Source organism: Brienomyrus brachyistius, chromosome 1 (genome assembly GCF_023856365.1).
Source record: "Brienomyrus brachyistius isolate T26 chromosome 1, BBRACH_0.4, whole genome shotgun sequence".
In the NCBI taxonomy this organism is placed as follows: domain Eukaryota; kingdom Metazoa; phylum Chordata; class Actinopteri; order Osteoglossiformes; family Mormyridae; genus Brienomyrus; species Brienomyrus brachyistius.
In genome coordinates this window covers 20972210-21033157 of record NC_064533.1, presented here as the reverse complement: position 1 = coordinate 21033157, position 60948 = coordinate 20972210, and the positions used below count along the sequence as shown (strand labels likewise).

Below are 60948 nucleotides of genomic sequence, written 5' to 3'. Positions count from 1 at the left end.
CACTCTCACACGCACACCTACGGGGAATTTAGCAACTCCAATTAGCCTCAGCATGTTTTTGGACTGTGGGGGGAAACCGGAGTACCTGGAGGAAACCCCACGACGACATGGGGAGAACATGCAAACTCCGCACACATGTGACCCAGGTGGAGACTCGAACCCGGGTCCCAGAGGTGTGAGGCAACAGTGCTAACCACTGCACCACCATGCCACACCCCTCCAGCAACAATAAAATAAAAATGCAAAAGATTTGAATTTCTGTTTTATTCATCAGATGAGAGTCACATAATGGAAATTATAATGATTGAACAGACAGGATAAGAAATATATCAGCAAATAAAGGTCTGGGGTGCAGGGAATAACTTCCAAAGAAAAGTACATTTGAAACATTCTCAGAACTGTTCCTCTGCCCTCACACCGTAAATGTGTAGTGGACCAGGTGTGTAGTGGACTGAGTGTCTTCAATTCTGAAGCAGGCAAGGAGTCACCTCTTAAAATCATAAGAATCCAGCATGCATGGACCCCACCCATACATGGACAACAGAGAGTCAAGAACATACAGTTGAGCTGTAAAGAGGTATGAGAACATGGCAGGAACTTGACATGTGACGCTTAATCTCATCTCTTGAGGGGCTGTATGGATGGAGGCTGGAAACAGGTGAGCTGTAGGTGCATGCTGCTCTTAAACTTGTTCAGCAGCTCCTCCACCAGCCTTAGGAGAGAACACATACATACATGTATGTATAAAAGGGGTTTTGAGACTAAGGGGACACACTTAAAGTGTTGCTGCTTAGACTGTGAAGGAGGGATTAGATAATTTAGAAGACAAGGGGGCGGGGGGTTTAGGCCAATAGGGGTGTATGACTAAGCATATTACTCAAAATGTATCAAAATATGTCAAAATAACACAGTCACGCTCATCCGAAGACTTTGAACATACAAAGGTGCTACACAGTTTCTCAGTTCTAACCATTTGTTCCCTAGGACAACCAGCAGATTCTCTATGGAATGCAATGCATGGCTGCCTGTCTGTAAACGTGACATTTATGCAGGAAGTACCAGTACGGGGCAGATTAAATTTAAGTCGGACCTTCAGAGCCCAAAACTGTCAGAGCGCTCTGAGCTGCAGGACAGGATGCGGTTGTGATGGTTTTTGTTTGTTTGTTATTGTTTGGTTTCCATGAGGACGATGCTGGACACTCACTTTTTGTCAGCCCCATTATGCAGCTGGGGAAGGGCCTCCAGTGCTTGCTTGAAGCTGGCGCTGGAAGGACAGAGAGAAGCGTTAGAGATCGAGTAACTGTTCGCACCAGGAGCACATGATCGATCGAAGTGGGTCACACGTCAAACGTGGGCAAAGCCACACGACGGTCAAAGACAAAATCACCACAAGCAGCCTCAGCCTGGCTTTAGTCCCAGTACCTGGGTATTTCATAATCATCTACAACAGGGTTATAAGTTGCAGCCACATTATTTCACCAATCCAAGTTCTGGCACCCATCTACATGTTAATATATTTATGCACGTGGCCGAATGACATCACCCGAATAAAGTGGGAGGATAAGTTAATACCCGGCGTTGGTTTTAAGATAGTGAGCCACAGTAAACCGCATTCGTTGGGTTTTGCATGTGAGCGTACAGGCAAAGTAAACAAACAGGCAGCTATACTGAGAACAAATAAGATGAAAGTTTTTCTTGGTAGGCTTGGTTAGGCTACGTGAGGTACATAATGTTTCACGCTATGCTAACTACTGACATCTTATGGAAATGAGAAGGTCATTCTGCGGGAAAACTCAATAGTTACAGAAATAGTCGAGTAGAAGCACTGCATATATAAAGATGATAAGATTATATATACACATAGTCACAGAGGACCTCATCCAAGCATCCAAATTATAGACAGGCAAGTGAAAGGCCTGCCCTGAGGACCACCCAAGTATTAGTGTCAATTTAAGAACCCAGGCCTGATACAGAAGTGACAGTAGCTGAGGAATGATCATTTTCACTTCTGGGGTGTTGAAATGGGCTTTGCATTAGTGCAATGTAATCAGAGTCAGAACCAGGCCAAACTGTAGCATCACTACGGCCTGGACGGGCCCTTCCTCTTTGCAATATTCTCTCGTTCTCACAGTCCAAAGGCAGTTAGCGGCCTTTCCATGTTTTTAAGGACGCTATTTTGAGAGCCACAGGTAGGGAGTTGCGTAATGAGTCACACAGGCTGTTGTGCACAGACGGGCTGTCTGGCGCCTTTGGGGCAGGCTGGGGTCTCAGACAGGGCGTTCACTGCCAGCAGCTTCTGCTCTACTGCCAATGGCCACTTTCTCTTCCTCCTCTCCAGCCACCCAGATAGCATGTGAGCACACTGGTAGTGGGCGGGGGACCACCGCAGCCCAAACCCCACCCCCAACTTTTCAAAGGCTTAACGCTCTGGGACACACCCTGACAAGCGGCCCCTTACCCAGAAGTCTCTGCAAGGTGCGAGCTGACTTCCCTGGGCTGTTTTTAAACTTGGGAAGTGATCCTAGGTACAGCACAACGCAAACCACAAGCTGTTCTGTAGTGTCACAGACCCATTTAATACCTTAAAACACAAAACAAGAAAAAAATACCCTAATAGTACAGGGGACTCACTCGCTCTCCTCTGTCAGGTAGAACTGGACGGCATCCCTCAAGGCACAAATCTCCAAGCGGGCCTTGACATGGGGGGGAGAAGAACCATGAGAGGATGGACTGTACTTGTTCAAACAGTCCCAACACATCAGCACACAAGGCCAGCGTTTGTCTCCCATTTCCTCTTTTGTGTTGGACGCCTTCCCATCTCTACTGGCAGCCATCGTTATCGGCCGCGCTTGGCCCCGCCCCCGAGCAGCGTCAGTTCTGACATACCCCATATGGGCCACACAGGCTATGCTTGGCGTATAAACGACCTGACAGCTCTGACGCTGGGGAGGAGTGGGGGAGGAGATTTGGGCTGACCCTGTTTCATGAGCGTGCTTTAGGTAACCAGAGGTGAGTGTATCTACTACACCCAGGCCGAGAAAACAGCAAGCCTCGTGCATTTGCTGAATGTAGCAAGATGAGAAAATTCCCCCAAGCGGTCCAAACGACACTTATTCTTCATCTCTCCCCAACCCCAAAATCTTGATTCCACACTTCTGTTGAGTGAAAGAGAAACCAGAAAAAAAAAGCACAGATGCAAGCTGGCTGCTAGCAGGAGCACCTGAGGTCACGATGAGCCGCGACGGGGTGTCGTTCAGGACCGTGGTTCCCCTGGCTGATGAGACGCTGCCCCGCATGCTAACGTGCTAACATGCTAACTCACCTGCAGGGCCCCGTTCCTGCTGAAGGATGACACACACTGCATGAGGCGGCTCATCTCCTCAGCCACGGCCTCCACCATGCGAGAGACAACCCGTGGGACTAGCTCCTTTGATACTGTGAACACCTGGGTGGGTGGGAGGTTATTCAGTTGGGGCAGTGAAGAGGAAAGTGCAGTCACCAGAGCTTTAGTGGGACCATCAGATGCTACAGTATGGCGTCTTGAGTGCAGCGTGACGTGTTGCAAAATGATTATTGTTATGCGAAGGACAGATGACGCCAGCTTACTGGTGCATCAGACCTGTGTGCTCCATAATGGTGTTCAGTAAATATATTTTATCTTGCTGACTATGCTATGTGCTCAGTAACAGTATTCAGTCAGTGTGGTTTAACCCACAGACTCCTCTGCATGCTCAGTCAGTATGCTTGATCCTGCTGACCCCTCCCTGTGCTCAGTAACAGTGTTCAGTCAGTTTGTTTTAACCCATACACCCATCAGCTTGTTCAATTATGGTGTTCAGTCAGTGTGTTCTTGTCCTGCTGATCACGCTGCGTGTTCAGTCAGTGGTTTCTATCCAGCTGAACTCCCTCAGTTGAATGTTCAGTCAATGTGTTCTTGTCCTGCTGACCCCACTACATGCTCAGTAACAGCGTTCAGTCATTGGAGAGTTACACTGGAGGCAGTGTTGTTTTAATGGTTAGGAAAGTGCACTTGTAACTGAAAGATTGCTGAAGGTTTGAATCTCCGACCGGCAAGGTACCACTGGGGTTTAAATGCAGAGGACACATTTCATTGTTCTGCACTGTGTGCTGTGATGTACCAACAATGACCACTGATCACCAAATTCTAAATTCTATTTCTAAGATTACTTACCTCTGCATGCACTGTTATGATGTTCACCAGGGCTTCTTTCAGATAGTTCCTAACACCTGCACAGTGATGACATTTCAGTAGCAACATTAATACACTGGACAGCTTAACATGCTCCATACTCCTTGTTCTCTGAAAATAAGCATGTATCATACGTAAATATTTATTGTTTCCATGGTAACACACATCTTCATTGAATGACAGTTGGGATACAGTTTGAAAGTTACAAGAAGATGGTTATTTATGTGGACTTAATTTTAATTGACCAAGGTATTTGTAGATGATATTTTTTTTGCTTAGTTCAAATTCTGGGATCCCCTGTCTAAAACGATGATAGCAGATATTGATCAAACATGACAGACCAATCAAATCCTCCAAATTTTCATCCTTCATAGACCAAACCCTGACGGATTAGCATCTGCAGTACTTGGCCAGTAAGAATCTATACGCACATTTCTATCAAACACCCACAGAGGACCAATGCACCTTCCGCATCACAAACAGACTCAATGGCAAACATCATTTGACATGGAGGATCACCTACAGACTCCGGCCAGGCAGCAGTTAACAGTAAGGCTGGAAACTCTGCCTGGAAAGGGCACCTTTAAATAGCAGTTAAAGTCTAAACAGAAGTCCTCCAATCGTCCAGAGAGACCCCCAACTTCCCCAGAAACGCCACCACAGACGTTTCGTGTCCGTCCCATGGTCTCATGTGGCACCACCTGGGCAGACCGGACACCCTACCAGGTTGGCACCGGAAAGTGAATGACATGATAAAACTGATGTTTAGCAAAAGAGTGGACACATCAGGCAAGCTCTGAAACGTGTCTCGAATCTCCGTAATATAGGACCTGATCAGATTAGACAGAAACCAAATAAAATTATGATTTCTTAAAATGAAATTTCATGACTGGAGAGCACTTACTACCAAGACGTCTTTTGTAAACACTGACAGCCAGACTTAGCATCAGGAGTCTTACTGTAGTTTAGCTCAAACCTTTCTGTGGTTACGCAGTAGAGGGTGGTGAAGGCAGACCTGCTGGGGGCGCAGTTATCTGTTTGAGGGGAGGAGTCTCATACAGTCACTTCAACACACACCTCTACTGTACACACAGCTGTAAAAACCATTTGGTGACAAGTACAGTTAACGTAATACACCCAGACACGAAAATTCTGTTCTCCCCATATAGTGATGACAGGTTCGTTTTACTGGAGTATGTCATCAGTAGTGACCAGGCGTCACTGAGCTTTCTCATCTGAGACACATCATCATCCACGACCGATCTGACTACGTCGATCCAGAGAAGTATTCCCTCTTTGTGGTGTACTCCGAAATTTTTTTTAAAAATCGCAGAATGGAAACGCCACAGAAGAACGTCGACGCCCTTTCAGTTTTCAAAATACACTTAAATGTAAAGTTTAAGTCACAGACGCTTTTATTTATTGCCAGGACCTGGACGTAGATGCACACGTCAAGTGATGCAAGCGTGTGATAAAAGCTGGGATGGTCCAACTGTGAGTGCGACAGAGCGCCCAGCAGCGTCTCGCGTCCCGCCAGCCATCTGACTCAGAAAGCAAACAGAAGAAAGGATGGCGTGCATGCAAGCCGCCGGCATTTTCCCGTGGTTGGTATGATGCAGGATTGGCACGGCTTTTCACTCAGGCTGACTGCGCTCCTGGTCTAGTAAGCCGCCCCCTCACATCCTTCTCAGCGATTCTCAGTTTGACACCCGATAATCTCCGACAATCTGAGTAATAGCACTGACAGGCAATAATAATGCAAAGCGCATCAGCAACTAAACTGGGGGTTTTAGTGGGGTCCTTCTGGGTCCTAAACCTTCACTGCTAATGATCACTGCTTCCTTTACACATCTGGGATGTAAACTGATGTCAAAGCTCAGAGGAAAAATTAGTTCTAGAAAGTTGCTGTTGGGTTGTTCTGGTAGAAGATGCCAGTAGGGAGGGTCAAACGATGGAGGGAGGCCCCATCTGCTAGGCGGATACGGTCCCGTTCCGGTCTGACAGCCTCAAGTTTTAAGCTTTTCTTCTGAGAGGAAAAAAGAAAAAACCCTTTGCCTGGCTGTTGGTGATGCAGCGAATATGAATGCCTGAAACACATTAACCACATCCTCCCCGAGGTTCGAGCAAAGTAAATAAACAGCGGAAAGGTTTGGGGACGCTGCCGACATGGCATGGCGTTCTGGTGGCTGACCTTTGAGGCGTCGGACGTGGCGGCACGCTTGTACGTTCCCCGCCCACCAGACCGATAAATCGTGCTGCTGAGAGAGCGCCGGCCAGCAGCGGAAACCCCCTGCAAGGCCGGGACATCAGAGGCCCACGACAGGCTCCCTGCGACATTACTGACACGCTGGGCTCGCCTCGTTAGCGGCGGCAGCCAAACGGAGATGCGAGATGCCGCGGTTTCGTTTAGGTGTATCTGGGAGAGCAAGATGACCAGGCAGCGGCTATGGCGGCAGATAGCCACAGGGTGGCGTGCAAACAAGGTGGTTAAATACCCCATCTGCACGTTGCTGTTTGATTCCTCGACAGCCTGCTACCATGCTGCTGATGAAGTATTACTGACACAGAGCCTTATTACAGACTGGTGCGGCATTCCTAATGAAAAATACTGATGAAGTATGAAGCTAAAGTGAGTTTACTCATACTGTGCTACTGATGAAGTATTACTGACACAGTGTGGCTGATGTGGCAATACTGACTCAACACTGCTAATCTAAAGTAACTTATAGAGTGCAATTGGTGTTTCCTCCTGGATCAGCTTAACAGAGAACAGACTCCAAAAGGCACTCATCTGTCAGTAGATGGGAGGCAAATGGCCGCCCAGACAGCCTGGTTCGCCCAGTTAACTGCAGTCGTGTTCATCTACCCTCAGAGCCCATAACAGCAGCACTGAGCTGCCCACGAAATCAAACACCCAGCTGCTCGCTCCCTTTCGTACCACAAAGCACCATCAATTTTTTCCATTTTCTTTATTTTCAAACTTTCTGAAAGGAAAAGTGAGAAAAAGTTTGAAAGTAGAGTGAGTAAACAGCAAGTCACTTCCAGTAAGTCTATTTTCACATCTTGATCATGGCGCTTGGCAGTGTTGGGCCGGTTCTTCCCCACGCTTGCCGCACGTACGCCCCCACCCCCGCCACCACATGCTACATGCCCCTGCTCTCATTCACAAAGTCTGAACCGCGAAGCCTCACGTGTGGAGAGAAGAACCTCTCGGCATTTCCCGGGTAAATCGCTGCCACCAATCACCCCCTTATGGCGCTGGCGAGCGTGCCCCCTGCCCTGACCACACTGTCACTGACTGTCAGTGACTCTCGATAATCCTGCAGCCCCTGGTACTGTCAGTGACCGCCAGTTACTGAGACCAAGGAACCCCGAGAAGGATTCCCCACCCCACGTGCAACTGACCGTTAATTATTACTATTGTGTGTACTATTATTACTGTTATTGTGCACTATTCACAATCTTAAAACGAGCAACATAAAAGGCATGAACAGCACGGCAGATTGTTAAAAGGTTACAAACCACTCGTGAGTCACTTCCAAATAGTGAAAACTTCAGTCAGCTCTGCTAAGCACCAACCCGCTGACCCCAACTATTCCGTTTATGCTGAAAAGGCAGAAACGTTAACTGTAAATCCGCCCCCCCACCCATACCACCCCATACCGCAGAAGGAGCGCTGAACTTTGTGGCGGGGGGGTGGGGGGCGGCAGAGACAGAGGCGCAAGAAAAGGAGGGTTACCTGTAGGGGGCGAGCAGTCCCTCCAGTCAAAGTAGCCGGCATAGATGCCCGGCTCCAGCGAGCCCACGATGGGGTCAGCTTTCCTCTCCACGTAGGACTCGAAAAGCCTGGCGTCAAGGGCGCGCACGGACTCCACGCTGACCTGCACGGCATGCTGGGATTACTCTGTGCTCAGCCCCCTTCCACCCCTCAGGCGCTCACTCTCAGCATTAGTGCGATATCACTTATATCGAAGAGCTTTTGAGATCATTTGTGTCGGAAACAACCAGCTGCTAAAACAGAGCCAGCCAGAGAAAACAGGGGCAGCTCTGACAACCCCAGGCTCACACAACCCACATCAGACAGGTGGCACTGCTAGATTACAGTACTGCAGGAACTGTTGTATAACTTTGTGGAAAGGAATCATTTGCATAAAATTCTCTTTAAATGGTCAGGCTTATTGAGAGTCTGGGAAACTGTGCCTAACTGCATATCTTGACTAAGTCATCCAGACACAACCCTGCTGACGAGCTCAGCGGCAGCCGTGACATCAGTGCCAGTCTGCGTTCCGTGACGCAGACTGCCGACGTGCCATGGGCTTATATCCATTTGTTTTGGAATAAAAAGAGCGGCTTCTCTAGGGAGTGGGGCGCCCCTAGTGCACATTGGGGTACACTGCGAGGCCCCGAGGGCAGCCGTCGAGCTGTGCTGCTGGGAAGTGACTTCCATTAGGGGTTTCTGGTCCAGTCTGTGACCCACAGCTGTGCTGTCATTTGCCTTTACTGGAAAGAGCAGATAAAGTCCCTAAGGGTGGTGGGACAGTGGCCTGACATATTTGTCATGCATGAATGTATGAACTGAGGCAGGGTGGGTTACTCTGTCACCCAAAAGGCCGTTGGTACTTATTGGTGTGTGAGAAAGTCATTCGATTACTCTGGAGTGACTCTCGCTTTGTATCATTCCTTTGATCAATTATCTTGCATTAAACTGCAGCGACGGGTGCCGCCGTCGGAAGCCCCCCTCACCCGTGTGATCTTCTCTGTGCCTAGGAAGCCGTGCCGTTCAAAGTGCTCGGCCAGGTTCAGGAAGGTGTGCTTCTCCAGGTAATGGCAGTTGCTGAGGATGAGGAGCAGCCGCTGTTCCTGTGACAGACAGGGTAAGAAATGGGGGAGGGGGGGGGGGGGGGTCAGCAAAGTCGGACACACGATGCGATTTGTCCAGGACAAATGACAGCCCCTGATCGAACTTCAACTGAACTAACGATCGCTCGTTAAATTGCGAGGCTTTGCTAAGGGACCCGTGCCAGTGATGTTTACAATGATACGACGAGGTCACTTTGGACCGAAGCGCAGAAGGGGGTGGAGGGTGTCGTCCCAGCTGAAAGAGCACAGAGGAACCCAGTTGATTATTTGTTTGGGGGGGGAGGGAAATCCCCTCTGTCATGGTGTTACCGGAACTGCTTTGCTCTCTCCCACCTCTTCCTCCCAGGTCGCCCTTGGCCCTGATTCATGAACACGCACTACAATTTCAGTGAAAAGGGCTTGAAGGAAGCGTGGCATTTGTTTATTTTAGATATGTCAGGAACTGGTCTTGAGACTAGTTGCGGTCGTTGTGGTTCAATGTGGGTGTGAGAGACTAAAACCCACAACTGGAGGCGTTCTCTCTCTGTCTCGCTCTCTCTCGATAAGTGGACATGCTCAGAGATCCCAAGGACTCCCGTGTTGCTCGATCTGTCATTTAGCTATGAAGGCATCACTCAGATAATTCTCGTTAAAATCGGTGCAGACGCAGTTTTGCAGACGTCCAGGTCTCAACTTGGAGCTAACAAACAGTGGCTTACAACACTGACTCATCCTCCCACCATACAGCTGAGCATCATGGTACGACAACAGGGTCCTCCGGCGGGACTGGAACCAACAACTTCCCGGTCACAAGTCGGTCAAGTAAAATACTAGCATTTACAGAGCATTTACATAGAATGTAGCTCTTTTACACTGAAAACAAGCATGACCAATCCAACAGTATAATCACAAAGTAAAAACGGGTCTATGCGAGTCTAAAATTTTAAATAAATTCAACAGTAACTGACAGGTCACAACTTACTGGGGAAGGTCTGTAGTCGTTGTGGACACTTCTGAAAAGGTCAGGGGATACAACATCCACACACATGCTGAAAAAATATAGAGCCAGTTAAAAGTCAGATAAAGAAAAAGGACGCGTGTCCAGTTCACCCATCCATCTTTGAAAAAGGTGCGTATGGAGTATCTTCTATGCAACATTTAACTTGAAGCTGAGTTTGACACAATGTCATTCTGTCACACGGAATTAATATTATTATTATTATTAGAAAAATATCCATCAAAATGTCCGAAAATGAAACATGCCTTCATCATAGAGGACAATGAAAAGTTAAAACAAATCCAAGGTCTTACTGGGAAGCTTCCATGTTGCCATCAGCTTTGGTGCTTAGTTCTTCCAAGCAGTTGATGAACACCTGAAAAATGAGAACGAGAAAAATATCAATAACTTTAGAGTGAAGATTCGTTATTGCACTAGCATGAAAAATAGGGGGGAAAAAAGCACAGCGCATTAGAAAAACTGCTGTGCGACACTCAGCGCAAACGCAGCACATTACAAAGAAAAAAAAGAAAAGAAAAACGCTTTATTACAAAGACCAAAAATGCTAAATGAGAGTATCCAGAGGACTCTTTTCTAGAGCCTTCCACTATGAATCAGAGCACTTTAGGGAAAAAGAGACGCTAAGTAGGCAGCCCATGTGCAATGGACTTTTCGTTGCAGGGATGTAGAAACGGTCAGGGAGGCGGATTTGGGTACCTTCATAATCGACACACAGAGCTCAGAGGCTTTATCCTGAGTCCGCTCCAGTTGAAAAATCTGCAGAACAGTGGGATGGGTGGCGCCACCGTGAATGGACAATGACTGTGTCTAGGCAACAATATGTACGCTTGGATTTGGTGACTGACTGGAGAGGGGGTACTCCCAGAGCCAATCAGGTTAGGCCAGAGACCCTGTGGTCCCACCCCGTATGTACCCCTGCTCATTAACTTAATGCAAGAGAAAGAAGTGCTCATGCACAGGGAAGGGAGTCTGTGCAGAGCAGCGACACGCAGACGTACGTTAACTTCCCCGGGCTTGCAGTCCATGGGACCCTTCAGGGACTGAAGCATCTGGACCATGTGCTGCTCGAACCGGGCCGGCTGTGGGGAAAGTGGGCGAGGTTGGTTCAGACAGTTTGACTGTTTCACAGTCATGTGATACTCTACATGGCCAATCAGAGATCATACTATTCCATACCAAGGAAGTGACTCCCTCGTTATCGACCACCCAGTCCTCCTTCTCTGGCAGCTGTTTGACATCTGGAAAACACCACACATGCACACACACAAGCCTATCAGGACCATGACTTTGATACGCTGTGTGTAACATGGTTGAATGTCACGCTGAACTGGGCGGTGTCCGTTGCGGTTTTGTGAACAGTTTGAAACACCCCCCCCCCCCCCTTAGTAAAAGAAGCATAATGACCGCTCTGATGGGTGTACCCGTTACCTATCGCAGAATCAATCATCACGCCCTCCCACAGAGCAAAACAAAAAGCTCACAGAATCAGTACTCACAAATCACATGTCACCGCAACTAGCCGTCCCCCCCCCCCACCATGCATGAACAACAGAACATGAAACACACTCACAACTTTCCAGAGTACAGTCATTGACACATTGGCTGACCACAACAATTTCAGACCACATCTTTCCCCACCGTACACTGACCAATACCATCCAGAGAGACACGCTAAGCCAGCCGCAGGGTTACAGGGTAGCTGGGAAACAGGAAAAGAAGTGTGCTCCACATTTCGACACTCATACGGGAATTACTTCCATGGGGCTGCAAGCTGTCACAGCCCATTGTCTGGATCCACTTATTTGCCAAGTATTACACTGTTCTGAGTAAAACCACCACCACCACTGAAGATGGATTCATTTTTTAAAACGAATTCAGTCATACTTTGGGATGTGTTCGCACACTGTAGAAGCCATGGCCCCCTGTTTTGGATACCTTCTCCTCCCAATACGGATCCGTCTCCCATCTCACAGAGGCCACGTCCCAGGTTGAGACATACACACCAATACTCTGGGCACCTCCCACATCCCACAGAGACCATGCTCCGTACTCTGATTGCTCCCCAACTAACAGTGGAGGCCTCCAGCACCCCACAGAGGCCACACCCCCTGCTTGAGAGACACCACCTGCCCCGCCCCCCAACTGGACACCTTCAGCACCCCACAGACGCCATACCAGCTGCTTTGTAAACCTGCCACTCCTCAGAGGCCACGCCCCTGCCCAGGACATTCCCACTCCCCACAGAGGCCACGCCCCTGCCCAGGACATTCCCACTCCCCACAGAGGCCACGCCCCTGCCCAGGACATTCCCACTCCCCACAGAGGCCACGCCCCTGCCCAGGACATTCCCACTCCCCACAGAGGCCACGCCCCTACCCAGGACATTCCCACTCCCCACAGAGGCCACGCCCCTGCCCAGGACATTCCCACTCCCCACAGAGGCCACGCCCCTGCCCAGGACATTCCCACTCCCCACAGAGGCCACGCCCCTACCCAGGACATTCCCACTCCCCACAGAGGCCACGCCCCCTGCCCAGGACATTCCCACTCCCCACAGAGGCCACGCCCCCTGCCCAGGACATTCCCACTCCCCACAGAGGCCACGCCCCTGCCCAGGACATTCCCACTCCCCACAGAGGCCACGCCCCTGCCCAGGACATTCCCACTCCCCACAGAGGCCACGCCCCTGCCCAGGACATTCCCACTCCCCACAGAGGCCACGCCCCTGCCCAGGACATTCCCACTCTCCTCAGATGCCATGTCCTGGACACACCCACACCCACACCCACACTGAAGACATCCCACACCAAGACACCACACTCCCTGCCCTGGACACCTCCCACTCCCCAAAAGAGGCTGTCCCTGCCAGTTCCCTCACCCTCGGCCACCTGCTTGAGCGTCACGATGAGGCAATGCACGCGCAGCTCTGACAGCAGCTCCTGGATCACCTGCAGGAGGTCGTTGGGGATTTCAAGTGCCGCCAGCGCCTCATGACTTCCCCTTCAGCACAGAGCAGAGAGACAGCAAGACAACATAAAAAACATTAACACACAAGCACACTCATCCATCATGTTGCTCATCAGCTATTCGCGAGATGAACGCATTTGAGGCCACCGTACCCTCTCAGTATGAGACAAGGTTTCCTGGCTGGGCCTGATGAAGCCCACCAAATAACAGCGCCGTCTAATCACTTTTGGGTGAGTGCTGATAAACAGTGAGCAGCAGAAAACTAGATTAATTGCGTTCTTAAAAAAGGCTCAGTGCAGGGGTGTAAATACCTGACGGTGTGGATGATCTAAGTGAGACTCAGTGTGGGGATGCAAATACCTGACAGTGAGGATGACCTATGTGAGACTCAGTGCGGGGGTGTAAATACCTGAAGGTGCGGATGACCTGCGTGAGGCTCAGTGCGGGGGTGTAAATACCTGACAGTGAAGATGACCTGTGTGAGGCTAAGTGTGGGGGTGTAAATACATGACGGTGCGGATGACCTGCGTGAGGCTCAATGTGGGGGGTATAAATACCTGACAGTGAAGATGACCTGTGTGAGGCTAAGTGTGGGGGTGTAAATACCTGACGGTGCGGATGACCTGCGTGAGGCTCAGTGTGGGGGTGTAAATACCTGACAGTGAAGATGACCTGTGAGAGGCTCAGTGTGGGGGTGTAAATACCTGACGGTGCGGATGAGCTGCGTGAGGCTCAGTGCGGGGGTGTAAATACCTGACGGTGCAGATGAGCTGCGTGAGGCTCAGTGTGGGGGTGTAAATACCTGACGGTGTGGATGACCTGTGTGAGGCTCAGTGCGGGGGTGCAAATACCTGACGGTGTGGATGACCTGCGTGAGGCTCAGTGCGGGGGTGCAAATACCTGACGGTGTGGATGACCTGTGTGAGGCTGGGTCCGCTCAACTCGCTCTGGGTCCCCCAGCCCCCGTACAGCTGTAGTTCTGTTGGTGTCAGGCTGGAGGGTAACAGGGCCCCGCGAACCAGCTTCACCAGTCGGTGCGTCACCTCCTCGATCATCTTCTGCAAAGTGTGATAAGACAGACAAGCACTCAGCTATGGGGTATGCGGGGGGGGGGGGCGGGGGGTTGTCAACCGATCAAAGCATGGAGGACCTCGTAGTCCTTAGGGCATTAACATTAAACTATCGGGTCCTGTATAAATTGTCATACAAGTATATTCAGTTCGAAGGACATGTTACTACTTTCAGATAGTACCAGAATTGTTGATGGACATTCCTCCCGAGGTCAAGAGACACGTCTAAATGTCTAAACACTGAGAGAACGAGGGTGCCTGCGGTATTATATGCTATAGCTGCAAAAACGACTAACACGCATGCCTGTGTATATATGCTGGATGCTGTATAAACACACAGCAGGGACAAATCACCGTTCGGGAACTTCACCACCTCAGAGACAAAAAATGTATAATGTAGGACCAGCGAAGAGGAAGAAAACTTACCTTGAAGTCACTCTGCCTCTGACGGGCATTTTTCTTCAACTTCTCCACCTGGCCTGATTTTTCTCCTGTCTTCAAAGACGAACACACACACACAGCCACACACAAACACGGGAGTAACATCAAAGGAACACCACGGTACATGTGGAAGTACCATTCCTCGAAAACCAGTAGCGCTAACAGGTTTAGAGTTACTCGAAATATCCGCTTGCACGAGTCTGAACACTCGTATGTAGGATAGAGCCTTTCTGTGACAGAGTCACGCCAGACAAAAGTGGAACATGAGGTTTCACATGTGTCAGGGTTCATAGTGTCCCCAAAATAAGTACAGCGTGTCCAAATGGTAACAAGGTCACAAAATCCGGACTGGTTATTGCAGGCTAATTTAGCATTGTGACAGTTGCAAATCACTTATAACAGATAGCAGAAAATTTGTTCTTTTTAAGATCATGTCTCAGCACTTTAATCGCATTTAGCATGCAAGTAGAATCACAGACCTGAGGTATGGAAAAGAAAAGAAACAAAAAACACAAAAATCAATACAGATATTGAGCTAACGATATTGTTTTATGTTGTATTTTATTGCCCCCTGCTGGGCGCCATATGCACTACGCCAGTTTTCTTCAACGAGTTGTCATTTTATTATAAGGATGCAAATCTAGCAATCTCAGATTGAAGTCAGCAGTTACAGATGCGAGTGAAGGCGGAGAGGATGTTTGACTCAAAGATTGCAAAAAGCAGTCAAGTGACCGGGGGCTGAACAGTACCTCGCTGAACAGGCTGCCGTTCACATAGGAGATCCACAGCTTCCAGAAATTGGGAAGCTGCCCGGTGACAACATCTGCCAGCTTCTCCACAAACGACACCTGCTGAGGACTCCGGGGGGTCCAGGCTGTGCAGGACACAGATCACACACACACGTGCAGACATGCATGCAGGCCTTTATATGACACCTTCACTCACAAACATAGATGTCCATACTGAATGGTCTGCATCAATTTGGACGACGCAGCAAAAGGAAAGTTCTAGAAGCAGTAAACCATCGCTGTGGAATGTAGTTTAACAAGCACTAATGCAGGTACAACCATAATAAACAAAGGAGGAAGGTACCGATTTAGCGTAGCCTCCCTGCAGGGGCTGAGACTGGGGAGCCCTGTGTACATTTGAGGGTCTGTGATACTCACATTCAGTGCTGCCTGACTTAAAAGAGGCAGAATGGCCCAGCCGGCCAAGGCCAGAGGGCCGCAACTCCCCGTCGGAGTCCAGCGTCATGCCGTCACTGCCCCCTGGAGGACACAGGGAGTACTATTAAAACATAGATCTGTAGCTTTGTGCATTTTACTGTGGAGTGACTGGACTTGACGGTGGGGTGCTTCACACGTAGGTTCAGAATCCAAACTGCATTGCTGGAATGGTCAATCTGCCTGCTCATTGATCTATGACCTTCAGCTAACACCCAATTATCTGCAACCTATGATCCAGGTGTTGATGATCCAGGTGTTCGGTGATTTTTTTTTCTCCGTGGTGCTTGCAAATGTGTCTGTCTCTGTTGGCGTGTGTGTCTTTGTAGAACATTAGAACATTCATGCCTGTTTCTGGCGGCACATGTATTTGTAGATTTGCATATGTACATGTTTCAAATGCATGCTCGCACACACTTGCTTGCTGTGAGTAAGTGCTGGGAGAAAAGGATGCCGGTTTGAGCCCCAAGTCAGCAGGAGAACCAATACGTTTGATCAGGGGCAGCAGTGGGGCGGCGGGGGGGGGGGGGGGGTTTCCTGCTCACAGCGGGGCCCGGGACCTGACCACCCAAAGGCTGCTTACAGACCAAACAGTTCAGCACTGCTCTGTTGATCCTCCTCCTTACAAAAAAAAGCAAATGGTCGGTTTCGGGGGGGGGGGAGGACGTTATCGGTAGGAAGCACACACACAACAGCGACCCACTGTGGAGGTGGGGGGGCCACCTAGCTGGGCATCCCTCCTAAGCACACACGTGCACTGCAACTCCAGTGTGGGTGACGATGATTCTAGATGCTGACAGTGCAAAATAAAACTGAACTTTGGTACGGGTGTTTTCGCACCAGACTCCTCTCAGCGCATTTCCCACGCAAAACAAGCCACATGGAAATGCTCCAGACGAACCTGGATCCCCCCCAAAAGGGAACCGATAGCAGACCACATCAAGAGGTGGTCTGAGCACAGGTTGTTTCGAGTCCGCTTAGCAGGTACGTCTGCTGATGATGCGTGAGCAGGAACTGCGTCCGGCTTGCTTATTTTTCCTCTAGGCTTTTTGGATACAGTGCTGATGTCAAAACAACTGTCGCAAAATTATATGAGTTCTTAAGATAGATTACACTCATTTATAGAGTTGGGAAATTTATTGCCTTAATGCGGCAGTATTTTGTTACCCAAATGGGAAATAGACTTTTTTTTCCTAAAAGACCTAAGATATTCCTTCCTGGTCATAATCAATGTGAGAGTTTAGGTCGAGAGGCTGCACAGAATCTCAGAATTCAGAGCTAAAACCAAAACATTAAATGAGCGGCATCTCACAAGAAAGCTGATGCTGCTTCGTTTACTTAATTTATAAAAATTACTGAAGGCTTACACCTTAAATTCTTAAGATCTTTTACGTTTCAAAGTGGACTTTCTGTGGTTGTCATGCTTCTATTTTTAGAGGCATTTGACCAATAGGATTAAGATTTTAGATCGATCATGCAGTTGGGATTAAATAGTGTTTCGATTCGCCTGTTGAGTATGTGCAGTTATATGTACATTTGGCAAATACCATTAATTCGCAAGGCGTGTTATTAAAAAAATGAACATCCCTTAACAGCCCTACTTGCAAGTAGAATTTTTGTGAGAAATGAATAATCGGTACATCACAAGTTAAATACTAAAATATACGTCACTCACAAACTTCACGTTTTGTTGAGGAAGAAATGACTCTCAGACTGAGACCATATAAAGGATGAAGGGCACCAGAAAGTCAACTGAGTGCTTTTGGAAGCAGACGGCCGACGTGGATCCAAAAGGAACCGAGTTCTCTTTCTGTTGGCCCACCTTCTGTCGGAGTTTGGTTCATTTAGCTATATGCTATATGCGAAAGCACCCAGCAAACATGAAAGAGGTTGAGGATCAGCCTTGACATTAAGGGGTCGTCAGCCGGATGAACCGCGGCAGCAGATCAAAGTGTGACGGCAGGATAAGCGTTATGGCAGCAGCCCTGTGGCCCCACCCACGCAGATGGGGCTCGCTGATGTCACTGCCCCCCCCTACTGGGGATTACCGCCGCTTACGGTCACCTGACCTTTACCATCCCCGACCTTCACACATGGGGTGACATTTGAGGAGAGGCTTTCCTCAGATGATTCAAGCTTCTCTGTATGGATGATCAGGCGATCATTTTAGGGGGTGGTGGGCATATCACCCTGAGACAGGGTGAAGTCAGGTGATGAGCCTTTCAGCCCCCTCTTGGTCCTTAGTAACATTAGAACACATTTCTCACCTCACCTTGACCACAGACTGTGTCTCTGCCACACTACCTCAAACTGTATGTCTGGTCTGTGAAAAAAAAAAAAAAACTGATAACGTACTTGTTCCACCCCCCTGACCCCCTTCACATGGCTCCATACTGACAATAACTTAAATAAGTCACCAGACTCTCTGCTACATGACACCATCCTTCAGTCCCTCTCACTATCATCACCATGCCCACAGCTGCCCCCCCCCAATCTCACTGGCATCACAGTTAAAGGGACGGCGTCCGGGTACAGATGGGGCCGCTTGCACAGGTGGTACCATGAGAGGCACACTGACGACTGATGACTGGGACAGTCAGTTTGCCTTCTAAATATTTTGCTTAGGTGAATTGGGGTGAGGGGGGGTGTGGTCAGGCCTTTAAATGGCTTCCAGCTGCCCCTGCACCTCCTCCTGAATCTCCGGAAGTACCGTAAGCCAAGGCTGAGAAAGGGAGCCGACATAACAAGCGTTGGGCCACGATCACAGTCTGTCTGTTGCCGACCCCTGATCGACCTGACGAGATCTGGTCAAAGAGCGCTGACGGGCTTCTGCATGTAAACCTCACTGGGGGTTGGTGGGGTGGAGGGGGGGTGGCTGAGGGCTAACCCCCCCCCCCCCCCAGTGACCCCCCCTCCTTTGCTGTCATACTCACCCCTCTCATGTTACAAAGCCGCCCTTATAGCGCCCACACGCTCAGTGGGTTTGAGCCTCTGCATGAGTCCCACACAGAGCCCCTCCCACCCCGAACAGCATCATGGGAGGCCGAGACAACATGATCCACTACTGCGTCTGAGAGCATCACCCCGGCGGGGGGGCAGCACTCTGCATACAGTCACCACCCCCTAAGAAAAAAGGTTGGGGGGGGGGGGGGGGGGGAGGGCGGTCGAAATGCAAAATGGTGGCAAAACGATGGGAACGCAAACAAGCAGCATGTGAAAAGGCAGCCAGCACGTTCATTAGGACCCCCCCCTCATTTCCCAGTCAGACGAAGCTCAGCATGACACTGAGGGGGCGGCACATTCCCCCAGAACACAGCTCCACCTCCAGACTCCCCTCTCCCCCCTCCCTGGTAATTTACAGAAATGTCTTAATTGGGGCTAATTGCTCCAATCCTTCTGGCAGGGGGCGGAGGGCCCCGCCTTTCATCCTCAGCAAATAAACACGCCGTTACTGGGCGGGCACTGCGACCACCGGGCGTCTCGGGAGGCATCTGCTGCCCGTTTCAGGGGAGGGATCGGCCTTCGGAGCCGGAGTGACAGCAGAAAGCGGCCGGAGACACGTGGAAAGAAAGAGCCCAAAACGGCACGGAAAATCCAGCGGAGAGGCGGCCAAATTGAGGAACTTGGCTCCATCCCCTACAACACAAACATCTCCAGTGCAACATCTGCATCAGGAAATCACCACACACACATACACACACACACACACACACACACGCACACACACGCACACGCACCACGCACACGCACACCCGCACACACACACGCACACACACACACACACACACACACACACACACACACCAAACATCAATAAAACCCAACTGGTAAGTGACAGAGTCCTGATCCTCCCCTAACCCCCACCAGTCCATGTGGAAATTCTGCAGGACTGAAAACCGTGTTTCTGTCTCCTCCTATTTAATGTTCCACAAACAAACAATCTTAACCATAAATGAGCCTATATGATTGAAATTTTATGTCATTACAGTAACATTAGTACCTCTTTAACCTAGAAATGGGACTTTCATTCATGTTGTTGCTTTAAGATATCAAATTCATATTTATTAATACTGGCACGTGTAATGAAATCAATATGACCAATAGAAGCAGCCGCAGGGTGTTGCCAAGCAACCTGCCGCCACTTAGACAGCGCCACGCTGTGTACCTTTGAGCCTCTGAATGAAGCTCTCCTTGCAAGTCTGCATCAGCTGAAGGATCCAGTGATGCTGGGCCACGATGCACTGCCAGGCTGGATCGCCGGGGGCGTGCAGGTCTGACAGGTACCTGCGAGGAGCGGCGGAACAGTCAGTGCTGACCTGGCGGGCTGGAGGATGAGAACAAAGGACAGTAACTTCCAGAAGCTGGCGAGAACCCTGGAACTCTGCAGCGGGGCCGGACCCTGGCCGGGGATTCGCTATGAACCCCACATCAAACACATATGAGTAGTTAAACTCCATGAAAGACACCCTTTCCCCAGACCCCCCCCCCCCCCCCCCCCCCCCCAGCCCCACGGCAGATGAAAACCCATCTGCGTCTCCTGTTTACAGAATGGCCCCAATGTCCTTAGATGAAAGATTCCCACTCTGCTGATCTGTGCTCGAAATCCTAACAGTTCGGAGAGCGACACAATAATAAACTGGCATGTGCGGTGCGATGCGGTCCGGCCCGACCTGGCTTTGCGTGGGGGGAGAGAGTGGGGTGACCATGGGCCTTCCAGGGGCAGGATCACTTTACAGCAGCCTTACAAGTTTTAACCTTTTATTTTCTGTCATGTTTAATCAGCCGGCGTGGAAGCAAGAACAGGCAAAACCACATTAGAAACGTCACCTAAACATTTCAGACCATCAAAACGACCCTGTTCTTTCCCCCCCCCCCAGCACTGAGTGACAGTCCGACGATACAAAGAATACAGGTCAGACGGGAAAATAACAAAGAACGGGAAGACGAGAGCCAGCGAAGCCACATTCGAGTCGTGCCAGCGTGGCATGGGCCGAGGCCGGTGGGGCCGGGGGGCCAGGGGAGGCGGGGCAGAAGGGGCCTGGGGCTCAGCCTGGCTCACCTGATGTATCTCTTCTGGTCGTGCAGCGTGGACGGCGTCTCCAGCAGCTTGTCCAGCAGGAGGGCCCTCAGCGAGCCGATGCGCGTCTCCACCTCGGCGTACACTGCGGACGCAGGGGCACTGCCATCAGGCCATGGCCTCAGACCGACTCACGCTTCAAACGGCACGTAAAACAAAGCCGGAGATTCGCCTGTTGCTTTCTCCCATTTTCAATGGTAAAAGCGACATGCCAGTAAAATGTACCACATTAGCACAGGACAGGAAGATAAACATTGTGATATGAGGCTTGAGTGTCTATTTTTCCCTTTTAAAAAAGCACACGCATTAATAGGCCCCACTGTACCCTGTGTAAGTGTGTTTATGGTCCACACTGCCACCTTGAAGCAAGTCAGAGCAGTGTGCGTGTGCAGCCGACTGCTGCCAGCTCACTGTATTTCACTGTCTGCCCCGCTGAACAGTTTACTCCACAATTGCCCTCACACACTTGCTCCCCAGACGCTTTTGTAAGCATTGCGTCTCCCTCCTTGGCCCTTTGCTCCTTGAGCTACCCCTTCTCCTTATATGGTAGTTGCTAGGAGGTGGGGGTAGGTCAAAACGGAGCTACAGGACTCTGCCCTGCCACTGGGGCGTGCACACGAGCAGCAGAAGTGAGCCTTGGTCACTGTGTGACACTTTAGATGGGCCCTGGCGAGATATAGAGAGATATAGATCTTCTGCAAATACCTGAACTACTCCATTTTTCTGCAGTCATCGGCGGCATGTACGTTACCGCTAAATGTGCTAAAATTCTGTATTTAGCCAATGCTGCAATTCTCTTTTTTAAAAATCATATAGAGAGGCCGTTTATGTACCTTTTCTGAAGACTTGGACTTCAGTATTTCCAAAGAGGGACTTTGCCTTCTCATAATCATTGATCACAACATCGTAATCGCCCTAAAGAGAGAGAATTTAAAAATCAGACCAATATTTTGAAGAACTTCATATCTTTCGTATCTAGATACAACCTCTTAATTATACTCTAACTAAAAGTACTGTTGGTCCAGTAGAGTGGCGGGACGGGGCTCCTGCTCACCTTCTGGATGTTGCGCTCTATGTTCAAGGGCAGGTTGAAGAGGAACTTGAACCTCTGCAGCACGTTGAGGGCGTTGCGCGTGGAGTCGGCCTTGTCCTTACGGCCCAGCACTTCCTGGAAGAGCGTGTCGGCCGTGTCGCTCGCACCTGAGCCGAACCGAAGAAACGGAGCCGTCAACTCCTGCTATAATAATTTTTTATAATAATCCGCACGCGGCAATGTGGGTAAAACTATCACGGCAGTTATTTAGAAAAATCTCAGGCCAGCTTCATATTCATCTAATTTTACTTCAAATGTGGTACAAATCTTTTTTTTTTTTTTTAAAAAAAAAACTATCGATTTAGCTTACTTTTCCCAAAACACTGAACCAGATGATTCATCTCCAGCCGTTTAATTCATGTTTTATCCTATCCTAAAAAACTACATATACATAAAATGACAAAAAAAGACAACACGATTATTGTTTGGACCTGCATTTCCGAGGCAGCGCTTAAAAGGACACCGTTAAATCGAGATTAAAAACCCAACTTGTGTAGATCCTCAGCAGATGACTCCTAAAAAACCGGAGTTATCCCTGAGAGCTCCGACATTATCTCCTCGGGTGACCGCGCTAAAAGCCGAGATGAAAAGAAAACGACATCGGTCGAGCTGGGTGGTTTTACAAGCTATTTCTGTAGCGGGCTCGGTGGGTGGCCCGCGCCAAGCGAAACTTGCGCTAATCATAAAAAGCAGCGCTCCGGCTGAATGAAAACATTTACACAGACAGCTAGGAAATATTTCGCATTTTTTGCCCTAGCCGGAATTGTTTGAGCGATTTCTCGGGCGTACGTCTTATTCTGATATGCAGTTTAATTTAAAGTGAAAGATACAGGGCTCGTTCTTTCACCACATGTCCATTTTTACAGTAAACACAAGTGTCCAATCTGCCAGCGAGGCTTATTTTAGCACATCTGAAAGACAAGTGGTTGTTTATTTGCTTATAATTTTAGTGAAGGTTGAGTATATAAAATAATATTAATCAAGTTTTTTTTTTAAGATGCATTACTCTAGTTATATACTCTATCAAATATGCGCAAGACAAAAAATCCCTCACCGACTAAAACAGAATTTACAATTGTATAATTCCCATTATAATATAATGCAATGTAATTCATGTTTGCAAAAACAAGGGTGAGGCTTTTCCGCGCTGCACGTCTCGCTGACGTCTGCCGTCTTACGGTTCAGGATCTTCTCCAGCCTCTGCGTCATGGATCCCTCCACCTTCTCCGTCCCGTCCACCTCCAGTTTCTGATGGATGGCTGAGAAAACAAATGGCAGCGATAATAATAAAAACTCACTGGTGTGCGCCCACTGAATAGAAGTTTCAAACGTGGTATCTGGGTAATTAATCACATGCGATAGAATGTCAAAATCTCTACTTCACCGGTTAAAATAATTAAGATAAATAAACCATTAATGTCAAGTTCCACTCTGGAGAGAATAAAACACGCACAACATAACAAAAGCGGCGGTTTAATTTGTTTTGGAATTTAATTATAATTTTGGATTAAATGTATAATTAAAAATAATTTCCCGATTTGACAGAAACAGCATAAATGTTTACGGCAGTGTTCTGTACATGCATTTAGGCCTAGGCCTAATCAACGACTTTATTTCATTGTTCTGAAATTAGGACACTGTTCTCAAATCATGTACTATCGTTGCCAAATTAAAATAAGTATATCTACTTGAAGGAAATTAAATGTTTTTATTTACTATTTATAATGAAAGTCGTATTTTCCCGATGCTTACGGTGTAATGGAAGTAGGGACTTATCTGCTATTCTAACCTACTTTCAATTTTCCGTCATCAAAAAATGTCCCTAAATTTCGCACTCAGATGCACAAGAGACATTTGAGAAGCATTAGTCACTCCGCGCCATATGTTTTCTGATAAGTGTTAATCTGTTTTAAATAAATATAGGCCTATCGATATTATTATTGTGTTTCAAATCGTACGAGTTGAAAAACCTACTTCGGATTTACAAACTGGTCAAAAAATAGTTCACATGAGAACATAATACAAAATAAATTAAATTGAAGAGATTTCAGGGAAATTTATACCTCAACAGGCCTAAATTGTTTTTTTTTTTAATCGCAATTTATTTCCACATTTTCATCATACAATAATAAATTAAATTATTTCGTCTTTTTTTAGCGAAAGCAAGCGGGGGCGGGGGCGCCGGAGCGTAGTTATTTTAAGACACCGAAAGTTCAAAAATAAAAAAGTCCCTTTTGCAGCTCGATTTGACTGACGTCAATTCCAGGACATTTTCAATTTCAGGAACCGAAGGTAAAACAATAAACAGCCCTCCCTGATTCCTGACGGGAGATAACCCCGCTGTCCGGCTGTCTGCAGCCCCCCTGGCTCCCACTGCCCATGCAGGACACCCTAAACGAAGGCCTTGGAGTCTGGTATACTGGAAGGACCCCGCTGGCCGCACTGTGCCATAGATCGCTTACCCTGAAGCCGGGGGCTTGCCCTCGGGGTAAGACGCGGAAAACAGACACATGCTTTATTTCGTGGGGAAAACGCCAATCAAAGCCTACCTCACAAAAATATTTATATTACTTAATGCCAGGGCCGTGGATACGGTCAGTGACACTAATGTAAATTGCTCGGGATTTTACTTACACTACTCAGGGACTTTCTATCACTACCGCTAAGCGCTGATAATATCAATAAACTATTCAAATACTACATTCCCGAAAAACGGAAGTGCATTCAAGCACCGAATAACGAAACGTCTTTGTGCAGATAATTATTGTTATATCCTTCCACAAATTCACCTTTTACAGGCTAAATGTGTGCGTGCCTTTGTGTAATGCTGCGGTCCATTACAGACCGACGTTCCGAACCGAGGAGAAGCCCAACGGCGCTTTTTAGCTGCCAAACAAAGAGCCTAACATGGCAGGCGAGCGAGCCGCCCAGATGAACAAATAAATCAGCGCGCGGACAACGCGGCCAGAGCTCTGCGACTCTCACGGAGTTTATTGACAGAGTAGGGGGGGGGGGGCAGATCAACTCGAAATATAGGGCCCTCCGTAAAGAAAAAGAAAAGAAAAAAAAAACATCTCAGCATGAAGGAACGGGAAAACCGGATGACACATCCTGTCAGGCCCTCTCTCCCGAAATCAATGGGTTTTCAGGGAAAGGGGGCTCGTCAAAATAAATACAAAGCAGGGTCCCCCTCAGAGAGCAGGGGAGTCACAATAAGAAATATTTATGAAATGTATTGAAACAAACAGACACATACAAGGGCCCAAATGTAGCGACGCTCAGTGTCTGAAGAGATACAAGGTTAGGTGGACAAACCAGACTAACAGGCAGAATGAAAAGCATCTAAGGACTGATACTGAGAGCCTGAAACTGTCACATACATATATATGTTAAATTCTGTCAACTACCATAACCATGTTCTACAAGTGATGAAAAAAATATCACTATTAACCGAGAACAGTGACCGCAGTAAAGAATTTTATCATTTATAATATTATCTCAGAAATACTGCAATGGGCTGGCCCCCCATCCTGGGTTATTTCCCGCCTCGTACCCGTAGCTTTTGGGATAGGCTCCGGACCCCCCGCGACCCAGAAGGATTAGCGGTTTGGAAAATGGATGGATGGATGTGAGAAATAACAAATTAAAGACAAGAAAGATGTACAGAAGCTTAACTACCACTAAATGAAACCGCTAGATATGAGCAGGTCTGGGTATGTCCAGGGGATGGGGTGGAGCATTAGGGTGGCACCTGTCTCCGGTATCATACCATATTGCTTCCATCTCTGGCGGTCTGGTGAGGGAACAAACTGGATTTGTACAGGCAGCAGATACCAGCACATGGCGGCGCATGCAGTGCAGCTTGGAGTGCGTTAAGGGCGTGTGGGCAGGCCGACAGCACAGCCTCTCCAGCATGTAGGCCTCCCTGACTGTCCTGCTGCCGTTCATCCATATGCAACCTCCTTCCACTGACTCCCTTTAATTTGCCTGGAGAAGGATGGAGCTAGAAGGAGTCACGAAAGGGGGGGGGGGGGTGAGTGGCCTGTTGCCCATCACCATGGAAACCTTCCCCATCTCTCTCTGACTCAGATCTTAAGGTCCTGTGACCTCTGGAAATTCCTCAGTTACATCTGTGGGAATGTTAGGCCTCAGCCTTAATGGGAACACTACCTGTCATCTTTGTGTATGTGTGTGTGTTGGGGGGGGGGGCATTGAGAATTTTACCTGAGAATTTGGATTTTTTTGGAAAGCCTGCAGTTTCCTCTGGGCGAAAACTTCCCTTTCACAACAATCCGTGGCATGCGTGGCGTCACATGGACCGTCTTCTGTCAGTCAGCGTGCCGCCTATCTGTCAGCATCACCCCCCCCTTCATCCTTCCCCTGGTGGGGGGTACAGGTTGCAAGTGTCCAGCTTGGATAGCCAAAAATGCACCCTCAGCCCTAATCTGGCCGGGTCAGGAAAAGGTAAACAACGGTTCCTCTGCATTCATGAAGATGTTGTGAGCCAGCCGAGTAAGCCTGTTTCCTGTTTAATCCCCCCCTGAAAAGGGCTGGGTGACCCCCTTCCGATAACCCCATTCTAGGAGGAATTCGGACCCCACAACCACTCGTGATTTCTCCCCCCCCCCCAACCTGTTGGCGACTCATTGACCCCCACATGACCCCTCTCCACATCCAGCTCCCAGGATGAAAACAAACAGGGAAGCAGCTTCAGACACTCAGCCCACCCCCCACCCCAGGGATTAGTAGGTAACTTGATTCTCCAGAAGGGAATCTACATGCAACAAACTTCAGCAACCACATCCAATGCTAACCCCACAGTTTCAGGATTTCTCCTCAAAACTTACTCCCATTCCACTATACATATTAAACAAGTTCACTGGGTAAGTAACTATTAAGCACACCCTACCAATCATGACAGCCAGCTGATACAAATAAACACAGGCCATTTATCAGCTGAGGTCTCAAGTCTGGGACTGGGGTGACGCCATTAATCAAAGCCACATAATCCGCGTGACACGTTTCAGTCAGATCCTACCGGCTGCCGCTTTTAACAAATGTTTATTTTTACACACACAACAATTAAGGCCTCTCTAATAGGCCGTTTCTCCAGCCAAAGCCTCCGTTCTTCCCCTCAGACTTGGGGAAATGGCAGCATCTCCTGGCTAATTCCTGAAGGCGATGAAAAGTCGCTCAAATTAAGCTGTAGCCGTGCTGGGGAAACAAAGAGAGTGGTTGTTGGGGCATGAGGTGGGAGGGGGGGCCGAGTCAAATTAAGCCTCATTATGTGTAACCCTGCCTCTTATTTCTGTTGGAGGCTGGAGTTTGACTGGCTGCTAGCCGAGAACACTGCAGCGGAAGGTTATGGAAGCGACAAGGCCCTCATTCCCAAACTGTGCGCCACAGGTGCTATAAGGAGGAATGGCAAGTGATTGACAGCCATGAGCGACTGGGTCTATGATCTTGGGGCTCCTCTTATGTGTTACAGGGCTTTGATTGGGCTTCTCTGGCTAAATGGACACTACGCTATTCCACAAGTTCACTGGAGTAGTAACTAGAGATGAAAAAGGTTGCTACCTCAGAAATTTTTATCAAGTTACAGTATGTACTACAATAACGGTTGAATAGTAGGCTTTGAAACAAAATTCAGTATGTGCTGCGTAAGCATACATTTTAGGACAGATCAGGCTATGCAACAATGAATGACTTCCTGACTGAAACAGCTGGTTGGATCCTCAGGTTCCCCCAATGTGGCAGTTACCTGAAGCACAGTTACCTGAAGCACGGCAGCGTACATCCACAGCACTGAGAGTCATCAGACAAATCGCATCCTGAATATCGGAGTGGGGCTCTTGGCAGGTGACCGGAGAAAATCAGCCCGGCTCTATACCATGTTCGAACCTGTTATTTACCACACCGGGGTTCCAGGATTTTTTCGACCCGTTAATTTTAACAGCTTTTTAAGTCACCCGGGGAGCTCAGCCCACTATAGCTGTTTGCTTTGGCCCGATGCAACCAACCCGGTTTCCCCAAAGTTTAAGAAGGCACCGTCGCCAACCAGACTGCTCAGGAAACCCAAACCTGCCACATGAAAATATGCACTGGCATCAAGACAAGCAATGGAAACGATTTGGGGGGACAGGGGGGGGGGGGGTCTCGGTTTACGAAAATGCCGTTTGGCCGAAATAACCATCTGTTCAGCCATGTTTGCACCTGCCTATCAGCAACCAGACAAACAAACTACTGACAAACTAGTTATAAGCCCAGTCATCCTCAGATTCTAGTATCACTTGCCCACTGGACCGTTCACAAGAGCGGGGAGAAGGGGGGCCCATTCAGAGCTGTCTGGGGGCCCCCGGAGAGCACCCACGTCCCACCTGAGAGAAGATTGCATTGTTCACAATAGTCATATTAAAAATGTTATCCTTTCTATTATCTGGCCGACATTATGCTCGGCTGTCTCTGTTTAACTTTTTTCTTTCAGTCAACAATGAAAACACGCTTTCTGCTCCCATCCGAGTGCAAACATAACATTCAGAAGGCAACAATCATTTCATAATCAAATGGGAGAACATAAATGTGACCCATCACCACGAAATGAGTCTTATGGGTGAAGTTCTACCAGTGAGACTTTCGTGGCAACGGGTCACAAATAGTTTTGGGGAAATAACTGGTTTATTGATGGATAAAAACACAATGACTAAGTAGAGATTTGACTTGGACTACTTGGCCAAGGGACAGACCTCAGGGCTACCTCCAGGCAGTGTGAGACTGATAGCCCCAGACTCACACTGCCCAGATTAACCTGAATCGCTCTAAGAGGTAACGCTACATCTCATGCCAGTGAGCCTCAGTCTCGCTCCATCCAATCACCACGAGAAAGAGAGGGATCTGGAATAGCCATGGCAACATAGGACATACAAACTTGTGCTCCCGCACACACACGTGGTTATACTTTCTCATACCAAAGCTACTTCCTGTAGAAAACTGCTAATTTCGTATTCCACTGCAATAATATGTCATGTTCACATTTAAGCCAAACTACAAACTGTGAAAAGTGTTTCCTGGAAAGTTTAAGAACTAAGTTATAAGAATTATTTATGTATGTTATAATTCAGTTTATGTGTATGTGTTTATTCTTTCAAAGCTGAAATGTGAGCTACGTGCTGGCTTCTGATTTGGTTGTTACCCAGGCGACCAAGTTAAAAACAGCGTTAAACAGGCACGCTCCTTTTGAAGGCCACGCCCACGCTCCAGTCAAAGTCAAATGCATCTGAAGGCCACAAAACATGCAGGCTGAATAACATGTGTTCCATCCATCCATCCATAATCTTATTTGCTGCGAATACATGGAAGCCCTGCTCGGCATGTCACCTGACAACGCGTCCTGGGCCTCAAAGAAGGTGCTGAGGCCTCCCTTGACGTAGGCCAGGCTGCCCTCGTTTTTCTTGTTGGCCTGCTTGCGGAGGTTGTTTGCTGCCACACGCAGCTGCTCGAAGCTGAGGAGCAAGACGCCATGTAAAAGAACGAACAGACAGACATAAATAAAAGAGACAAGAAAACAGATAAAAGCAGACATAGAAACAGAAATGAACAAACATAAACAGACAAATGAACAAACATAAACCAACAAATGAACAGACAAACAAAGAAACAGACATACCAACATAAAAATGAACAGACAGAATAACGAGAGTGTTTTAATGGAAGTAGTTCATTAGTCCATACAGATAGCAATTACAGAGAGACAGAGACATGCATTTACATTTTAAGACTCTCACTTCAGTAGCATTAACGTTTCCAATCAGTGCTCGATTAGCACAGATGAAAAGCAGTAACAGACAGGATGTTTGGGGACCACCCAAACCCACAAGCTGCCATCTTTGCAGTGACATTTAGTCATCCCTTCAGAGGTGGCAGGACTATGATGCAATCGCACACGCATGCAGTGAATGCCCCCCCCCACACACGCATGCAGTGAATGCCCCCCCCCACACACGCATGCAGTGAATGCCCCCCCCCACGCACCGCAGAAGTGAGACGGTGGGATAGACATTATGGTGGGAGCAGCGACGTCACCTGGTGGTAGAATGGTTCTCGATCAGGTACCAGGTGGCTGAGAAGTTCTCGCTGGTGAAGTCTCCACTCATGCTGGGGAACATGCTCTCCAGGTCCATCTGAGCCACCTTCACTCTAGGAGCAAGAGGGCAAAAGTGAGACGGCAACACAGGGCAACACAGGGCAACACAGGTGAAGCTTGACACATGGAATATTCTATACCCAGTCACAGCTGTTGTCAATTAAGGATGTTGGAGACACACACACACACACAAAGTGGGGAAAAGACCCTATAAGGACCCATAAATATCCCAATTAAATCATGATTGGACTGTATTGTTTCTCATATGCTGAAGCTGCCTGGTACCTGCTCATACAGTCTGCATCAGTGGGCATTTGACACCTGACAGAGATGTGATGCACCCTGTCCTCCAGCAGGGGGTGGAGTGGGATTAGCCAGCCCCGCTGAGGCCACCTCAGCGTGGGAAGATCCTGGCCTCTCCCTGGAGCCTGGGCGGCAACGGAGCGCACACAGCGGTCATTAGAGAACGCGGCGGGCCCTCCTTCATGCTCAGTTTGATCCGCACTAATGACCCATGGGCAACGAGAACTTGGGGAGCGACCCTCCCCAAGTGGGACGTCACAAAACTCAATTAGGGCTCGCGACACGTCAGCGCCGGGCGTGGGAAAGGACCGGCGGAGTGTGCGGCTGATCGTATCGCTGCTGATGCTCACGCTAATGCTAGCACTCACGCTACCACTAGCGCTGTGCTTCCTTTTCAGCCACAAGGCGTGATCCACCCCACCCCCAACTCCCTGCAGCTTCCTCGGTATGTGATGCGAAATCAGCTGCCCCAAAGACTACTTTCACTTTTATCCAAAGGGATACACATTTATATGAAAGTAGAGTCAGCCAGTCCCTGGAACAAATGGGGTTTAAGGGCCTTGTTCAGGGGTACAACAATGAAATCACTCTACTGACCCTGGGATTCGGCAACACAGCTTCTTAACCTGCTGCACGTATTTACGATGAAATCTCTGCATAACTGCCTCCATTTCCCCTGAAAATAACATGCACTTCTGTGAAGAATACTCCGGAATCTCTTTTTTTTCCATTAACAGCAAACGTACAAGAAGCGCTCCAGCAAAGGCATCTCCGTGGACACCAGCACCTCGAAGAGCCAACGCCACCCAGCTGCGATCAAACGCATACGCCCCCGTCAGGCTGGGCTGACACGGGGGAATTCAGGGACGAGATGGAGGCGATGATGGGGGGCAATTTGGGGTCATCCTCCACACCAGTCAGCTCGTTTACACGCTGGAAGAGCTTCAGAGGAAGACGGCGTGTTTCAAAAACGCTCTTCTGAGGCTGAGAGGAATCACGTCAGGCTTTTTCTTTTCTAATCATCAAGGTTTTTCCGGACGAGGGTCAGCTCGGTGTATGATGAGATCTAATCTCTCCTGCCAAACGCCACGATAACGAGGAAGGTTTCAGAAAACCACAACGGCGCAGCGGGGCAATCTGTCAAGGAACCGAAGCTCCGACGCGCTTAAACAAATGAGATCTGATTGGCCTCCCAGATGGAGCAGACCGGATGAGTCACAGATCGCTCGGGATGGATTTCGTATATGTTACAACTCCCAGCTGCTGCGTGGAGCGAGCGGACAGGACATCAGCTGAAAACAAACAAGCGACCAAACACATGTAAATGAGTTTAAAGAGAACCAACTATAAACGGCCAGTCTGTACCACAACACGAGAAGCAAATGCTGGGGCTGTGTCACTTCCCAGAACAAAGAAACCCACCTCGCGTTCATAAACACATGCACAGCCATGGCCATATCACGGCAGCTCTGGGGGGCTCCAGTCGGGCCGAGAAGATCGTCTTACGGCCTGACCCACGGTGCCTTTCCCGTGAGTCATGGAGCCCCGGCAGAAAGCGGGACACACAGCAAGCATGTGGTGTGCGGAGGGGAGCTGAATCGGGGAGGGGGGACAGCTCTGCTCGGACTGCAGTCCCGCCCCCATTTTAGACCTGCTGCATACAACAAGGCAGCTGCCTGGAAGGGGGGTGGGGGGCGGATGATACCCACTTGTCCGTCTCGATGCCGAGTGGGTTGGCAGGCCGCAGCGACAGTGGCGAGATGCTCTTGTTCTTGTCTGTCCGCATGTCGTAATAGTTCATCTCGTCTACCCACACGGCCGATTGGTCCAGGATGCCTGCGGGGGTGTGGGTGCGGATCACACACAAGCACACCCATACCATTATATGGGGCTCAGACTGCCACGGAATGTTCCGCGCCCATGGGTCCATGTCCAGAGACACGTACTCGGATCAAGAGAACAAACTCGGATAATTAACCCGGTGCTCTGGAGACTCAAAGGAGTCTCAGCGTGTGTTTCAAAGTCACATGACACATACACCTAACAACTATCACAAGGAAACAGAAACAAAAAGAAGGGGGCCCCTCCTCTACTGTATATATCTTACACCGCCCCCCCCCCCCCCATGCTTTACCGATCTTTTCTGTCTTGAGGAGCTTGAAGGAAACAGTGGAGGTGCCCAGGCCGCCAGACTTGGTGGTGACAATGATCTCGCCTTTGTCGTCCTTGGCAGGTCCCACGCGGCACACGATCTTGCTGGCCGACATCCATTGGGCTGTCAGGAGGCAGTTGTGTCCACAGATTGACAGGCCTGGGAGATGGGATTGGACAGGGCAGCGGACTATCAGCATCAGCGAGCGAACGTGTACAGGCAGCAAGACGCATGATGAAATGTGCCAAGGACTCATGATCAACAGCTCTAAGGGATTATTCACAGAACTAATCCCAAGAAGGGGTCAAAGATCATGATGGTCCAAGACCCTGTGCCCAAGCAGGAGCCCGACTGAATGGCCATGTTTGGCTGTGCCTGTGAATAGAAGGTCATTGGTTCAGATCCCAAACTTGACAGAATGATGTCACCACTGGGCCCTTGAGCAAGGCCTTCAACCCTCAATTGCTCCAGGGTCTGACCTTGCTTTCAATTGTATGCCGTTTTGGATAAAAGTATCAGCTAAGTAAATAAAATGTAATTGTAATTGTTTACAGAGATTCCTGGGAAGGAATGGAGGTAGGAAATCCCTCATTCATCACCTCTCTTCTAACAGGCATTAATGTGGCATGTTCGCACTGCGGAGTAAAGGCGGCGGTATGCGGGGAAGGATTGCCTGTCTGGCCAAAGGACGGAAAACAGCATCCGCTCACATCGCCGAAACAGAACGGGCCGCCATTCTGCACACAAATGACCTCGGCGGAAAATCACACAAGCGGACCAGCAAAACAAACCCCAGTGGATCTCGATCACTGCCTTAAACACGAGCGTCCAAGCTGTTCTCCATGAACCGCCGCCAAAGTCAGCCTCTCTCAAACTGTTTCTTTTTGGAAGGTTCTGGATGAAGGCAAAACCGAGTCTGACACGGTCCACAAACCTCACTTCCTGTGGCAGCGCACCCTAATATATTTTGGCCACATTCCTCTGTGAGGTGGTGAGCACGGTACCTGCTGGAAATCACTCTGCTTTTTGGGTTTTTTTTTTTTGAGGTTGGGGGTCTTGTAATTCGGGTGAATGCCTCGCAGTAACATTAACCGAGATTTAGACACGTTTACGAATATGATGGTCCTTCTCAGCCAGTGTGGTGCAGGAGAGCAGTTGACCTTAAAGCCCCACATGACCGTGAATGCGGCTAGTGCCACAACAGCCTGGGGGGAAATTCCCCTTCCAAAGCCCCCAGGCCATCACGGGAGGCTTGACACTGCACAAAGACATGGATGCAAACTTCAAGAATCCCCGTCCGGAAGGCCTGACGGTCCCTCTCTGATCTGATTAGAAATATCAGAGTGAAGCTCTGATGAGTGTTGGAGTGACACCACATCTGTTGCTTCTAGCACTAAATCTTGGATAAATAAAATACATAAATAAAATGCGCTTTGCGGAACACTAGCAGACACTAACACACTCGGCCCCACTAATGCACAGATGTTGAGTCTAATACCATAGACATGAGAACACAGGAACCCTGAAAATTATCAGCGAACATTCAGTCAGGACTGAAATATTTATAGATTAGCACTGAACTATAAGAAACTTTAAACATACATCAAATATGAAATATAAATATTAAATACAGGAAAGTACAACCTGACAGATGTTTAAATTGCGATAAGTTTTTGAAATAAAACAGATTCTTTTTTAAATTCAAAAATTTAAGTATACACAAACTTCAACCGATTTCTCGAAAATCATGCTTGTTTCAGCTTAATTATAAAAAGACAAAATATATTTTAACATATGATATAATATAATACAATATTTATTCTTATCATAACAGAAAAATCCTTTTAAGATTTTTGTAGATTTTTGAAGGAAAAATAACCCTTTTCACCATACACCACCCAAATTAACAGTAAAATGCATTTAAAAAATAAATCTAAATACTGAGCTGATTTGGATACATGAATTAATGTAAAAGAGAGCAGTTAAAAATAAAGACCATAGAAGGTAAAATTTCATAAAAACATACACAGATAATATACTGTCAATCACACTTTTGTTTAAATTTTTAACCACCTCTTAAACATAAAATATATATATATATATTCACAGGGAATTAAAATTATTTAAATTAAAAAAAATTATTTGGTATAAAAGTGAAAAAATGAACTCTTTAAAAATAAAAGTAAAAATGAAGGTGTCATTATATTTCGTATGAGAGGATACTAATTAAAATGCATACAAAATACACACAGGATAAAGCATAAGAAACATTTCCAAGTGCATAAATGACATTTTCAGGGAGAATGAAACAAACGAGCATAAATACAGTGCGATAGACATTCAGGCAGCACACTGTCCAGGCATTTCCGAGGGCCAGAGGCTGCCCCTGCTGTCTGAAACCCTTAAGGATGCTGCTTTGTGGGGCGAGCGCAAAACAAGCAGCCTCCATACCGACTACACGGGCGCAGCATGTAAATCAATCCACTTATTCATAGGTCAGAAACTTACCAATGAGGTCGGCCGGCCCAGTGCCCAGGTTCTCGCCGCGGATGGTGACCTTGGTCCACGGGATGCCCTCATTGGGCGAGATGCCAGTGACCAGCGGGGGCTGGCGGCCACGAGACATGGTGGTATTGGAGGTGGGGGGGGGTGTGTGAATATCAGTGACCTGTCAGAGATTCGAGGAGAAAGAAGGGGGGGGTGAGGATTTCAGAAACAGGCACGTTTCGTACCCGCGTCCCAGCCTTTGAGTGACTCCGGATGAGGTGATGATGGCCACCGGCATGTAAACACCAGCAGGGTACAAAAATAAATGTATCCATCAGGTCGATCAATCCATCTGTGCTCACCCGAGGAAAACACCCCCCCCCCCCCTAATGCCTGGTCGAAGGAGGACAGGCAGCGGTTTTACCCTGTAAATAAACAGAGCCCAAGAACGCCAGCAAGACCGAGAGCTGTGAAAGTGAAGCATTAAACACTTTTAAAAAATGGGGCTCCATCAGATTTTCATTCAGAAAAAAACACGACGCGTAATTATGTGATCTCCGGTTGCCAGCGGCCTGGCCTGAGGGCTGTTTTCGTTGGCGCTGAAAGGTCGTAAAGTGACACGGGGCGGCCATGCTGCCCGGTCGAAGAGCGTGGAGTTATAGAGTGTCACAGATGCACCATTTATCGGATGTTTCATTGCAAGGAGTTATCCGACCTACACACCGCCTTAAGGGGGAAACGAAAAAACTGTAATTCTGGCTTCCCCCCCCCGAGTATGGAGCGGGCATTTTCGGCATTCCTTTGCTCCATGATTCTCTGATCCATGTTCTGGCTGGGAATTCACAAACTGATGGTCACATATTCTGCTCCGGTGACCTTCACAGAATATTGCTAAAAAGTGGATTTTTTTTTTGGTATAATACCAAACTGCTGATTGGGGGGGGGGGGATGCAAAAAGCTACTGCACTACGTTTAATCAAATAAAGGAATAAAAATGCTGCCATAACGATATGGACAGTTGTGAAAATGTGACACTAGCCAGGACGCAGCTGAAACAACACACAGGACACCAGTGAATGCAAAATACATAGTAAATGCAACAACAGAACGTAAGGCTGTCAGATCAGCATAATCAAACGCAGGCTGCGTGATCTCACATGCACTGGATGTCACACGCTCTGCCTGAAAATGCCAGATGACCTGAGGTGGTGGGGGGGGGGGGGGGGGGTTCGAGGATACAGGGGGCTGGGAGGGTTTAAACAAGCTTCACAATGCCCATTCATCTGGGTCTTTTCGTGTGCCGGGGGCGGGGGGGGGGGGGGTATACTGCATCTTGGTTGGGTATAATGCTTTCCCAACAGGATCAGCGGACCTGCCCCCCCACTCTCTCTCACACACACACACACACACACACACACACACACACACACACACACGAGCCAGCTGGGCAGACTGACAGCTCGCAGCCCCGGTTGCGTGCGAGAGGCCCCTGCTGGCGCTGTGTGGTCTGGGTGTGTGGTCTCCGGCGCGAGGGGGCAGAGAGGCTGCTGACGGGGAGGATGAGAAAGGGCCCCCGTGTGTGTTTACTTTACTCTGGGTCCTGCGTGGACATGGGAACAGTGCCCAGAGGCTGCCGCAGGCGGCCCCCACAAGGAAGCGGCGTGCAGCTGCAGCCAGCGGTGGAGTGCTGCATTCAGCGGTGTTAGCAGGCCAGTGCATCGCATTCATTAGTGGCCTTGCCCGCCGTATTTGTCAGGGTTAGCGGCGTAGTGTATTGCATTCGTTACCAGCCGCACTAAAGCGCAATAACATTTCGGTGGTCTTTGCATGTTCAGTAACTGAAGCTTGCAACTCACATAAACCCTCAGCCCGTATCTCCATCTGGAGACGTTCAGCGGAAACACAGAATCACAGAAGGGCAGTGCAAGAGCTGCAGGAAAGTGAATATTTAAGTTGCTGTATGTAAGGAGGACGGCCCACTAATAAAGTTAAGTATACCGGACACCACCCCAAGAAGCAAGACTATTTTGGATGACGTCCCCCCCCCACCATCATCATCCCGCTGATTCCTCATGGACTAATGGGTACATATTTGAAGGGATACCTTGTTTACCAAATACAGTAAGTGGGACCAAATCACAGGCTTTGTGTTGGGAGTAAACAGCAGGTCTGATGCATTTCATCATGCGATTATGTTTACCTACAGAGAACGTCGTCCTGGCTGCAGGAAGGACCGAGGTCATGGGGATGGGGGGTGAGGGGGTTGAGGGTGCTTACATTTTCTGTTCTGTTTATTTTTCCTGCAGTCCTGTAGAGGGCAGCACAAGACACCACTCTGGAGGAGGTCTACCCACAATGCAGCCGGGGGCTTCCCTGTAGCTTGCCGTTCTGAGGCTCTCTGTTTTGCGGGCCCGCCCACCATGGTGCACAGGGGGCTCTGGGCCCCTAAGGAGGGGGGAGGGGCAGGCTGTACGTTGGTTCATTGACGATTGAGAATGCTAGCATAATTATACTCCGAGAATTGACTTTCGTCAGCGAGGTGATCTGCAAAGCATTGAGGCTGCATTGAGAGTGACGAGCCATGGGCCATGATTGCGGTGCTGCTCAATCACAGGTCCTCCACACCAAGATCCCGAGCTCAAGACACCATGGCGTGGATGACCAAAGAAGCTGTGGGCGGTCACATGGGAAGCCATCAGCCACATGGCCAGACTAATCTTTTCAACTCCCATGTGCATGCGTGTGCCGTTTGGGCCTTTATAACCTAGCATGTTTATAAGGTTCTCCCAGGCCAAACTCCAAAGGACGCACACAGAGAAAGCTAGGAGAGTAGAGCACCGTACAACAGCTTCCTCTCCAAACATCGACCCCCCCGCCAATCAACACTTAAAAAAAAGTAAAAGAGCCACAACGTTTAAAGCAGTCGACAGTGTAAACGCACACATCCATCTCCAAATGTCACCGCGGCAACTATAGAACAACCGAAGGCCTGGTAACTGGCCTCTCGGTGTTAAGATTTATAATCGCAGATAAACGGGACATTTGTTTGACTGGGGAACATGTCATTAATGTGTTCCTGCTTTTCCACACTGCAATTAGAGAAATCGCATGGTCAAATGCAACCCCGAGGGGCCCCCCAAGGAAGCCTTCCCACAGTTCCCCTGGGCAGGCGTGCCGGGCAGTGCCGAAAATCCTGTCTGTGGCTCTGCACTGTGGGACTAGGGGAAAATCCCACTGGGCGACTCAAAGCCAACGACTTCAAATTAAAATGTGTATGTTGACCCCAAAAAAAAAAAAAAAAAACAGAAGAAGATGATGACTGCTCAAGCATGGAGAGGAAAAGAAAATGGCAATTTGAAATGACATGGTGGGGTAAACAAACAAAGAAAGCAAATGAAGAGCTGAAGTGCTTCTGAGGCCGTCCCACTTTGAAGTACACTAACGTAAACAGCATATCGTCTCGGAGAGCCCCCCCCCGCCCAAAAATGGGATGCTCCTTCAGGGCTCACGTCCTGTAAGTGATTAGTGATGAGGAGGGAAGACGAAGAGGCTGCCACATGCAGGCAGGACAGCGCATTCAAGTCACCGTTTGGGGGGGGGGGGGGGGAGAGACCTCCCGGACAACAGGAATGATGACATAGATGCTGAGGTTTCAGACACACCAGAGAGGGAGCCGACCTCAGAGGAACCACCCCTTAGAAATTAGGGTTCGAGGCCGAGCCATGCTGATGTTCTTCATCTGTAGCTCCATGACAGGGCCTCTCCGATACACGCCCTTGCTGTGTCACACACACGCATTTATGATTCACTCATTCGTTCATTCCACCAGCCGCCCTTTCCCCTTCCTGTCCTGCATCTCACTGACTCACAGCCCTGACGCTGTTACCCAGGCATAGGTGCAAGAAAAAACAGGTCCACAGCTACAATGGTCCCCAAACACAAATCCCCAAAAACAAGCAGCAAGCTGTGAAGCAAAGCTTCTTTAACATTAAATTGCTTTCAGTGACTTCTTGTCCTTCTTCCATTCTTTTCGTTATTTAAAACGTGCACTTCCCATTACACCAGATCCAGGACGTTCAATGGGAGAGACAAGGGGGAGGATGAAAAACTCACTGACACAACTGAGATGAGGATGATCTCAGAAACTTCCAGCTCCTTTTCTCATACCCATCTGGCATACAGGGTGTGGTGTCACAGTAAAGCCCTAAAGCCCTTCCAGAAGATAATCCAAGTATGACCCTACAAATGGAGGGGCACTGAGCACCCGGAACTCCGAAAGAGCTTTCACAGCAAACCTAGAACACAGGGAACCCCAGAAGCTTATATATCACACGGAAAACCCAGGAATCACCCAAGGAGCTTACATATCAACCTAGAACCTAGGGCTGGACAATATCACATGGCAATAAGATTGTGATTTGTGCACATGCATAATAATCACTATGGCGTTAGATAGATAATTAATTGATTGATTAATTAATTGACAGATGACAGACAGACGCTGATATGATATATGACAAGTAATATGATACGATATATATGACATATATAATATACGATATAATATAATATACAATATGATACGATACGATATGAGCTGGGGTGGCTTCCCCGAAAGCTTCATAATGCTAACTAGTTTGTTATTTAGTACTTAAGATCGCTTGTTAATTGGCGTGCATTTCCCAAGACTCGTCGCAACTAAAGAAGTTTATCTCGTTTGTAAATTTACGAGTCCACCGACTCACTTGTTATTTTCTATGTTGTTCTTTATTTGAACTTGCCTGCTATGCTATCACAGAGAAGCGGAGATCGGCCGAAATAAGTGGCAAATACACATTGATGGCCATTTTGGACAACGTAATAATACTGATAATATAATAATAATATTGCTATATAAGTAATGCTGATTATAAATTAGCGCACATGGGGCTTGTTGTTTTAACACCTGTATTCCATTTGAGTACATAACAGGGATGTGCACCATTCACAATTGACTTGAGAATGACCTTGAACATCAAATTCAATTCATAAACCAGTTGTACACTTGAATCGCAATTCGACTTTGAATATAAGGAAGTAAAATGGAAATGATTTTACATAAATTCGTATGCAAAGTGCAGCTTTAACAATGCAGTTAAATATTTCAACATGAATTACCCAGCATATTAACAGAAACAGCATATACTGAATCCCACCTATATCCCCCACCACACGATCACGAATATTTCAGCCATGCCCCTGTTTGAGCATTTGGTTGAAAAGTCTGTGCATGTCACCATGTTATTCATAATGAATGCCACACTTTAAGTGTCACCTACTGAATAAATAATTTAACTGTGATTTTGTGCATCATGGTGAACGAGCACTTCATACAGTCATACAAGTAACCTTATCACAGCTCTATCCATCTAACAACTCACCGACACTCACAGGAAAAGCAACCGCAGACTCCCCACAATGGTAGCACACAAACAGTTAAAGGTGCAAAAACATGAAATATGTCCATGGAAAAGGACGTATAGCGCTGACAAAAACCAAATGCATATTGTTAGAAAATTCTAAAACAATTGCACAATTTTTTCTTACAATCAAACAAATATAGTTTTTACTCATTAATATATATATATGTCAATATATACATGTACCATCTTGGAAGTTAATATGTTTATGTAATTATTTATGTTTTGCTAGATTAAATGACATTCATGTGTTGAATTGAAATGAATTAAATTCTTCTTACCGTCATTCCAACTCAACATCTTACAGGGTGTAGCCAAGTCAATTCAAAATCCAATTAATAAATTCTGAGCAACCCTGCTAAGCTACATAATGAGCTAACCAATCAAACTTGCCATGTGTTCAGTCACGTCTTTCGAACTGAGAAGGTGAATCACTGTCACAACCAGCAATGACAGTGAATTGTGCAAGTCAACAGAAAACAGTGTTTGAGACGGTGCCATCCAGAAAGCCAAGTTGCTTTTATAGGTGGCCATGAACCCCTTGGACCATCTCATTAAAGAACAATTCATAGAGAAATACAGGCTGGCCTGGGGTGAAGTGAGCCTCTTTGGTCTGGTGCAGGATAAACTGAGAAGAGGAACACACCGGAATTCTGCCCTCAGTGCACCGTGCAGCTTCTGACAGCTGTCTGCTTGTACACCACTGCTGGATTCCTGCAGACCTATAGATCCGCATGACATCAGCAAGGCTGCTGTGTCCTGCAACTGCACATGCTCAGGGGAACTGTGGGAAGTGGTCGCATTTCTGTTGCACTGTGCGCAGAACTGCATAAAATGTCCAGCAGGAGGGGATGCCTTGCATGGCACTAAGATTGATTTTCATGCCATTGCAGGCATGCCTAGCATTGTAGGTGCAGTAGATGGAACAACCCCATTCATATATGCAGCCCCTTGAATCCCACCTGCAACTGTCAAAAAGGGTTATTGGCACTAGGCGTAAATGTGCAGGTGATATACAACCAGCAAGGACATTTTACGGACATTGTCACTAAGTGGCCTGGGAGGACACATGATGTTTATATCTGGTCCAGCTTTGGAGGGTGTCAGATGGCAAAGGATGGTGTGTTTGCTGGTGGCTGGTTATTGGGAGACAGTAGGTATCCTCTTAGCGAATACCTGCTGACTCCAGTGTTGAATCCCCAAGCCGTGGCTGAGGAGAGGTGTAACACTGCAGACCAAAAACACACACTGCTGTAGAGTGTGCTCTGGGAATGTGGAAGATGTGATTCTGGTGCCTGCACAAGTCCTTGGGAGCTCTAAGATCCCCCCCGAATGCTGCTGTGCTGTTTTTCTTATGGGTGCTATGCTGCAAAACACTTAACAAAATATATTTTTGACAAAATATTTTATGAAAAAATATATTTTTGACTATGTCCTCAATAAGTTGTTTTAATGTTGCTTCTTTTCAGACGTGATATTTTCCTTTTCCTATTGCTGCTATTTTTTGTTTGTTTATTTTTTTTACAAGGAACCAGCATCACTGTTTGAGCCGATTTTTATATTTAACAAATAGGTTAATTTATTTTTGTCTTAATTTTGGTTGCTTTGGGAGCGGAATCCCCGGTCTCTCACTTTATCGGATGAGGGGGACGCTGATGTCAGCGTGGGTGAGTTTTTCTCGTACCAAACTTGTTTGAATTACTTGCATGTTTATGAATAACAATTAGGGCGCAGATGCGGTGTTACTTTTGTTTATTGTTTGTTTATTCTTACAGACAATAGTACAAGAGGTGCCCCCAGTGCCGAGAACGACACAGGCGGCGATGGTGCTGCTGTGCCGAGCACATCTTTGGGCGCTGGCTGCACACATTTCCGTGCCTCGGAAACCAGGGGCGACCATCCGGCCGTGTGCTGACTGAAGCTGTGCTGCAGTCACAAAACGCAATAGTCCATGCTATAAAATATGTTGCCAATGAATTAAAACATCTAAATGATACGCTGTGTGATATTAACAACATATTAAAAGAATTAGTTTTTTAAAAAAATAAATGCGGTGTTTGGTTACCTGCTTTACATTCTTGCGATTACATTCAAACGAAGTTGTAATGCTGTTCTATTTGGAAAATTTGGTGGCTCAGGGTCAGGTTCCTCTTGCCTAAATTCTTCAGATACCGACAAGTCACGATTTTTTTGCCAGATTATGCAGCACGTTACATGCATGTACAATGCGACACTTTTTGCGGACTGTATAGCGGCACCCCGCCGGTCTTGTCCAGGCAGCGCCAGCGGCCTTTAAGCTGCCCTACAGTACGCTCTGCCAGCGCCCGAGCCCGACAAAGGGGGGCATCGTTATAACACCACTCCTGTTCATTCTGGGGGTTTGTGAGTGGCATGAGAAGCCACGACTTCAGTGGGCACCCACTGTCCTCTAAGGAACTGTCAAATGGTTAAATCAAACTTACAATACTGGAACAAATTATAAAATGGGAAAAATCTTCTTACCGATCAGCCTGCCATCACGTACCACCCCATTTTTAAGTTTGTTGTTTCTGAGAATGAACGAATCATGGGTTGAGCCAGGCCATCTAGTCACAACATTAATACATGGGCATTAGAAGCATTTTGAATGTGGGGGGACACCCTGGCATAAAACTAATATTTTATATTAAATGTGGGGGGATCCAAACAAATAATTATGAAATGTGAGGGGGACACGACCCCCTCAGATTTAATGGCGGCAATGCCCATGGATTAATGAGACACATGTTCAAATCCCACATAAGTTGTACATTAATAGAGTGAAAGTGCTTTCTATTTACATAAGCAAATTCATTCTCTGAAGGTGCCTTCATAGCAATGCGAGTGCAGTCGATGGCTCCGATTACATTGGGAAAACCGGACATCGCTGCAAATTGAGCTTTAATGTTTGCCTGTTCGACCACAGTGCAAGGAAATTTTATATATCTGGGTGACAAGCGGATTATGCCGTCCCATACAGCAGGCATGGCGCGACTTGGCGTTGACTAAATCACTATGATCCCTGAATACGGGTTCTCTTCTAATTCTTCTATAAGTTACGTCTTCCAATAACGCAAGAGCTGCCATGGCAGTTGTAATAGTTCGGTCATTTTCTGCACCGTTTTATTGTTACAAATTGAATAAAAATCAGGTGCCGTACATTTGTAAACAACATACAATTAATGTCGGTGTATTGGATAAAGTCAGCGTCATGAATGTGAGTTTAAAAAGGGAAACCACAGTAGCAATGACTTACCCTGGGAGCCGTCCGTGTACAAAACCGAGCAGAAACGTGCGTACGCCATGTGTGGAGCTGCCGTGAAAATGTGCATAGCGGTACGCCAAGTTTAGTTTTTATACATCTCGCCGTGAGCGTGGAAACGGACGTATGCAACATTTTCGTGCGTACGCACCGTTTATACATGAGGCCCCAGTTGAGGGCAGATGTATCGCAACAAGCACAAATACAAGCAGTGAAATGAAATGGGTAAACTTTTATCAAGTAGTTATAAAGTTATTAGTCTTGGCTTGGGCAGTGTGGTGTTAATATGGCATTCCATGGTATTTCGAAATTATTACAACAAAATTAGCTGGGGATTGCCCCAACTATTCTTACTCTACTCTTTCACTGTTGACTGCTGATCTAAGAAAGTCCATGCTGCCACTTGTCCACGCTAAAAAGATCTAATCAATTATCTTGTACATGCACAGACGATGCGCACGGATGAGCACGGTTTCTGCTAAGCATAAAAATCTAGGATACATGCACATTGACCATAGCCATCTGCAGCCAACCCTTGATGACAAAATTTCCATCACTTCTCCTGGTCTGTAACCAAAAATGAAGTATGAATTGGAAAAGTAAATGCCTGGATAGTACCGAAAAGCTTTCACCTGGACAATTTTTTTACGTCCTTCATTTAAAGCCCTGTAATCATATTGCATTTGTCGGTAAAACCACCAACTTATTTGACACATTCTGTTGGCAAATAATAGGTTCTGTTTGGTGATAGTTTATTTCAGGCAAATTTAATCTCTTTTCTGTTTTATAGATAATACAATATTAAGCGCAAATATTTCAAATAATTCTGGTATGATATTGTGCAGCCCTACTAGAACCCCAGGAACATCCTATCTTACTGAGAACACACCTCCCCCATCCTGTCAGACACCCAGGGACGTGGGAGCAGCCATCAGCACCTTTCAGCATTGTTAAATGAAGTCCAGTGGGTTTATGTAACCAATACCAGAGGGACAAGTGAACCATTTGTTTGTTTCATTGAATGTCTGACTTCTGAAGTTCATATCATGATAACAACAAACGAAAGTGGCTCCAGCATAACTCCATTGAGAGTGTAACTGTAACTACTGTCCCAAACATGCAGGTTGTGTATTGGTGTGAGGCATAGCTCTGTCTGGGGGCCATCCCGACCCCCACTATTCCTACTCTGAGTGCAGTAATTTACCCGCAAATGATTCCTGCTGCCTGGGGAAGCGGGGGGGCCAGTTTTGAGGGACAGAATGTTTACTTCCCTCTCAGCAAAGGCCAGGGGGCTGCTTGTCATCCCAGCCCACTGGGGGCACAAAGGCTTCCTTTCAGGACCAGACCTGGGGGTGGGGGGCTTTTTTTCAGCCTTAGTCTAGCATCATATGTGTTAAGGTGGAAAAGGCGAATCCCAGTCAAGCAGAAAGTGCAAAGTGTCACCTGCAAGCATCACCCTGGGCCCGGCCATGCATGTACTGACTAAGCTCTCCTACTAAATAAAGCTTACATATTATTACACATCGTTTAGTTACTCTTGCTTGTTTGTTCATATATATTATGTTTGTCCAGCGTGGGCAACGGATCCCCATCTGAAGTTACAATAATAAACATGACTCCATTGCTATTCACTCTCATTGGCTTACGTGATATCGAAAGCTTAAGCACAGAGGGAGGGCAGCCAATCCGATGGCTTTTGACCACAGCAGTCCAAATGACCATAAAAAAAAAACTGCATTCACAGATTAGTAAAAAGCGAATCTAATAAAGAGTTAAGTTTAACAAAAAAAAATAAACATCTCAGAATAAAAAGATTTTAAAAATCATACTGTAATAGCATGTATACTTTATGCAACAAAAGGGTAAAAGGGGGGGGAGTTAATTTAGCCTTTTTAAGAACACTAAAATCTTGCAAACAAAAGTGACACAGCAGAGGGGGAGTATTATGTGAAATACGGGTTATAAATTGCTCAGTGCAGACCAAGTGATTTGTGTGTTCTGTCATCAGCCTGAGCAAGTTGAGCTGGCATCTGGCAGACCCCCATATAACACGGACCACGCAGCACTGGGTGTGGAGGGGGCGGCTGCCCCCCACTCCTCAGGGATCATGCTTCTGGGAGCTGTAACGCTGCACTGCTGAGAAAAACGCCATGAAAACATAACCAAAACAAAACAAGCAGGGCCACCCAAATTTCCAATTAGTCCCAGTGCGTAGGGCAGGAAGCGGACAGCAATCTGCCAGGGGGCTGCCCTGGGCCAGGTCAGGGACATGGAACAGCGACAGGAAGGAGGCCTTGGGCCCTCCATGGCCACCATCTGAGCCAAACATACCTCTCGGGGCTTAATGCCACCTTGCCACCTCATTAAAGAACAACAGATTTTCTATTAAAAATACATGCAATAATTTGGAAGAAATAAAGTCGACATTAACAGATAATATGGAATAAGTTGCACAAACTGCGGGAAGAATTGACCATTCAGGTTTCCCAAAACCAGCTGAAACAGCACCGGAATAGGAGGCTTAGCAAGTTCTTTGACCTCAGAAGCCCGTGGATCATGACAAATATCAGCTTTGTCTCACAGTTTAGGTGCTCCTGGGATTGTGCCTTATAAGCATAAGATCTCTAATAGGCAGGAGATCTCAAAGAAGATACTTTATCTCTCCTCTAAAAAGGTAAAGCACATCTCTAAGGGTACTGTTACCCCGCAGAGGATACGACACAGACGCTAAATGCAGGCAGCCTCAGACACATGAAAAAACAAGCGAGCGCCATAATTACAACAATTAGACCAACCTTTCGTTAACCCAGAAAAGTATGCCGTGTTTATCTGTTCCACATTAACCCCGACCTGAGAGATGCCGCTCATAACACAGGGGGAACCATTAACAGCAAAAGCTGCATCGGCCCTAAAAGTTCCACTCCAATAAACATTAATTTTCTCCTCAATTTAATTCATCCATCCATCCATCTTCCAACTGCTAATCCTGGACAGGGTCACAGCTGGACTTGGAGTCGATCCCAGATAGTACAGGAGAGACAGCTTGAGTAAACCCTGGAAGAGATGCCAGTCTATCACAGTTTCTTTCAATCAATCAACCAATCAACCAACCAATCAATCAAAACAAACAGACAGACAGAGAGAGAGACAGACAGACAAACTTTGAGCAATTTAGAGATACCAGTCAGCCTAACTGCATCAGGGTAGTATGTGACTCAGTGGATTATGATGCTGTGCCTGTGTTCAGAAGGTCATCAGTTCAAATCCCGGGTCGGCAATGTGATTTTAATGTTGGGCCCTTGAGCCAGGTTCAAACCCCAATTGCTTTGGATAAACGCGTCTGCAAAGTAAATGAAATCTAAATGCTTTGGACCATATAAAGAAACCCATATAAGAACATGCAAACTCCACACAGAGTTTTGGGTCAAATGTTTAAGAAAGTTACCCAACAAGCAACTATGAAATATAATGTCACCTCAAAAAGATTTTACAGTCATTCTGACTAAATTCCATGCAGGAAATGGGCCGAGTCATGTGACAAAAGGCAGAGGATATTGCACCAGGAAGTGTGAGCCTCTTCATGGAAATGCATCACCATACTGCCCGAATCTCATAAGTTGTCTTGAATTTGAATTTGTGAATTTAGTGATTAGTTGTTATTGTGGACACACCACAGCACACAGTGCACACCAACAAAATGTGTTCTCTGCATTTAACCCATATGTGACAATGTGACATAGCAAGGGGCAGCTAATTCAGCGCCCGGGGAGCAGTGCTTGGGGGCGATACCTTGCTCGGGGTACCTCAGTGGTGCCATGTTGGTTGGAGATTCAAACCTGCAATCTTTCAATTACAACTGTGCTTCCCTAACCATTAAGCCACCACTGCCCACATTGTTGTCACAGAGAGCTCGGTGTGGACACGAAGGAGAAGAGGGCCAGTTGTACTGCATGAGCATGCAAAGGAATGAGGGTTTCAAGAGGAGCAGTGCTCCTGCAATTCAACAGGATTGTAAGAAGTGGCCCATTGTATGGGAAAGCAGCAGAACAAGTAAGGCAAAAAGCTCCAGTAAAGGGCCAGCTGAACCAGATTGGGATATGAGCGCCACTGTGTAGGACTACAGAGAGAAATGTAGACGCGATTCCATCTTCCATAACTGCACACCCAGGTTGAAGGACACCACAAACATGCAGAGCTCACTGAAGGTAATGCTAAGCATTCCAAGTAGGAAACCACAAATACTCAGCAATACACAATGCAGCTGGGCAATTAATTGAATTTTTATTTCAATTACGATTTTAGCTTCCAATAATTATCACAAAAAATAACCGTGATAAAACAATTATGCAACATTTTGTCTTGTGTTATAAATCCAGTGCACCACTTTCCAGCCCCCTTTCATTTGTTTCTCAGTTGAATTATATTTTGAGTTCAAGGAAATTCAAGCAAAGCCATTGTTAAAATAAATGCATGATATTTTCAAAGTCAATGAGTAATCATGTAAAAGAAATGTGATCTCAATATTGACCAAAAAAATCATGATAATGTTTTTAGCCATAATCGATCAGCCCCACTACACAGTCACTGTTTGAGCAACTGACCTACTGAATTTCAAAGGTACATTATGGAAAATCCATGGGGGGGGATTGCTCTCTTATTGGAAATTGGGTGAATAAATCACTATAAAGGCAAGTTACTCTTAAAAGAATTCGAAAACCTCAAAAATACCCCCTCCCCCCATAACTAGCAGATATGTCTACTCTCTGCTGAGAGTTAACGGTAATTATAAGGTTTTCAGAATAAAAATAATTCACATTTGATAAAGATCTAAACTTTATAGTTTAAGTTATATTATAGATAATGTGATCATTGGGAAATGGCAAAGAAAATCGAGTTAAATTATGTTTTAAATACTTCGGAATTAAACGAAGTGTTTCATCATGTTATACTGGGCATTGATAAAACGTTTTAAACTTTGTTCATCAGACTGAGAAGGAACTGAGATTTGCTGAAATAACGCAGTGTTTTTTTGTAGTTTTGTACGTACATATCTCAGCCTAAATTACATCACAAATTTACATTAGCTTCCCCGAAAGACAAATTTTTACATATTAAGACGGTTAACAGTAATTCAAGGGCATATTGATTCACTCTATTTAGTAACATACAGAAAGATACTCCATTGTAACAGATTACATCACATGCTAAATTCACAAGAGAAAACGCCGTTACACAGTATCGCGACCAGATTTCAAACCCCTATTGCACGGTGCAGACTCGCGAAAATAAGCGCGTCTCCACCGGTGCCTTTACATCTACATAAAATCCCCCATCAGCTTAAGCATAATATGCGGCACTTCAGATAATTTACACTGGTAAAATTTAAAGGACACGACGATTGCCTGGGCGACGCGTCATCAATCGTCATTTTTTATGTTTCCTTGTTTAAAAGCCTGGACTTTACGAGAAGGATATCGGTCAATTACACTGAAAAAAGAAAGACGCTGGCAAAAAAATATATATATATCCGAATGATGAAGCAAAGTCGTTAATGCTTTAGAGCCGTCTTTAATAAGCTGTTAGACGCCTATTAACTGTCAAGGATGTGCGTCTGAAATCACACTCTATTATCAGTGGGTGGGTCAACGAAATCTCAAAGGCACATACATATATTTTACTGTAAATAACACATGAAGTACCTTGCATAACACCGACATTTGTTTTGTTAAATGTATTAATAATCATTAAGAAACCACGTCAGAGTTATACTATACACATAACCAAAACATCGGTGCCAACAAAATTAGCCGTCTCGCCTAATTTTATTTTTCCCTTTTATGACAAACATCCATATTCCTGACAACACCACCGTAATAATTCTAAACTATAGATACATATGTAGTGTTCAATAAACAAGAGAAATTCTATAAGAACATTAAAATAACAAGAAAAACACTTACAGTACAGGAAGAGGACTTCTTCGACCCCTGTGTCTGACTACGATAACTTCCGGGTTACGTATAAACTTCCGGCAAATGTCCATGTGATGTACGAGTTTAACCAATTTGCCTCCGAATTTGACCGTTAAACTGCATTTTGCAGTTACCCTACGCCAGTCCCTCAGAATTACAATATTGATATAAGTTAAGTTAATATACTTTTAAAACCAAAATACGTTCTACCAAAATAGTAATAGTCCAATGCAGAATAAAGCACTATTTAATAAAATACAACAACATAATAATAATTATTATCATTATTAGTAATAATGTATTTTTCTTATTATGTGCGTATATAATATATATTATGTATATTTTATATAATATTTCCGAAAATGTATTATAGTACATTTGTTATTATTGGAATTGAGAGATCAGTGGTTATTGTTGACACAGCACAGTGCACAACAAAGAAATGTGTTTGCATCTAACCCACATGTGACAATGTGAGCAGGGAGCAGCTAATTCAGCGCCCGGGGAATAGTGCTAAGAGGCGGTACCTTGTTAAGGGTACCTGAGTGGTGCCTTGCTGGTGGGGGATTCGAACCTTAAATCTTTCAATTAAAGTGCACTTCCCTAACCATTAAGACACCACTTATTATAATATGTTTAAGCTTGTTGTAATATTTGGCACAACCCACTAACATGACCTTAGTAGTCACTTTCATAAATGTGTCCTCACATATAAAAAACACATTTTCAGTTAAATTAATCTCACAGTTACAAAACACATCACCCCGGTTGACTAGCTACACTATACTTTAAGCAACAGTGAGCTGCAGGATACAGTTGTTGAATTTTTATCCATAATTATACAGTGGAAATCTTTATGATTGGTGATTTTAACACTATAATATATTTTTCCTGTACTTCCCAATTTTTAACAGTATATACAATGTAAAAATCTACGTATTATATAACCCTGATTGAGGACATTGGTTGGCGCATGTCTCATGTTATTATTTTATCTAAAAAAAAACGTAATTTTCTGTCATTTAAACATGAAATAAGAGTTCATTACTGATGAATGTAGACTATGGTGAGTGTTATAGTGGGCAGATTCTGTTTTTTTGGTATTTGTGAGACTCGATGGGCTAAGTCTCTGTGCCTGTGAAGGTTGCCTGTTCGAGCTCAGCCTCGGCAGAACAGCTATATGTCCGTGGACCTTTGAACAAGACCCTGTATTTTTTTTATATTTTAATAAAGTATCACTATTCTATTCTATTCTATTCTATTCTATTCTATTCTATTCTCACATTTAATTCCAGAAATATTGTTACAGCTAAAAATCTCTTTTCTGCAGCATTCTTTTTAAGTTGTTTTCAGGAAACTTTAAAATTAAACATAAATAGGTAAGGTGCATCAATACTATACATTTTTATTTTATCATTGTTAAATCAGTGATTGCTAATACTCATATCTTTTATTGTATAAATACTATGCATTTTGTGCTTTATTACAATCAACATACACTCAGATGCCACTTTATTAGGTACAGATCTCTAGTACCAGGTAGTACATGCTATAAAATAACCTAAATTCTGAATGAATGAAGTTCTTTGCGTAACTTTTTTTGCATATGTAGTCTTCCTGTTTCTGGCAATGGCCATTCCCCTCTGACCTTTTTCATTAATAAGTTGTTTTGCCCTCTAAACTGCTACTGACTGGATCTTTATTTTTTATTGCACCATCCTCGACAGTATGTGAAAATCCCAGGAAAGTGAATGTTTCTGTTTGCAGGAGCAGGCTGTTGGCATTAACAATCAGTGGTAGCTAATAAAATGGCACAGAGAGTATAATAATTCGTAAGCAAAAGTATCCTTGTATTGAGCGATAAAACATATTTACGAGATGTTAACTGTAAAACGGCGGTTTTCCACCGTCTATTTCACATATCAGAACACTATTTTCACTTGTTCTGGGAATGGCAGCATTAAGAGCCAAATCTGGGACCACCCAAGTGCCCTGTAGCTAAATATATATTTATTTTATTAAATTGTCCAAGAAAGACATCTCTGTGATAAGGGCAGAGGGACCTCCAGAGAACCTGTATTTTCCAATTATGTGGGGTTAATCTGATAATTGACGGATCAAACAGAGTTAGGCAGTCTGGCGATTACCCCCACCAGCTTGACTGTTGCCTAGCACATGATTGTAGTTAATGGTGAAAAATACTACAGGGGCTATTTGTTAACATAAACATATAACTTAGTGTAATTACCCCAGAGGATTAGGTTTGCAGCTCAAAAGACCCGAGGGCCTTTCAGGAGAATTACGGCAGCTTATCATGCACGCAGGCCCAGTCCCTGCATTTGAGCTTGATATCTAGGGCGAAACCCCGGTTCTGGTGTTTGGATCGGGGCGGGAGGAGCACGATGGAGCTCCACCATCCAAACCTCCCACCCAGCAGGAGTCTTGTTTCCCAGGCAGAGAGGCGAGAATCAGCACAGTCATCATTCTCTTTGGGGTCTCTTCCCGAAGGCAGTGGGAATGGAGTGAGAATCGCATGAGAGCGCAGGGAAGAGGAGGGATGCGACGAGCAGGAGGTCCAGACAGACGGGCTCAGCCTTACAAGCCATATCTCTATTGGTGCTTAATACACACCTACATTTCAGCTAGCCAGTGACATAAGATCTTGTTATATTGCTCATCATCGGTCATAAGCCCATAGTTCTTATTGACCTTACTGTCTCTTTCAGCAAAAATACTTCTGGCTTCCTTTTGACCATGGTTCAGTGACCCAGCTCTAGTGTCTCGGGTCCTGCTGGGAACACCTCCACCATCCCGGGGTAGCGGGTGACTTCATTACCGCCATTGTGCGCTGGCACCCCGATTCCCAAACTCCATTGTTCAGTGTTTGTCTCTGTTTTTTTCCCACAGACCCCCAGCCAACGAGAGGAAGCGGTTGCTGTAAATACCGCTGAGATCCTGTACACCCTTCTGAGGGGGCCAGAGACAGCATGGGGACAACAAGCTGACACCTTTCCTTCCCAGGGAACTGCTTTATGTCAGGTCCAGCTTGGGCCCTTGGGGGCCTCAGGGAACCCTTGGACCCCCCTCCATGCTGGTTGGCTTTGATCAGTACCTGTGAAGGTTGCTGGTTCAAATCCTAGGATCAGCAGGGTGATTTCACTGTTGGACCCTTGATCAAGGTCCTTAACCCACTTAAATGCTCCTGTGTACATGTGTGTGAATCTGTACACAATCAGGCAAAAGAAGCTTAATTTCAAATGCATAATAGCCCCGGGGCGGCATGGTGATGCAGTTGGTTAGCACTGTTGCCTCACACCTCTGGGACCCGGGTTCAAGTCTCCGCCTGGGTTACATGTGTGTGGAGTTTGCATGTTCTCCCCATGTTGCCGTGGGGTTTCCTCCGGGTACTCCGGTTTCCCCCCACAGTCCAAAAACATGCTGAGGCTAATTGGAGTTGCTAAATTGCCCGTAGGTGTGTGTGTGAGACTGAATGGTGTGTGACTGTGCCCTGCGATGGGCTGGCCCCCAACCTGGGTTGTTCCCTGCCTCGTGCCCATTGCTTCCGGGATAGGCTCTCAACTCGAGCGGAGAGGCACGGGAAGGAGGCACGGACTGCAGCAGCTCCCAGATCTGCTTCAAGTCTGCCGAGTTCACATGCACAGAGCTTAAGAATGTCATGGAAACTCATATTCTGCATAAATGAACACGTCCATCCTTCTTCTTCTAAATGAATTTTACTTAGCTTTTTGTAGAGAAATAAACTAAAATCAGTCATTATTTATGCTTTATTGTACCTATTTATTTATCCATCTTCCATGCATATGCAATATTCATTTATTTATATTTTATGTCTTGTTTATATTGATATGAAGGTATATGTCTTTAAAGTTTTCTTCATATGGTTACTTAGAAATTACGATGAAAGGTAAAGGATTGATGATGTTAAACTTCTACTTGGCACAGCATGTGAGAATTGATCTGAAATAAATGTTTAAAGGTTCACCACTTCCAACACATGTCATAAATGACAAATGATTGTTAAGCCAAGCTATTTTCAAGAACACCTAAAATGTAACCGTATGGAATGTAAATATTATAACTCTTGAAGCACTGCAAAAGCTATGAATAATTAACTGTCGAATCAAGAGATCAAGCTGAAATGACTGATGCTGTCATTAAATTAAACCGTGAAATATTCCTGATGCTTTTTATAGAGGAGTCATCTGATATGACGTGTCAGCAGTACTGAGTCGTACTCTTTGCTTCAGATAACAAGATGCTGAGGAGTTTCTTAGGAGATGGTAAGGAGAGGGAAAGACCATCCAGAGGTCCTTTGGTGTAGATTAACTGGTCATTTATTGGCTAGGAAGATAGGAAGGGCATGGGGTCAAATCCCAGAGCTGGCAGACTGATTCCACTGTTGGACTCCTGAGTTAACCCCCCCCCCCCACACACACACACTCACACACACACACAAAATTATGAAATAAGTGAAAAGAAACTGTACCTATGGGGTTCAATAAAGCATCACTATCCTAAATACTCACTTTCCCCCATACCCAATTAATGCAGATTTCCTCTAATATCACGTAGCCTCAGCCAATACATGGAAAACTTCACATACGCAAGTCCGAGAAGCAACAGCCTCTGAAAGGGTCAAATCCCACTCCAGATATTATAGGGCATCAACACACATTACTCTCTCTTTTTCTTTTTTGCTGACTTGTCTCCAGACAGATCCTCTTGTTTACTGCAAAGTCTCTGTTTTTGGGGCTTCATCTACAGTATAACCACCCCCCCACCCCCAGTGATTTTCCCTGTTGGAATGAGAGAACAAGACCACATCCCCCAACAATGCAATGAATCACTCAGCTCGTACGTGATAACCTTCAAACTTGAAAGTTTTTATTCATAAAATAAAAATCATACATTGCGGACAACAGTTACGAAAAAAAAAGTGCTTTGTTTAAAACTGCCCAGGACTATAAGTGTGGAATTCATCATGATTATTACGTGTTTGTTACGTTGGTGCCCTGTGGTGTTTGCACGCTGTGTTTACCATTGCTGTCCCCTGGGAATTCTTGGGAGCGTTTCAACCTTCCCGACCCGGATTCTGCTTCGGTCCGTTCCACATGGTACCGGTTCCAGCGTGGCAGCCTTGATTCATGTTGCTCTAGGCAACAGCATCACGAGCCTTCGCCGTGGTAACACCGATGTGTTTCAGGAAACCTGTGCCTCGTTATATTTCCGTGTATGTTTATGGGCCGATTTTATGCCGAGGAACCGTAATCAGTTAAATGTGATGCAAACACAGCCTCACCGAACTGAGGTAATCGGCTTTTGCAACATTTTTTGGCTTCAACGTGGGGTGAAGCCTTTTTTCCTGAAAATTGCAGGATGATAGAGTCTCTGTGGTTTTTTTTAAGGCACACACTGGTCTGCAGTGTATTTCCATTGTGTATTTAAACCAGCCATGTGATTATGATTATGCGTAAAAGAGGCGAGCATGCCCTGGTCCCCACTGCGATCCGGTATGCACGTTACTCACCAGAACGGGATGGAAGCGTGCAAGGATTCATGGGGTAGGGGGGGTGGGTGGCCAGCTGGACCCCAGGGCTGAGACTGGAAGTGGAGGTGGGTTGCTGCGTACCGGGAAAGTTGGGCACCCGGACTTACCAGAACCGGGCTTATTGAGTTACCCAGAACCAGCTTGGATAGTGCCAGTTCTCAAATCACTAAATTCCACGGCAAGGCCATGTGATCACGGTTGTCCCCCATGCTCCCGCTTCCGTTAATGCTTCCAAGAACATTCCGGAATGGCGCAGAACGAGAGCCTGTCAGAACCAGGCACACGACGACAAAAGAGCAACTGATAAAGGGAAGCAGTTCTTCATTTGGTGCACATAGTGCGTGGGGGGGGGGCAACTTGGAACAAAAATGAACAGAAACACAGGTGGCCACGTGGCAAATGTGGAGGAGGTGAGGCAAATATTTGCTAAGGAATCGATCCGGAATTCAGAAGAATACAATCCGATGGAATCCCGACACAGCGAAGCCACACCGAGACGTTTATTTCGGATGAAAATAAATATTCCTCTCATCTGAAGGGCTGGCACTGGTTCTGGTTGTGGCAATACCATTTACAAATGATATTTTATGCATGAGCGCTCCTGATTATCATGTGAAGGCGGAATCGCTGTGCTCATGCCGACGCGCATTTCCGCAGCTGCACTTTTGGGAGTCTTACTGGGGCAGCTGGGAGAGGTCCTGGCAGGAAGGACTACTTCAGAGCATTTCAGGCCATGCAGAGAGGGGTCCAGCTCACACAGGATCCCAGAGGTAGAACGTAACACAACTGCAAGCCTCAGAGAGAGAGAAAAGATCAATTTCCAATAAAAGAAGACAATTGACAAAAGTAAACATTCTAAAACAGGCAAAAGGGTAAAAAAATAAAACCTGCCTCCCTAAATATATATATAATAGGTAGTACTCCTGACATTTACGTTGATTAGTGGATGCAAAGAGGTAGAATCCAGATGGCAAAAGCATCTGTTTCCAGATTTAACAATGGATTTTGATGCAACTGGTTGTCGTTAGTCGCTGCAGCTCTGGGTTGGGTACCATACGATTAATTTTAATTTGCGTAGACATGAGCCAAGTGAGAGCGATGAGGAGTAACATCACAATGTCATAAAATGGGAAATATTTTTGGAAGATCTTAATTATATTCCATGGTTTTGAGGTTATATGGATGTACTCATGCCAAAACAACAAAATACTTTGAGAATAAAAGTGGTACTTTGACAGGCAATCCAGACAATGTCTAATTTTATTAGTTTCAAATCTATCCAACCAGTTTTCAGTGCTTATACTATTCAGTGTTGTGGTACAAGGCAGGGAACAACCCAGAATGGGGTGCAAACCCATCGCAGGACACACTTACACTACACACCATTCACACCTATGAGCAATTTGGTAACAAAATATGTATTCATGTATTCGGACTGTGGGAGTAAACCGGAGTACCTGGAGGAAACCCCACATTGACACAGGGAGAACATACAAACGACACACACGGAGCCAAGGGAGAGACTCAAACACAAGTCCCAGAGGTACAAGGAACCAGTGCAAACCACTGTGCTACTGCGCCACTCCATTCCCAAAACATAATAGCTGAATTAACTATATCAAATTAGCATTTTTTCTACTTGTTGGTTATGCAGCACCAAACTAGTGAAAAACGAGAGCCTGGCGGCTGTTTCCTTTTTCCTCAGGTGTAGCAGTTGTGGTGTAAACGAACGCCAACCATAAATCCTGTAACGCATACGGTTTGCTCTGTTCTGTTCTAGCATAAGTGCTACGCGTTTTCTGCACTGAAATACTGCGTTGCGTTACAAAGCTGCACAGCAGGGGGCGCCCCAGAACACAGCTTCTAGATGAGGCAGCGAATTCCTGTCCGTTTCTTCCGCTTAGAGGTCGAGGTACGGTCATCATAGTGGCCAAAAACAGTGACTTCAGTGGACAGGACCTTATTTTTTTCTGCTCACTCTACACCTCCTACATAGTGGCAAGACATTAAATGTTAACAGCGCAAGTAACTACAGACATTTTTTTTTATCATAAACAGCTCATCATGCATAATGTTTTATGGCCATTCAAAACAGTTTTGTTATATCAAAAATAAATAATTAGATTATAGGCAGGATCTGTTCTCTGTTGGTATGCTCTACCTGATTTTCATGCTTAAAAATTTTAATAAAACTGCAATACATCTAACCCAACAGACAGTTTTACTGAAACAAACTGGTGCTTTTTCAGTGGGAGGAAATGTCCTAACATAACCAAAACAGGGTCATTTAATGCCAAAAATCTTTGTCATCGCTACAAATTGGATGCTGTATTTTTTCCTGCAGTCTAATGAAATTAGTGTTCTGCTTTATCTGGGGTGTTTTTTATGGACGTGGGTGTTTGTGAAGAAAATGCAGGTGCTTAGTAGTTCAGTAGATGTGAGTGGGGCAAAAGTTTTTTACAGGATCGAGTTCTAGGGACTTTGTGGATATGGGGTGCTGGTGGGGGGGGGGGGGGGGGGCAGTTTTTTTCTGTGGCATGAACTTCGCTCAACCCCATGAGAACTGCCCTCTAATCAGCCCCTCCTACCCGTCAGTGACTTTACATTCCGGGTGCGATGTACGCGGGTCACAGGAAGATAACGGGAAGCCAAGTCGTCTCTTCCCGTGGTAAAGCGAGTACCCGGGGGTGGGAGGTGGGGGACATGTGTGGTCAGCACCCGCCGGGGGTGGGAAGGGGGGGTAAGCGCTGAATCTACGGTGCAAATTGGGGTCGATTTCAGCCAAGGACACCATGCTTTGATCCCCAGCAGGGAGAGATGAAAGGCATCCTGCCCCCACGAGCACACCCCCCCCCCCCCCCACTGCCCAGGAAGAATGACGCTGGCTGGGCCTGAAGTCGCTGAGGTGGCCCGACTTCCTCTCTGGCCCCCTGCCCCGTCCCGGAGCCAGGCCTCGAACCCGGACGTGCTCAACTGGCGGTTACTGCACTTTCAAAGTCTTGGCAGCCCTGTCATGGCCAAAGGGGAAATCCACACACCGAGTGACACCCAGTCTGCAAAGGTCAGCTCGCTGGTCACAGACGCATGAGAAAATCATTACAGAAACAAAATATTTGTACAAGAAAAAATATGTCAAAAACAAATTATTTGCACATTTTGGGAGGAATTTCCCTTTAACCTTTGACCTTTAATTTCAAAGGCCTGATGATATTCGGCATTTTATTGTCATCTTTCAGTTATTTATTATTTTATCGTATGGTCACATGTGGAGGATTATTCCATCATTTGCCCCCATGATACAGCTCACTGAGATTCAGGTTCACTACCGTTCTTGGGTATTAAATGACAGTGACCTGCTAGCGACATAGAGGCCGGTCCCTGCCTGTGGTCAGACCGTCACGTTAGGTGAGGTGACATCACAGATGGTCATTTTGCACATGGATGGTGCTAAATCATAGATAGACGTTTTGGTGCCGGCCGCTGAAACACAGAAATTACACTGCCCCCCCAAGTTTAGAGTCAAGGTCCATGACCCTATGCCCCAAAGTTTGTTGAAGGCTAAACCTGTCACATCTGAACTGAGAAGCATGGAGCAGGGAGCTGCTTACAGTGTAACAGAGGGAGGGATAAACTTAAGAAAATTTTACAATTCTTGACATATATACCTGCATCTCAGCAAAGCCAGAAATCTCCCAGGCTATAAATCTTCATGGCTTCATCACTGCATGGATTCATTTTTTTTTGCTTATATTTCCCTCAGTGAATCCAGTCTGACATTTAAGCTCAGAAAAGAGCCCCACCCCCTGTCCCTTTCACCGGTTGAGATCCTAGGGGCTGAGTCTCAAGATCAATGGGTATTTTCTCACCAAAACAAAGTGAATTGTGCTTTGGGTGAAGAGGCATGCCCGAGTCCTGGTTCCATTCTCGACCACAGGCCAAGGAGGTTTTCAGAGCTTCCGGGATTTGGGCCCTAAAAAGCAGCTGTTGGAGGACCAAGCAATATCTCAGGTCTATCATTTCATCATCAGATACCACAGGCTAGCATGACTCATTTTATGGGAGCCCGTTGCCAGTGGATCTAAAAGCCCCTCTTCCCCTTCCCTCAGCGCTTTCGTGATACCGACAGGGAAAGTGCTTTTTAAAGATACACTACAATTTAACACAGAGCATAATGGAAAGGACACTTACAAAGGATTAGAGAAAAATGAAATGCATAGGATTCCAGGACAAAGGCACACTGGAAAAGTGGAGTGTGTTGCCCAGACAACGATTGTTGTTTGTTTTTCCTTTCAGGAGAGTGTAAGCAGATTTGGTCAGGAGCTGTACAGCATTCGAAACAGTGGGTGGATGCAAATTCAGCCTTTGTGAAATAAAAAGTCAAACAGACAGAGCAGTGAGATAATGTTCCATTGTTACACTGCCAGGCTAAAAGCATCATTTTTTAATTTATTTTTATGTATGAGTCACAAGAAGACAGCAAGTTGAATTCCTTGTTAATATCCAATTGGAGAGCCATTGGGGCCACTTACTTCCCCTCAATTAAATCTGTCCAAAAGATATTCGTAGTTTAGTCGAAATTAACACCCCCATTTTCTTCAGACATTTCCAGGTCATGTGATATGACGTCCTGCAAGATTCCAGAGTATTTAGCGATAATCAAATATATATAAAAATTTTAAGTGTATATAATGTATCATCTGGACAAGTACTAAACTTTGCCTGAAAATTACGTAATATGGCAAGTCTGAGCAGTCCTTAATTTGCTAGGCTCAAGGGCAAATTCTATGTGACATATTTACACTTAATTCCAAACAGAACGAAAATAATAACTCGTGTCACCAAACACCAAATCTTTGCCCTTTAAATAGCCTAAATGTTGAACTCATTTCGGATTTACTGGATTTGGTCACTGCACGCTCTGCTGTTAGAGGATCTCTACAAATTGACCTTTGTTATCCGTGGAATATCAAGGGTGTAATTTATGTATTTAAGGAGGGCTCTGTGGTCTTAGTATGGTTTAGCACTTATTTTGCAGGCATCCCGAAGTCATTATTGCTTGTGTCACTAATATGCGTCAGTCAGCTGACGAATGTGATGACTTGCTCGGACATGAGTGACAAACACATGGAAGCCTGCCACGGCTGAAAACACCTTGACAGATTTCACTGATTTCATCTGCACCCCTGCCGTAAGGAGTTACATCGAGACTTTCTGATATTGGGATCGACTGAAACTCCAGTTTAATCCCCTTCAGGGGGAACACTTTAGACCACCGCGTGTACTGTACGCCCAAACAATAAACAGTGCGATCGAGAAACAAAGTATCATGCATGAAGCACAGCAAACGCGCTAGGTCGCCCTCGTACAGTACGCTGTTTATAAAAATCGCCCTCGCCGGCATTAAGAGTGCACATTCCCGCACGTCAAATCGATTGTAAACTATTCGACTTGCTCAACTTTGCAAACAAGTGTGCAAACAACCCGGGGCAACAGGAGCGCGGAGCTTTTATAGCAGTTGAAACAAACCACATATTTTATTTTGATTTCATTAACGATTAATCGTAAATTTATGTCAGTAACTGTTCTTTTCTTTTTTAGTTTCACAATGATGTATCATATACGCATAATAATTATAAATGTGTGGGTAT

The 60948-nt window shown here is 46.3% G+C and overlaps 1 protein-coding gene across 5 annotated transcripts; it reads right to left on the bottom strand.

Annotated features, from left to right (window-relative positions):
* Positions 1–249: 249 nt before the first annotated feature.
* On the bottom strand, positions 250–49802 carry exoc2 (exocyst complex component 2). Of its 5 annotated transcripts, none has more exons than XM_049015916.1 (29): positions 49720–49802; positions 35042–35201; positions 32516–32692; positions 32091–32217; positions 30018–30131; positions 29313–29437; positions 23117–23197; positions 21900–22045; positions 21679–21760; positions 20828–20930; positions 19934–20052; positions 15712–15813; positions 15295–15419; positions 14531–14599; positions 13952–14092; positions 13690–13706; positions 12946–13067; positions 11244–11305; positions 11066–11146; positions 10764–10823; positions 10361–10422; positions 10032–10098; positions 8954–9070; positions 7950–8091; positions 4193–4248; positions 3323–3445; positions 2632–2693; positions 1205–1264; positions 250–712 (listed from the first exon to the last, which is right to left on the bottom strand). In XM_049015916.1, the coding sequence occupies exons 2-29, from the start codon at positions 35157–35159 to the stop codon at positions 619–621; spliced, it is 2754 nt and encodes a 917-aa protein (XP_048871873.1). In that variant the 5' UTR covers positions 35160–35201; positions 49720–49802; the 3' UTR covers positions 250–618. The 5 variants fall into 5 exon arrangements, with proteins under 5 accessions (XP_048871873.1, XP_048871872.1, XP_048871871.1 ...); XM_049015915.1 differs by lacking the exon at positions 13690–13706 and adding an exon at positions 13592–13608; XM_049015914.1 differs by lacking the exon at positions 13690–13706 and adding an exon at positions 13493–13509.
* Positions 49803–60948: the final 11146 nt, after the last annotated feature.

What these genes read in the sequence shown, in the direction of transcription:
- exoc2 (XM_049015913.1), bottom strand. Translation starts at nt 35,159, where the DNA reads ATGTCTCGTGGCCGCCAGCCCCCGCTGGTCACTGGCATCTCGCCCAAT. An exon ending in ACGGCAGCCTGTTCAGCGAG is followed by an intron (nt 14,600 to 15,294) that starts GTACTGTTCAGC and finishes TCGTCTTTGAAG; the next exon opens with ACAGGAGAAAAATCAGGCCA. An exon ending in AGAGGCAGAGTGACTTCAAG is followed by an intron (nt 14,093 to 14,530) that starts GTAAGTTTTCTT and finishes CACACTTTGCAG; the next exon opens with AAGATGATCGAGGAGGTGAC.